The sequence below is a fragment of the Lontra canadensis genome, unplaced genomic scaffold (genome assembly GCF_010015895.1).
Source record: "Lontra canadensis isolate GAN:19392208 unplaced genomic scaffold, GSC_riverotter_1.0 scaffold15, whole genome shotgun sequence".
Classification (NCBI taxonomy): Eukaryota; Metazoa; Chordata; class Mammalia; order Carnivora; family Mustelidae; genus Lontra; species Lontra canadensis.
Window position 1 is genome coordinate 1252294 of NW_022631009.1, and position 72089 is coordinate 1324382.

Consider the following 72089-nt stretch of genomic DNA (forward strand, 5'->3'; position numbering starts at 1 on the left):
GATGCTATCCTCTCTTATTTGTGATCCTTGGCTCTCTTGAAGGTATTTTCACATGCAGATAGTTGTTTAAAATGATGTTTCTGGGAAGATAAGTGCTAGATATTCCTATGCCATCATTTTGTCCTTTCCTATTCTAAGGGGAGAGGTGGCACCTTCTTTACCTTCACTTGTCTAGTGTATATCGATACCTCATGGGTAAGGTTGCTCAGTGTCTACCGAATCCAACACAAGCAAGTATCTAACAAATTCCATTTGTCAGACACTGAGAAGAGCATTACATCTAGGACCGAGCTGTATAATCTAAGATGTTCGTGAACAATCTGGGCCTGACGCAGAGAAAAGATAAAACATTGTAAGTAGAACCTATGGATACAAATGAAAAGAACTTGAATTTATTTCTCTTTGTACTCCCAGTGCCTTTCATGTGGCCTGATAGATACCAGAAACTCAATAAATCTATGAGTGAACTAGATTTAAGAACATGAAGAGGCTTTCAGGGAATATGGATTTTAGAAGATTTATATCTTAGTGCAGTCCTAGCCCTCTCCTATATAAGAAGTACTCACGAAATGTTGAAATGAATAAAGATTTTATATTATCTGTCATAAATGAAGATAGAGAGGAATTGAGCAAGAATAATTGTACTTATTTCGGGCCATAATGAATTGTGAGATAAAGTATGGGAACTCAATATGACGTCCCCCAGAAAATAGGGCAAGTTGCAATCTCTTTCACTTACATGTATGCTTTGCTCCAGCCAAACCAGATTATTTAAACCTCCTTGCTTGGGTCATATGGTCTCAGGTCTCTAAACCATCACACATGGCCATCCGGCCATGTCCACCCCTACTGAGTTCACTTAGCCAATGCCAACATTTCCCCCAATGCTTTGCCAACAGGCCCCTATGTGATTTAGAGTGTTTTCTATTGTGGTTATTTGACATATTATGAATTTTCATACCATAATTTTCATTACCCTGTACTTTTGTTAGTTTAAAATGTGTATTAGTTTGATATGCCATTTATCTGTTTTTGTTTTTGTTGCCTGTACTTTTGGTGTCATGTCCAAGAAACCATTGCCAAATTGAATGTCCTAAACGTTTTGCCTGTTTTCTTTGGGGTTTTATAGTTTTGGGTCTTATACTTAGGGTTTTAACACATTTTGGGTTAACTTTTGTGTAGGGTGTAAAGGTCCAACTTCATTCTTTTGCATGTAAATATTCCAGTTTTTTCAACTCCATTTGTCAAAGAGACCATGCTTTCACCATTGTGTCACCCTGTCGAAAATCATTTGGCCATATATGTAAGAGTTTATTTATGGACTCTCTATTCTGTGCCATTGGTTTATATATCTGTCTTTATGCCAAAACCACGCCATCTTGATTACAGTATAATATGTTTTGAAATCAGGAAGTGTGAGGCCTTCAACTTTGTTCTCTTTCAAGATTGTTTTTGCTATTCAGGGTCCCTTGAGATTCCATATGAATTTTAGGATAATATTTTTCTATTTCTGCAAAGAATGCCATTGAGATTTTGATATGGATTGCATTGAATCTATATATAGTACCCAAAGTATGGATATTTTAACAATCTTAAATTCAGAAACACCTGTACACCAAAGGAAACAACCAATAGAGTGAAAAGCCAATCTATGGGATAGGAAGAAATATTTGCATATCTTATATTTAATAATGAATTAATATCATGAAATGTATAAGGCACTTGTACAACTCAATAGCAAAAACAAACAAAAAAACAAAAGCAAAAGTAAAAACAAAAACAAAAAACCACCCAAACAAACAAAAACCAAAAAGCAAATAACTCAATTTAAAAAATGAGCAAAGGACTTAACTAGACAGTTATCCAAAGAAGATATACAAATGACGAGCAAGCGTATGAATAGACGTTCAACATTACTAATTGCAAAAGAAATGCAAATCAAAACCAAAATGAGATATCACCTTATATCCATCAGGATGGCCACTGTCAAAAGAACAGAAAATAACAAGTGTTGGCAAGGATATGGAGAAATGGTCACCCTTGTACACTGTTAGTGAGAATATGAAATGGTGTAGCCTTTATGGGGAGCATCATGGAAGTTACTCAAAAAATTATAAATAGAATTAGCATATGATCCAACAACCCTACTTGTGAAGATGTATTCAAATGAACTGAAAGCAGGATCTCAAAGAGATTTTTACACGCCAATGTTCACCACAGCATTATTCCAATAGGCAAGAGATAGAAGGAAACCAAACCAAATGTTCTTTGACAGATGGATAAGAACATGTGGAATGTACAGTGGTATATTATGTCACTTTAAAAAAGAAGGAACCCTGTCCCATGTTACAATATAGATGGACCTTAAGGACATCATGCTAAACAAAATAAACTGGTCACAGGTGGGCAAATACTATATGATCCACACATATTAAGTATTTAAAGCAGTTAGAATCTTAGAAACAAGTATGTGGGGAGACGAGAAGGAAAATTTGTTTATTTATTTATTTTTTTGCCACACACACATACACAATTAAACACCTTTCCATGTTTTGGCTAAGAAAATGGTCACTGTAATTGGGAAGTCAAAGGCCACAGTTCTGGCTTTTGTTATAAACTGTATTTCCCATAAATTCATCTCAGTGGAAACATGGGGTAGCTTAACACTTGTTGTTAGCCCCTCGTATATTCTGAATATACAATTACACGGGCATTATAACAACAAGTAGGTCAAGGTTCTCTCAAATCAAATGGAATAAAAAATAAATTGAAGCACATGAGACAGGATGTGTTCAAATGTCTCTAAAATACTTATTGACATATTGACGGCACCCTGTCAAATGTTCACAATTTCAAGTTTCAGATTTAAATATTATTTTCACACATTGTAGATTGCAATAGTGAGGCCCTTTCTCACTTACAAAGCTTTTCCACACATGTTCTCTTTCAGTCATCACACCTCCCTTATTAGATAGACAAGGAGTATATTACAATCCCTTTTTCATAGATAAAATATCAGAACTGGAGCTCAGAGAGGTAGTGGTTTTCCAAAGTCACATAGCTTGGAAATGGCAGAGCTTTTCCTCTGCCTATTGTTTTCTGGCTCCAAGTGACACATTTCTTTTCCATTACCCTACATATGTCCCTGATGTCTCCGATCTGTCCTCCTTTAGGAGGTAGGAATCCAAGAGGCTAACTAAAGAGTGCTCAGTAGGGCTAGCATGTAGAATCCAGAAAAGGTGGCAAGTCGGGTGATCAATTTCAATTGGACTGTCTGAAAATTCTTCTCTTAAATTACCAAACACACAGCTATTGTTTATTTGAGCAATAGCAGAATCTGTTGTTGTTCAGCATGATTTACTGAATGTTGGGATTTACTAAAAACTATCTGCCAAGATCAATCTAACATAAATATAAAAATGTATTAAAAATCTAATTTCATGCGGGCAAGCTGTGACAAAGATTACTGCAATGGGTTTTTGGACATGAAGGGAATGTGCATTTCATTGCTTGCACAGTCGGTCCCTCTCCCAGTCCCTTAAAACAAAGCCTTGTGAATCATATAAAAGTACAGTTTGTCCTGGTAGCCACTGGAATTTGCTCACACATTAAAGCTTTCTTTAGAATGTGGAGTTTCTTCTTGAAGGTTTTTGGCATTTGTGTTTCTACCCTCATAAGACAGCACTTCAATTTTTCCCCCTTTGGCACTATCCTTCTCATTTCTCTTACATATCATTATTTCATCAAATGTATGTACTCAGTATGATTCCAATTTTGTTTTGTTTGTTGGGCCAGTGAACCTGGGTAACCCAAGGCACGGGGCCAAACATCTGGTAACAATAAAATCAACACTACAGTAGAAAGTAAAAGATCAAGAATCCTGTAACCATAAGGTAATGTGGAGTATATTTGGGTAGCTATAAAGACTACATAATGGTGTGTTTTCTTGTATGATACTTGTGTTCTCTGAATTGACGGAAATAGGTCAAAGATCCCCAATAGCATACTTTGAATACATTAGACCAAGAGAAAACTGCATTTGTCCTTTGCATCTGGTCCAGTTTTGATTTATCAATTCTTCTGAGATCCTTGGAATCACAGAACCCTAAAAACTGCACATAAAATATATCCCAAAGGTCACCAATTTGAAAGAGAAGGGCGGACTGCCTTTATACAACACATCTTCTCATGTTCATCGGATTTTCTCTTCACTGTTGGGGTCCTGGGTAGATGTGAAAGAGTCAATGAAAGTTTATTTTTGCCTAGATATTAATTCTAAATGTTACTTTTTTTTTTTTTTCCATTTTGGCACACTGTTTTTTTTTTTCCCCCTCCTAGAACCTAGGGCAATTTTAAATACTAGTGAGTGCCCAGTTATATTTGGCGACTGAATTAATAAATTAATAATGTATTCTCAGTTTTCTCTCTTTACCCTATTGTAAGCGACATTTTTCTTTTTTTGATGTCTGCATTAGCCTCTTATTTATGAATTATGTACTTTCCACATACTAACTACTTAAATAAACCCTTCCTGTTTCAGTTCTTACTTATCAAATCAGGAGAAGCTCACTATTCTCCTCCAGATTGCTTACACGAATTTCTAATTTGATTACCTTTAAATTTTTTCCTGCTGCTTAACTACAGTTCACTTTTTCCATTTCCAGTTCCATACAAGTTATTTTCTTTAGCTTATAGTAAGCATTTATGATGAGCACCTGTTAGGTAACCAGAGAACAATACATTTTCCATTTGGAAACTTATAAACTAAAGCTTCCAGTTTTCATGTTTGCGGTTCTTAAAACATTCCTTAAGAAACTCAATCCATGGGGCGCCTGGGTGGCTCAGTGGGTTAAAGCCTCTGCCTTCGGCTTAGGTCATGATCTCAGAGTCCTGGGATCGAGCCCCGCATCCAGCCCCGCATCCAGCCCCGCATCCAGCCCCGCATCCAGCCCCACATCCAGCCCCACATCGGGCTCCCTGCTCAGTGGGGAACCTGCTTCCCCCTCTCTCTCTGCCTGTTTGTGATCTCTGTCTGTCAAATAAATAAATAAAATCTTTAAAAAAAGTCAATCCATTTTTCCCTTTTATACTAGGATGATAAGCATAAACAAAACTTCAAAAAAAAAAAAACCACTTAGAAAGCCTTTAATTACATCTTCAGAGAGAAAAGATATTAAGCTTTATATCTCTAGAGTCCCCTCCTGCCTTCCCATTGACAAGTCTATGATCCAAAAGAAAGCTATAAAATATTTTTTTTCAAGGAATGCTGGCTTGACATATAAGGAAAACAGAAGATTTATACTCTCTTTGCATAATTCATACAAAAAAAATTGGTTTGGCCTGAATTTATTGGCCGAAATATTGTCTCCTGTGTTGCCATTTCACATTGCACATGAACACAGATTTGGCCTCTCTGAACATTTCTGCTTCAGACAGTCAGCAGCACAGAGGGCTACTCAAAAGGAAATTGTTAGCTCATTTCCTAATAGAACACCCTGCACATTGAAGAACCACACTTGTTCTCAGCTCTTGGGGAAGGAATTGGAAATTTATGGACCTTGAAAAAGATGCCTCATTTTTCCATGGATTTTCACTATCTGGATCCCTTTGCAGCAATAACAGCTTCCTTACAATTGTTTATGTCTCCGTTAAAAAAGGACGAGGAGGAGAGTGAGGGGGAGGAGGAGGAGTAAAATGACATTTGTTTGCTTTGGCAAAGTAGACCTGAAATTCAGTAAGACCTGAAATCCATGTCCTGCCTAAGTGTCCATTCAACTTTGGGTTTCTGTGGGCTGCAAAACTAATAGGATAAGTCTTTTGATTTTTGACTTAGCCACAACTGGAGACAAGATGAGTTCTCTCTGGGAGCCCATGACCACTTCTTTCCAGAATTAGTCATGACTCAGAGCACTCAGTGAAAAAGAATGAGCTTCCCTAGCTTGTAGTAGTAAATACATTTCTCTTTTATTATATGCTTTATTTCTTTGTTGATGAGATCTTTTCAGAACACCTATCTTATCTGAAAGGATGAATTTACATTTTTTACTGCAGGTGTTACCAAGTTTTGGTTCACAACCACAGAAGTACAGGATATTGAGTAAGTGCTTTTATATGTATTATTTGGCTGGACACAATGTGAATCAGAGTAATAGTTAAAAAATAATAACACCAATCAGAGTAATATGTACAGACATAATAATAGTGGCAATGATGACCAGTGTAGGAGGACCTGCTACATGCCAGACAGTTTTTCTAGGGATGCCATCCATGTATGTCACAGGTGTACCCTCAGATCTTACCAACATTTGTTGAGAAATAAGATAACATTTCTGGGGCACCTGGGTGGCTCAGTTGGTTAAGCCTCTGCCTTCGGCTCGGGTCATGATCTCAGGGTCCTGGGATCGAGCCCCACATCAGGCTCTCTGCTCATCAGGGAGCCGGCTTCCTCCTCTCTCTCTGCCTGCCTCTCTGCCTACTTGTGATCTCTCTCTCTGTCAAATAAATAAATAAATAAATAAAATCCTTAAAAAAAAAAAAAAAAAGAAAGAAAGAAGGTAACATTTCTGTTTCAAACCTGCCTAGATTTCCACTTATATAAACCTTTATTTTTCCTGGTTTTACCAGGCTCCTCTCCTGGAGCAGTGTCTGATATTTCCCCTCGAAATCATGTATGTGCTCTACAACTTTTTCCTGTATCTCACTTGTCTCTCCAGCTGGTCATCCTCCTTTGAGCTAACTTTCCAAAAATCACATAAAATCTGATGCTTTCAGGCTAATTGCTACTAGTTCAAGATTACCATATTTTTAAAAATCTTAAGGTGATTTCTTCAAAGCACAGATAATTCTGTAACCATATATATGTATATATATATTGTATATAACTATATAGTTATCTGATTTCATACATATATAAAGCAGACTAATAATTAATTGGTTGAATACTTTGCTATTACAAATGAATACTCTTAAGAAATAAAGACCAAATTCACCCTCACAGTCCCTTCCCAAGCCCTGTTACTTCTATGAGCTGAAGGTAAGCTAATTCCCAGTAATAAGAGCCACTTTTCATTTCTATTCCTTAGGGTCCAGATTCAACTTCCTCTTAGCCCCAAATATGGTAGAACTTCCTTCCATAAGCTCAGGAACAAATCAGTTCTGCCCTCTGGATGGATGTAGATGACAACATCTGTTTACTCAAGGTGAATGCTTTGGTGGATATTCACTCATTTAAAATTATGTCATCTATTTATTCAACAGGTATAGTAATTTCCAGTACCAGGCATTGCACTAGATAGCAGTAGTCCATGACTACAAATAATAACAACAAAATCAAACAAGAACAAACTTGGTCTTTGTACTTATGGATCTTGCACCCGGTTGAGGAAGCCTCTGTTATACATCTCGAAGACTGGGCAATTTGATCTTAAATATGTGTGAGGCCCAAGAGTTTGGTTCATGGAGCCCTCCAACATTCTACCATGAAGGAAAGACCAGTCCAGAATTTGTCTCTTACACACACACACACACACACACACACACACACACACACCCCTCCCAAAAGCAAAAAAAAAAAAAAATGAATATTTGGTAATTAAAAAAATAAGAGTTAGGAAAAAGTTGTAACTCTGTCTGGTTCTGCTTACATTAATGCACCAGATTATATTTCTGAAGGGAATATTTAACATTTCACATTGAAGCACCTGACTATAGATTACTTTGCTGCTCGAGGGCTTCCTCAAGAGAAAAGAATGTGTATTTGCTTCATATTTTCATAATTAACTGGCTTATTCTTGTGATTTTTGGTTTCCAAAATAGCTGTTGCCAAGGGTGACTTCAGCAATGGAGAACAATAATTATCATTATTACTCTTCCTATTATTCCTACTCTATTACTCTAATAATACTAGTACTATTGTTATTACTAATAATACAACTATGCTTTTTTAAACTTCAAAGAAAATTGATCTCCCACATACCTCTTTTCCCATAGTTTTCTCATGAATCCTCCAAAAATTACCTTCAATTTAGTCGTCAAACTTATCCAAGGTAGTGCAATAAAATTGTGATTGTGGATTTGTGATACTGACTCAGAGTTTTCTCACTCCACAGATTGGCTGTTTTCCGGTATGCTGTGGGGTGGGTGGGCACTCATTTTCTTTAGATTAATGGCTCTCTTGTCCAACACAGCTTTCATCCAGTACCACTTGCTAAAATGGTGGGAGAGAGATGTAGAATAAAGAAATAAACCATCCATGCCAAGGCAAATGGCAGAGGAATGCCTATAGTGACATGGAGGAAAGGCTACCAGGAACTTATATATAATATTTGATTTTTGAGCCTATTAACCTACAGTGGTTTTAACAGACTACTTAGTAATTCTCAAACATCTTTGTAAATTTTTTCCTTTAATCTTCATTATGAAAACAATACCTTTTATTCATTTAACAAATATAAAATATTTTCTTTATGTAATTTTGCATATAAGAGATAATCCTGTTCCTATGTGTGTATACTTCTTTGGTAGGTCAGTCTCCTTACCACTGCCTCTTGCCTCCAGAAGCCTGGAGGTCCACACATGTGGACTTAACTTTCCATCCTCCACAATTGCCAATACGAATGCACATAACCCTAAGTTATTACATATGAGTTATCTCATTGAATTCTAGTATATTAGAATAAAATCCAGCATTCTCACATTTTGCAGCTGTGCAGGTAACTGGTAAAAAACATGAAAGTTGCTAATGGAAGAGTTCCCTACCAACCAGACAAGTAGAAACCAAATATCTAAATCTAAAATTTTCACTCTATAGACTAGACTACAGACTAGTAGTACAAATCCAGCAAAATATGGTACCTTTCTCTTAATGTACGATTCAGAAGGTTCTCTTTTAAATTAAAAAAACAGTATTTTTAAAAACCTGAAATTTGGGGGAAAATGTGGATGATTCAGCAAAACTTTTAACTAAAAGGAAAATTACAAAATATTTAGTGACTGACTGGGTTTCACACTTTTTTAAAAAGGCTTCTTATGTGTGGGCAAAGCCTCTGTTAAAATTGTAAAAAATACAACCACTTTTTCCTACTGCATTCCTACTATAAGCAGAAATATCAAAGATTCAACCCTGAGCATACCACTCAACAAATATTTTTCTCTAATATAATGTCTAAAAATTATACAGATGATTATTGCCTTTTTACCCTATCTTGTGGGAGGCATGCTTATTATAAGGCCAACATAAATGAATTTCCTTTCTGAATTCAGTAGAAAATTTCTTTGCAAACCTCTTGAAAGATGTGCTATTGAAAACTTAACATGGTTCAAAATATTAAAATGTTCCATTTAAATACTGACTCTAATTTTATCATTTACAAAAGCAATACCATGTCCCAGTTAGTAATTGGATTTGGAATGCCCACTCAAAATGCCACTGCATCTGCCTTTCCTAGCCTCTTGGATCTCCCATTTGTGCATGTCCACTTTTCTTTAATATTGTCTATGTATCCAGCTTTAAGCCCTTGAGACTTTTCCTTTAAGAAACATATTTTTGTAAAAATGCTGACTGTAATATCTGCCCTCTCAACAGTTTTAAGTGTACAAGGGGACAATACAGAATTGCTGTCTACAGGCACAACGTTGTATATCAGTGGACTAGCATGCAGCCTTAAAAAAGGAAAGAAATCCTGTAACGTGTGAGGACATAGATGAATCTTAAGGGTGTTGTGCTAGAAGAAAACAAGTCTGTCACAGAAAGATAAATACTGTGTCTGTCCACTTATATGAGGTATCTAAAAGAGTCAAATTCATAGAAACAAAGAAAAGAACGGTGTTGCCAGGGGCTGGGGAGAGCAGGAAATGGGGAGTTGCTAAGCCTTTGTAATTTTGATGTATTTTAACATCTTTCTCCATATTTTAATCCTGAACAATCTCTATGGTTACAATTTTGCTCTCACTTTTTAGCTATAGGCACAGCAACTCTCTGGGTGAAGCTTTCTGAGAACCAGTTCTGAACTGGGTAATCTATATTGATAGGGTCTACTGGCCTGGGCCTCCATAAAAGGAAGAGGATGGAGGTTATACATAAGGGTTTTTTAATCTTGTCTATACATCAACCTTTTTAAAGAAGATTTTATTTATTTATTGCAAGAGAGAAAGTGAGGGCATAAGCAGGGGGGAGGGGCAGAGGGTGAGGGAGCAGACTCTCAAGCAGACTTTTCACTGAGCATGGAGCCTGACTTGGGGCTCAGTCTCACAACCATGAGATCATGACCTGAGCCAAAAACAAGAGTGGGTTGGATGCCCAACCAACTGAGCCATGCAGGCACCCCCCATCACCTTTCTTTTATTTTCTGATTCCCTCCCTTCTCAACCACACTCTGCATTCCCATAAAAGGAAGTCAACCTTGTTATGTATATATCTCCAGTTTTAGAAACTTGGGGACTTCATGGTGCATCTTCTTACCTCTGATTTTAAGATGGTGAAAGAGAGACCCAGGCAAGCTGTATGACTTGAGCAGAATAAGACAAACAGCTAGAGCTACAAGCAAGGCTTTGCCCCAAATTTCCTGATTCTCTTTTAAGCCATTTCATATTCTCTTTTGGTCCATTATTCAAGCTGTTGTAACTGGAAAACATTTTAAATGTTCCATGAAGGGACCCAAATAGTTATGGGAAATTATAGTGTCTAAGTTTTCAACTTTTTAATTGCATGTAGAAAAGTTGCCTCAAAGAAGTTGTACGTATATAGTATGTGAAAGTACTTTGTCAGTTGGGCGATGCCCTGTAAACAGGTGGGAGCTGGTGTTTGCACCTTCAGATTCCATCCCAGTCATTGCTTTTGTGAAACCAGATTGGGAAAGGTTCAGACATAAACAGCCCGGTCCAGCTGAGGAATTAGTAATCTACCTTTTCCTCAAGTATCAGTTAGGAAATTGGCCCATCACAGGCCTATGAAAATTCATTCAGAACATTTCTCTAGATATAAGAGAGAAGCTCTCTCTTCCCTGAGATTATACAATCTGTGGATATAAGTCTGGAAGCTTTTGCAGTTTTACTACCATGAAGGAAATTGGCCACATACACAAGAGGGTAGAGCCAAGAGAGTTACTGACTGGAGTTGGTGTAAACTGTGCTACATTGTGTCCTGCCTTGTCAGATATACGTTCCAATAAAATTCTTTATACTTTTAAGCCAGTTGGTTTGGAATTTCTGTTTTTTGAAATCCAAAACATTCTAACTTAGAGAAAAATGGAGAGAAATTTGCTTTATTGATATATTGACTTATTTCCTTTCAAATATTAGGGCCCGAGAATCTGGATGGAATGGATAGAATGCTCACCTTTTCACCAGGGGGCCACATGAATATCAGTGAGTCAAATGGAGCCCCTACAAATTTAATTTAATTTAATTTAATTTAATTTTACTTTATTATTTTATATATTTATTTTATTTTATTTATTTTATTTTTAAAGCTTTGTTAATTTATTTTTAGAGAGCAAGAGAGAGACCTACCATACTGCACACAGAAGGGCAGAGGGCAAGGAAGAGAAGAAGACTCCTGGCTGAGTGTGGAGCCTGACATGGGGCTGGATCCACAACCCTGAGATCATGACCTACCTGAAATTAAGAATTAGAGGCTCAAATTAAGAGTTAGAGGCTCAACGCCCCCCAGGCATCCTGAACCCCTATAAATTTTAAACCAGAAATTCTAAGTTTTACCAGAACTTTCTCTGTCTCTGAAGGAATGAAGCCATCACCTTCTGCTATCTGAAATAATATAAAAGGCTCTGTCCAAGGAAAAATTGTAAGAGAAGTAGACTCTTACCGGTTTTTCCCCTTACTTCAATTCCCCTTATATCAAGGGGACATGGGAATGGCAATAGCAATAGGCATTTGTGAGATATGATTAATGGGAAACTGTGTTGGGTTAATAGAATAGAATTATGTGATTTTTGAAACATGACTTACAAGTCTATTTCTTGCTAGTTGTCCCAAATGGGATTGGCTCATTCTGGCATAGATGTGCAAGGCCAGACGTTGGGCTGCTAACGTTAATGTTAGTTAGATAATATTACCGTAGATAATGTTTATGTGTTAACATAAACAAGTGTTAACTAGTCATATAAAAGTTCTCCACTCTGTTTCTACTTTTTCAGTGTTCATGATAATAAGATTCTTTTAATATGTCCAGTACAACCTATAATAAAAAGTGAGAATAGAATATATTTTGTGAGAGCTTACATGACCCATGCATTCTGAATATACATTTAAAAAATCAGTCTGTCATGCCAGAGGCAAGGGTAAATTATCTTTCTCATTTTCTTTTTTTTTTTTTAAGATTTTATTTATTTATTTGACAAAGAGAGAGATCACAAGTAGGCAGAGAGGCAGGCAGAGAGAGAGAGGGGAGGAAGCAGGCTCCTTGCTGAGCAGAGAGTCCTATGCGGGCCTCAATCCCAGGACCCTGGGACCATGACCTGAGCCGAAGGCAGAGGCTTTAACCCACTGAGCCACCCAGGCGCCCTCTTTCTCATTTTCTTTATAGAAATTATTTTACAAAGTTGTCCAGTTATGTCAAATTATTCACCATGTAGCCAAAATAAAGAGGAAATGACTATAGAGTGAATTGGTCAATAAATTACTAAAAATGTTGTTACTTTTCTGGATTTTGTGATGCTTAGGGAATTTGTCAGCTTTTAAAATTCTTCTAATTTAGTATGTTTTTCCCTAGTATAAATAAGTATTTGCATTCATATCTAATTTTCTAATTGTAATTTTTTTTTCTCCTAAAGCGGGTCCTTCAAGGTGAATATATATCAACTTTCACAAAATTTCTTTGCCCCAGTGTGTACATTGAGAATTCTGGAGGAAAATGATGAATTACTCAATGATCTGTGGGGGGTCAGAAAGCTCATATACAGGAGTTTTGTGGAAGAATGAGTTGAGAAATTGGGATTAAACAGAGGAAAGGAACATTGGTCCTTAGTTCAAAAGTCAGGGAAATGCCTTTGCTGAATGCCCTATCTTAAATGGCACCCCACCCCACCTAATGACTTCCTCTCCCATTCTCCAGCAGAATGGAGTGTCTTCACTGCTGTGTCTTCACTGAAATATAAATTTCATGAAGAGAAGAATTTCTTCCCTCTTGTTCCTACTGTTACCCCCATAGCCTAGAATAGTGCCTGTCATACAGCATATGTAAGAGTTCCATAAATATTTGCTGAGTGAATGGATGAATCCCTCAACGTCCCTGTATCAGTGTGAGCTTCTTTGATTCTAGTAATAAAGCGGAGGAGAATAGCTGGAAAGGTATTGGAACCCTTCCAAAACTCTAGCGAAGTTTTGTTTCTGTGTGCTCATCTTCCAGAATCCCATGGCAACATGATTTTATCTTCGGCCATCAGACACACACACACACACACACACACAAATACACACAACACACACAGGAATTTGGCAAAGTAAAAACCCACATTTATATCCATTTTCAGAAAGGCAGAAAAAGAGTGAGTACAATCAGACTAAAATGATACATCTGGCTACCATATTAAAAAGGCAACATCCTGACAACTGTTAATTTAATTGAAAGTTGTGCATGTGCATCAAAGTCTCACAAAGCCCATGAATCCTAGAAGTAATGTGATAATCTTTCCAAAAACTTAGAAACAATCCTCATACTTCTTGTTTTAAGTTACTTCTCTTAATCATGCAATTTGTGTTGGTAGAAGTTAAATGTTGTAATCATAAATGGGAAGATCCAAAGGGTGCTTCTCAGTTATGGGCAACCCACCAAATAGTGACAAGAACTAGAAAAAGATTTCCTAACACCAGCTAGGCAATTTCCCTGAACCTTACCTATCCTAACTTTGCATCACAGAGTTTGGAATCTCTAAGGGGCCTTTGGAATCCCTGGGAAAGACAGATGCCTATGAACTGGTCATTCTCCATTTTCTCCTTGCTAACAGCGCTCTTTGGGTTGGGAGTGAAAATGTATCCAGGGCTATATTTGCTTTTACCTTCCCTTTTTTTCAGCCAGAGGTGGCCATATTACATATTTCTAGTTACTGATACATGAGACAACGCCTATTAAGGCTTTATTTTATTTTTTTTTAATTATGTATTCCTAATGTAAGGAGCCAGCACAGCCAGCAGTACCATTTGTCTTCCGGCTGCTACCTTGGGTGTATACCCAATGTCTGGAACTAATACTGTCTGCCATTGTATGATCATGAAGTGAAAAGCAAGCAGCTAGGAGTAGCGGAGCACAAATACGGAAGAAGCCTTTGTCGGTGAGGATGTCATGGGGTCATTAGCCCTATGTGGGACTGCTCACCTCCAGACTATTTATTATGTAAGAAAAAATAAACCTATTTCTGGCCAACTTTCTATTAGTTCAGTTTCTTCTATTATACTTAGAGTATTCCTGTTATTGTTATTAATCCTAATGCCTTTATAAGAAAAGAAAACTGAGTTTCAATGAGAACAAGCAATTTGGCCAGAGCTAGAGATATTTTTGGTGAGAAGCACATTACAAGAGCCCATGACCCTTCTGGGACACTCACACGTGCACCCTAGGGCCACTGAGTAAGAGGATGGTCTTGCTTCACCTGCCTGTTCAAAGCAAGGAAACAATGAAAATAGCAAAATGCTCATAGGAGGAAATGTCGGAACCATTGACAATTATAAGGATGAGTGGTAGGCTATAAAAGTATACATTTGTCGTATACAATAGTAATCTTGTTGATGGTTTTTATGTAAGATGTTGAAGCCAAATTACTATCATCTGCAATAAAATATTCGTTCATTATTGGGTCAGAACATCCGGATGACAAGTCAAAAATTCCACCATTCATCAGTTATTCCTTATCCTCATCTCTAATTATCCAGCAATCTGGATGCTTTGGCATCATGTAGACTCAATTAAGTTATGCATTGAATTAAGGAGCCTCCTGAATTTGAGCAAGATGTTTTGAGTAATTCAGATTTTCAATTTCTACTTTCTTTTATGGCTTTTTTTTTGGGGGGGGGAGCTTAAGAAAGGTTTCCAGAAGATTCTAGATGGACTTTATGTCATCTGTGCTTTGTTTCAGTTTCCGGTTATTAATTTATGCTAAATCAAGTAAAAGTTTTCAATTGCTTATATACCTCCTTACAAAGGAAGTGTTTCTCTCACTTGTTAGTGCTACATCCCAGTTCCAGGCATAGCTTTCCTTTTGTCACATTTCCATGCGTATTACTCACAAACAAATAAATCGTCTCTGTAAAGCATTTGGCATCTTTATCTTCCTTCATGAAAATGCAGTTCTGAGATTCCCAATTACACATATGGACCAGATGTGAAACATGACTCAAATGAACAGGGAATTCAGTATGGTTTTGCAATCACGAGACATATACTGTATCCCTCTTATGCTAATGTTTCCTTTATAATTCCCTGTTGTGAGACAGCTGTGGCAAGTGCCTGAGTGGCCCCTCTTGGCATGTTCCTTCTTTTCTTGTGCTTTCTTGCTTTCCCCAGTCCAAAGAAAGATCTGAAAATGGAGGCAGAGTGGAAATAACGACTTTTTGCCTCATTGCTAGAATGTTAACACATACATATGGCGCATAGGTCACCTCTCCTTTTTCTCTGTGCCTACAGTTGACAGAAAGGGTTGGTCATGGCGCTCTTTCTGCCTCAAATTTGTCTTGGAATTCTTCTCAACACATTATAATTCAGTCAGCTCACATATAGGTGCCCAGTCTACCTGAAGTCACTCTACCCTTCTGTGTTTAAATTTAATGTACATTTCCCACGTTTATGTTTCCATTAGCAGGTGTTCCTTTGGACCCAAAATATTAAGTAATTTTTTTTAAATCAATGATAGCGATGAAAAGAAAGTTCTTTGGTGTGTGTGTGTGTGTGTGTGTGTGTGGTGTGTGCACGTGCCTCTGTGTATGATTTCAAACTGGAGGAGATAATGGCGCCAATGGGAGAAACAAATTCCTAAACATATCACAAATTTCATCTTGGTTTCTTTAAATTAAAATGCAATTACCACTTTTCCTACCAAAAATACTATGACAAAAATCTCAAATTTGTCTTATTTTATTGTACCTCTGACCATTCATTGTCTCACACCTTAGGGAAAGGAGCTTCCAATCATGCAAATCACTGGTATCCTCCCACCCTTACCATCCTTCTGTGAAATTCATCACACATATAACTAACTTAAAAACTAACAGAATCTACAAAAATCGAGCATGATTTGGCCCCTGCCTATATTTTATCCTCACCATCAAACACTTTTTACCTTATTCACTTTATTTTACCAACCAGGATCTTCTGTTTCTCAAACTGCTATGCTCATTTCTGCTCAGTGTCTTCTCTTCCATCCATGCATTTATTTAATTTATATTTATTAAGTGCTTCATTAATATCAAGCAGTCTACTTCCTGTTAACCTGGTTGTTTCCTACTGAGATTCAGAGTGCAGCATGAAAACCACTTCCAGAAGAAGACCTCATCTGACTGTAACAGGAACTTATACGTGTTCAGCAAAATCTATTCACTCTTCTTTCTGGCCATGGTTCTACAACTCTTGGTCTGTTCTTACTTCCCTGGGTGGCATGTGACTAGTACTGCCCATTGAATATAAATGAAACTGTGATACGTCATTGCCAGGCCAAAGGGTTAAGAAGTAGTAGTGGGCTAAAAGACCCCCAATATTTTAGCACTTAGGGGCTACCCATCTCTCCTATCCTCGTATCATTCCAACTTCTGCTTCTGATGGCAAATCTTCTCTGACCCTGATTCTGATGCCTCCTTCTTATAAGGAAAGGACCCCTGTAATTTCGCTGGGCACAATGAAATATCCTGGATAATCCAGGACAATCTTTCCATCTCAAGCTCTTAATTTAATCACATTTGCAAAGTCTATTTTGCTGTATCACATAACATATTTATAGTTTCTGGGACACAGACATCTTTGGAGAGGAGAGAACGTACTGGGAGTGACCAGATATAAGCCTATAAAGGAATTAGAATTAAAAAGTCTCATTAACATTCAATCCTGAGATGAAGAAAAGCTTAGCTATGTGGCCTTTCTACCAAAGCATATTATTTCAAGGAACTTCAAAATAGTCATCATTAATTTGAAAGAGAATGATAAGGAAAAGGAAGAAAAGAGAGCAGATTTGAGAATAAATAAAATAATAAGGAAAAAAGAAAAAAAGACATCAGTATGATTACTAGCATATAAATTTGTAAATAAATGGAAACTTACTATAAACTTTCATAGGCATTATATTGCCCTTGAAAATGAGCTTAGGGTAAAAATTTTAAAATGTGTAAAGACTTAAATCAACTTTCAAGCTCCATGCTTGCACCATCTGGAAATTTGGTATAGAATCCCCTTCCTGCCTTATCGGGACCAGCACATCCCTACTGCCTCACAGTGACTTAACTTTGTTACTTTGGACTTCGGAAGTGGTATACAGCTCTATTAGGATGTGATCCCAACCCCATCTTCCAGTGTCATCATGGAGAATAATGGACAGGTAAGAACCTTCCAGAAGGCACAATCTAGGGCCAAGGGAGAACACTGAACACCAGAGAACAGAATGAGAATTAAGTCAAGACTTGAGTTTACCAAATCCTTCTGTAGTAATAGATCCAATTTCTCTTTCAGTCATTTGGTTTTGAGTCCAAAAACAGACTCAGTTCCAAAAACTGGGCAAAGGGCCTGGTTTTTATTAGGGCCATTGCCTTTATTCTGATCATCCCTCTCTGTTCTCTTATGATTGCTTATATTGAGTAGTAACCTTGTTGGTCACCCCTTTATGGGTGATTCTATTCTATTCTATTCTATTCTATTCTATTCTATTCTATTCTATTCTTCTATTCTATTCTATTAACTATCTTTATAGCCCTTCAGAGTCAGACATCCCCTCCCATCCATCTGACATTGTCTACCTGGCTTCTGACAGATAAGTAAAACCATCTGGCCTCTATTGTTTTGGGGTTTATCAACTGTCCTGTATTAAAGAACCCAGTTCTAAAACAGCATCACCTGTTATTAATCCAGGGTTACCATTGAACTTCTAAATTATTTTGGTGTCCCCCTCATCAGTGCATTTTTATTGTAAGTAGTGTATCCTCTTTGTCTTCCCACAGAACATAGTCTTCTGTTGAGTTCTCTAGCATTGTGTGGAATATCCACTTAAGCATGTCCACATCTTGGAGACTATTAATACCATCTTCCCTCACCTGGCACAGCAATTCTGGCCATAGTTCTCTCCATTCTAGGAGTCATCAGAAGATATTACCTGTTATTTTTGCTATGGTGTTAAATTCTGTATATCAGGAGAATGTTCTTAAATTGATAAACTCTCCCTTATTCAACTTTATGTTCCCATCCTTTGATTAAACATCTTCAGAATCTACTCCTATCATCCTCTCCCAGCTCCTGCCAGTGCATGCTGGCTGGGTTCTGCAACTCTTTTGGTATAGATCCCCTTCCTCCTTTATCAGGACCAGCACATCCCTACTGCCCCACTTTGCAACTTAACTTTGTTACTGTACCAGCATTGAGAATGTATAATTGTTTTCAAATATATGACTTTGGAAAGGCTTTCTTATTTAGGACGTTTCCTAACTATTGTTATATTGTGGGAGAAGACAATCCCTATCTAGCAATTATAGAGATGTGGACAGTGGAGTGTGTATGTGAACTTGTGTAAGAGTGTATGTGGGAGGAGTGGAGTGTGGGAGAGACAGAGTGAGAGAGAGAGAGAAAGAATGTCTCCAAATGAGTATTTCATGTTTTAGGCAACTGATATCCTATTTGCACTACTAGAGAAAAAAGTCAATGGATTCTGGTGATGATGATGATGATGATGATGATTGTTATTGAGACTTAACTAAGACTGAGGATTGATAATCCAAAAATTATGATCTATTCCAATCTGGCTTGTATAAAAAATAAGATCAATGCAATATAATCACACTGTAGTTTGTAATCCTTTCTGCCACCATAGGCTCAGGTACCTAAACAGACAGTCTGTTATAAAGAGTTTTATAGATATATAATATTTCAGGGGTACCTGGGTGGTTCACTTAAGTGCCTGACTCTTGATATCGGCTCAGGTCATGATCTTGGGGTTGTGAGATTGAGCCCCATGTCAGGTTCAGCACTGGATGTGGAACCTGCTTAAAATTCTCTCTCTTCCTTTCCCTCTGCCCCTCCCCCTCCCAATAAAAGAAAAAAAAGAAGAGAAAAAAATGTAATGTTTCATAATGTGCTTTAAAAGTACTAGAAAAATACTGCTGATGTTCCTGTGAACACTTACAGTGAAACCTGAAGCCACTCAAGAATAGTTTTTGAATAAATATGATCAGAGATAAAAGTTTTCATGTGATTCCAATAGGCAAGTAGACCACACAATAAGCAACAACACAATAAGCAATTGACATGCTGATGCTCTCAGAGGATTCGTTACCTAAACTTCAATGTGATGGGAAAGAGGGAAACTTTCTTCACAAACAAAATTCCCATAGGTTTGTTAAACTTACTGTATTTTTTTCTAAATGAAAGCACGTATTCATTATTTTTCTTTATATTCCTTCCTTACCCTTCAACACACAAGCCCCATTGTGAGCTTGCCTATTGTTTCTTGATTCCAGAACTCTTTATAGAGCCTGAGCAATTACAGAACCCTGCATCAAATCATCATATGTTGTGAATGAGAATTTCAATCAACATGTACTTGGGAAATGAAAGACAGATGGTCTTTCAGTCTGTATCTCCTTTATCGCTTTTGTCAACCCAGAACTGACTTCACATGTCTTCTCCATTTTATTTGTATCAGTATGCTTACACGGATCTCATAAATCTTTTTTTGTTTTCAGTTCACTTGAGTGTTTTCACCAATTCTAATTTTCTAAATGTCTTCTCCATTGAAATTCTCCTTCATTGCTTTCCTCTCTTACTGCTATAATTCATTTCTCCATTGGGTCATCTCACATTCACTTTCCAGACTTTTCTAAATAAAAAGCCACATTAATGAGGTCTTTCTTTACAATAAAACCATCTAACAAACTATTCCATATTGCAGCCTTCACTGACATCTGAATCTTTGGCATCTGCCTCACAGAAGGCATTTAATAGTGAAGGCAGAACAAAACAAATCCATTCCTTTCATGAACCATTTTCACTTTCCCAAACCTGGAGAATTCAGGAGCATCTCTGGGGTCGAAGGAGGACAGGAAGAGCAAAAGAGCAGAGGGCCGGGAGAGGAAGCACAAAGCAGACTTCCTTTTCCCCTGTTCAACTGTGGAAGTTGAAGGTCAGTCTGACCTGGGAGGTGGAGAAATTTGGAACTTCAGAGTTTCATCTGAAACTGAAGATGAGGTTGGCCAGCTGTGACTGCCTGAGACCCCCTCAGGCAAAGAGGGGGAAAATGACACAGCAGGTGTGAGCACAGTGATTGAAAAAAAAAGAAGTTAATATCTGTGCTCAACCAATTCCAACATTTTTTAAGTAAATAGATGTTTTCATAAATACACCAACATGGACAAAGTATTTTATGAAATTAAAAGTAAAGCATAGGGTGCCTGGGTGGCTCAGTGGGTAAAGCCTCTGGCTTCGGCTCAGGTCATGGTCTCGGGGTCCTGGGATCGAGTCCCGCATCGGGCTCTCTGCTCCGCAGGGAGCCTGCTTCCTCCTCTCTCTCTCTCTGCCTGCCTCTCTGCCTACTTGTGATCTCGTTCTGTCAAATAAGTAAATAAAATCTTAAAAAAAAAAAGTAAAGCAGAAAAAATGCAGAAATCTCAAATGTGCTACTTACTAGTGGTAGAATAGCAGGCAAATAAAAAATAGCCTCTCTGAGTATGAAGACCTTCATTTCAAAAAATAAGAATAAAAGAATCACATTGCATTGTTGTGAGGTTTCAGTAAAGAACAATGCACAGGAACATCTGGCACGATACCTAGAATATGGGAATCCCTCAAATCATCCTAGTTTACTTCCCTGAGAATTTTCCAACTTCGTACATTTTCTGAAGAGTCACTGTATATCTAGGACCACTACTAAACAAGAGGGAGACAAAGTTCTTTCTCTGTATCGTAGAAACCATAAGGGACACAGACATGATATACATAAAACAAAAGAAATAAGCACAAGATTACCATCAAATTGTGGTTTAAACTCTAGTATAATTGTTTTGGAAATACAGAAAAAAAAATGAAGCAAAATATGAAATAACACATTTCCTAGAAAACAAACCAAAGTTCAAGCCAACAAGAAGACTTGTTTTTCTTCCTTCTGGATCTTTCTAACTTGAAACACAGCCAGAGCCCTTTCTGAAGATCAGGAAGCTTAAAGACTGTAGGAGCCAGCAGTAGATGCCATTGTCCTATTTTGTTATTCAGACACAGATCTGTATTGCCCAAAATCTTACAGAACACTACTCCCTGGTACCCTGTTTTAACATTTGCAACAGATTATTTGGAAAGCATTGTTGGGGGCAAAGCCACATCTAACAACTCCCATTCCTAGAACATCAGATTTTAATTTTAATAAAAACAAGATTCTAAGCCTTTGGACATCAATTTATGGCAATGGGACCTGTAAATAAAATATAAGACCTAGTTACACTGAGTTTATTAATGTAAAACCACCATGAAATCAACGGTTTACGTGAAGAACTTAGATTCAGTTTACTTTGGATTAAGAAAATGTTTCATCTATTGTGTGCAAGAGCTATAAATATGCACGTATAAAGAAATAAATTAATAATATGGGAGTATTTGCAAACTTTTTGACTATGCTAGTCCTCAAAAGAGGCTTCTCTTATTGCTAACCCACAAACCCTCTTCTTAAGCCAGAAGATTCAATCTTGGTTAGGCAAACTCTTATTCTTTTATGGTGCATGCTGTCAGAGTAAAAGCAGAGAAGCCTGGAGAAAGAGCAGGACAGTAGATGGAAGGTTAAGTCAGTCTATATACCATGTAGGTGGTGGGGGAGAACAGCCAGAGTGGGAGATAGAATAAAAGTTGCTTTTACTGGAAAAAGAAATATTGAGTATAGATATTGTCAGGAGGGTCATAAGTGAGTCTCAGGTGTTGTGTACATTGCTGAAGTTATGAATTAGGTACGTTTCTTTGGAAGCCATTTTATCTTTATTTTTTAAAAGATTTATTTATTTGAGAGAGCGAGTGAGCATGAGCAGGGGAAGCGGAGAGGGAGAGAAATCCTCAAGGACTCCCTGCTTATCATGGAGCCCAATATGGGGCTCAATCCCAGGACCTTGAGATCATGACCTGAGTGGAAATCAAGAGCCCAGCCCTCAACCAACTGAGCCTCCCATGTGCCCTGAATTAGATGTGTTTTAATGTCTCACAAGGAACACTTGTAATATTTGGAATTTCTTTTGGTCATTTTTGGCTTTAGCCAAAGCATGTATAGAGAGGACTATTTGCATCTCTGGGTTTGAAGGATACACTCATACCCAAAAAGCCAGAAAATGACTTTAATATTCTTTTCCCATACAGAGAATGCCATTTGTATACTGATGTATGTAGTCTATAAAGGTTAAAGGTCTACAGGGGTCAATGTTCATTTGTAGGAATCTTTGTGCACTAGATGAACATAGGATCCAAGCATTTAAATGAGGTAAACAGAACCATGTGTGGTAGGATGGGGGGAAAGAAGAAGACACAGACAGAGTGTTCAATGAATAAAATATGGAATTACTTGGCAATTTAAACTGTTCAAAAGAACTTGGGACTGGGAGAAAGAGCAATTTTCAGAGACACAAGGCTTTTTAAAAAATGCACATCAATCCAAACTGAGAAAACTCTGGGAAATCACATGAGTTCTTTTCTCCTTGGTGACTAAGATCTGTTACATGTCCCACTTCTCTGTAAGACCCAACCAGGAGCTAAACTCCATCCAGACACCTCATGTTATCAGTACTTGCCCTTTAGCGCATATATAATCAATAATAATCAAAACTATTGTATCTCTCCACCATAACACTGACTATGAGAAATTAAAATGAACCATTTGAGTGTCTGGTTCTCTAACCAATTTTAAGCTCATGTCCTCAATAACAGTATCAGATTCATGTTTGGAGTCCCCACTGTCAGAGTGAGTGTTTAGTCAATGGATTTTGGACTGTGTTGAGCAAGAAATACACAGAAAATAAGCTCTAGCTTGGGTAGAAAGTAGAATGGGTAGAGGTAAATATAGACCATCTTTACTGAGTCACGCTGGAAAGGATTTCAAACTAGATTCAGGTGAACCCAGTCTTGCCGTAAGACCTCACAGTCTAGCAAGGTCTACTATTATGAACAATGTAAAAATTGCGTGCTAATGATGTACAAGATATTATGGTTTATTGCATTGTCTGTGTCATAATTTTCATAGGTTTTGTCAGAGACAATATAAGTTGCAAATACGGTTATCTTCAGAGCCTCTTCCTGTAACTGGAAGTTAAAGGTGAGTCTAAATTTTGTATAGTGACACATGAAATGTAAGCAAGGCGTATTCAGAATAGTTCCTTTGGGAGACTGAAGGTTTATTCTTTTTTTTTTTTTTTTAAGATTTTATTTATTTGACAGAGAGAGAGATCACAAGTAGAGAGAGAGAGGAGGAAGCAGGCTCCCTGCCTAGCAGAGAGCCTGATGCAGGACTCAATCCCAGGACCCTGAGATCATGACCTGAGTTGAAGGCAGAGGCTTAACCCATTGAGCCACCCAGGCAGCCCCTATGGGTTTATTCTAATACTACCATTTCTCACCATCTTTTAGGAACTACCTTTATACCTTTGAAAAGTCATTCTATTTATAGGTGAATATTATTTTGAAAGTAGGCAAGAGTTATCTGCACTCTAGTGTTGTGAATGAATGTGTGTCGTTAACAAAATAATGCAGTATTTCAAAAAGAAGACAAACTGTGTTCATGAAATCACCGGTATTTTGGAGTTGCTTAAAATCTGTCTGAAATCAGTGCGATTAGGAGTCACAGCAATATCTTTATTAGAGCAATATGATGAGAATTAAGTAAATTCTTAAAATATAAAAATATATCTCATCAGAAATATGATGAGAATTAAGTAAAATCTAAAAGGACTACACTGGGAGCCAATACTCATGTGAATGCGTGAGTTCTGGCATGCTTGTTCAAGAAAAGTCTTGGAACTTTAAAATATGAATTCCATGTATTTTTCACTTTCCTCTGTGTGCTTTTACAAGGAATGCCAAAGAACAATAAAAAGAGGGAAGAAATAGGAGGAAGCAGTGAGATTGAGAAATTCTTTGCCAATACAGAGGCACTGACAAGAAGGTTTATGTCAAAATATTTATGGAGTTTAAGAACAATAAATGAAATGATCTCTTTAAAAAAGGATCCCTAAAAAAAGTATGTGGGCTGACTTATCAACTTCCTATGTGAACTGCTATCCTTTTGGGGTTTGTAAACCTTACATAAAGAAGTCCGTTTATTAAATTATTAGACATTTATCAAGACAACTTAAACCAGAAAGAGAAAGAAATACTGCTCTATTCCTCCTCTGTATACCCATTGACAAAGTTGTTTGGGCCATCAGTGCAATGACAACATTTCCTTGTGAGAAATCACATTGGTTTTCCCTTTCTAAAGTTTAGGTATGAATGGTTCTACCAAACTGAAAAAAACCTATCGTGTACCATTAAGCAGTCACTGTCTAGTTACAGGTTAGATCTCTGCCCTCTACTGGAAAATGTTATATCTGCACCAGAATGCTCATTTCTGTCAATGGAGAGGATAAGTTAATATGTCAATCACAAAGTAGTACATTTCCTCATTAAAATATGTTCATATCCTTAATATTTATGCAATGTTCTATTCTTATGCTTTATTATTTCAATATATTATTAAAAATATGTATTTAAGTACTCCTATACCGGAGGACCTCTTTTTCTGCACTGGCAGTACAAAGGAATGGAGTGGAATGCTCCCTGTCTTCTAGACTTGTGTTTACATACACGTGTACACATGGTAGGTACTGTGTGTGTAATACAGTAACCACTAGGTGCGTGTGAAGACTGAGCATTTGAAATGTGACACGTCCATACTAAAATGTGCTGAAAGTATAATGGACACTGGATTTCTAGAACAATCTAATTTCTAAAATTTAATATAATTTCTAGAATTAAATGTTAATTATTCATATTGTTTATCTTGATTACTTTTTGAAATAATATGTTGGGTCTATGGTGTTATCAAATTGTCCTATTAAATTAATTGACCTATTTCTTTTACTTTTTTAAATATGGTGACTAGAAAAATTAATATTTTATATAGGACCCTAATTTTTGGCTCGCATTATAGTTCAGTTGGCCAGCACTGCTCTAAAAGCTCTAACTTAAGAAAGTGATACAGATATGTAATTGACTATATAAACATCAGTATGGTATACATAATAAAATAATATATTTATATCTGTTCAGCATCTTGAATATATATATATCTCCTCTGAGGGAACTATTCAACTATCATTGTTGTCATTCACTGGTTACTTTTTAGATAAATAACATGAGGCCAGAGAGGTTAAGTATCTTGACCAAAGGGGAAAATCCATGATTTGAACTCGTAGAGGTGGGATTTGGATACTGTGTTTACTTCACCACACACTTCTCTGTGAAGAATGGGGAAGAAGGAACTTCACTGAAGGGTGTCTTCCGAAATGGCTTTCTGGGGTAACCAATCTGAGCTGAATTGTTAACAATGACTAAAAGTTAGGTGAACCTCTTTCTCCTGTGAAATAAATCCATACAAATGGGAATGTTATCTGAGTACTTGCATATGAATGCTGTCCTGAGGATAAAGGAATAGCAAAATCCTTTATCTCCAAGACATTGGAGCACCCATGGAGATAATAAGAGTTGTAAAAAGAAGGAGGAAAAGAACCGGGAGGGAGGAAGAGGAGGAAGAGGGAGAGAAGGAGAAGAAGGGGAGGAAGAGGAGAAGGTACGGAAGGATTCGGAGCTGGAGGAAAAAGGAGGAGAAAGAGGGAGAAGGAGGTGATGTCATTGTTGCACACAGAGAATTTGCATTTGGCCGGAAGGGGAAAATTCTAAGCTCTCGCAGCTCCATCTCTTTACAAAGGTAAAACTCAATTAAGTCTGTGAGTCCCAAAGTTGACCTCTTGTTCCAAGTCTAAGGATATTAATTGGCAATCAGTATGTTTCTAACCCACAGGAGAATTATCTACAGAAAATAAACTTTGTGGTGAGGACCATTCCAAACTAGCCCCTCTACTTGCTAGTCTAGTCATGGACCTCCAGCTTGCAAAAAAAAAAAAAACAAAACAAAAAAAAACAAACAACAACAACAAAAAAAACCAGAATACTATTATTATTCTTTATCACACTATGATGAGATATTTTGGAATTTGCTGGTTCACAAAATCAAAGCCTATCACCTAATGCTATTTTATTCATCACTCAGTGTAAACTTTTTGAAGAACTTTTGAAAAAGTTGTTAAATACTTTTGAATGTATTCAGTGAATACTTTCTGAATTTCTTGGGTAAAGACTACTAAATGCTAAGATACAGGCCAACACTCTTTTTTTGCCCATTGCTTCTTATGACATGTGTTCACTTCTACTCCAAAGAAGAGACCAGGAAATTGTCTTAAGAGCAAGGACTAGGTCTTTCATCTTTCTCCTCCATGTTAATCACTGGGCATTAAATGCAATGTGAGTTTAAAAAAAAAAAAAAAGAGAGAGAGAATGAGGGACACCTGCGTGGCTTAGTGGGTTAAGCCTCTGTCTTCGGCTCAAGTCATGATCCCAGGGTCCTGGGATTGAGCCCCTGGGATTGAGTTCCTTGCTCAGCGGGGAGCCTGCTTCTCTCTCTGCCTCTGCCTACCACTCTGCCTGCTTGTGCACTTGCTCTCTCTCTCTTTCTGACAAATAAATAAATAAAATCTTAAAAAAAAATGAATCAAGGTCGAATGTCTAATACTGCCACTGTTATCTGTATATTCATGGATAAGACACTTAATTTTCCAAAGCTACCTTTTCCTGGACTGTAATGGCAGAGTAGTAATACCAATTGGCATTTACTGCATACTTGCTACGTGCCAGCCACTGGCCTAGTTTCAGTGCTTTACACTTATTATAGTACTTGCTGAATCCTTCCAGGTTAGTCAATACTATCTTTATTCTTATTTTAGAAATGGAAACAACATGGCACAGAAAGAAAGACATTCATCAAAATCACATATCAAAAAAGTAGTGAAGTTAGGATTGGACTCCACCAATCCTGATCCAGAACTCACGTTTTAAACCACTATATATCTAAAAAAGAGATTTGTTATAATAACAATGAGGAACAACATAGGATCTTCGTACATGGAAAACTGTTGTTTGAATTTAAGTAGTAACATTGTTCAGTTTTGTTTTGAAATAAAGCATGTCAGAGTGTGTGATGTCTAGCACGCAGAAATTCGCAGGACAATGAGTTCTCATTCATTCCTCCATGAAAAGCAACTGCTGTTCCCCATCCCCAACCCGTCTCCATTTCCCTATCATGAGGACTTCTAAATAGCTCTGTGTTCCTCTTCCCATACCCCCGATCTTAAAAGAATTAAAAGAAAGTGCAAAGCTGGTGCCAGATGTTCTGTAGCTGTTCTGGTTTGAGTGTACCTCGGTTTCCACGCATCACTTACACTTTGACGGTGGGTCTCCGCAGCGTTCATGTGCACCCCATCTGAAGTCGCTTGAGGAGCAAGGTGGGATAGGCACAGCATCAAAGCTCACCTCCTGGCTTCATTTCCCAACCGTTTCAGTTCCCCTCCCAAGATTCACAAGATTTTCTTGTGCTAATGCTCACATGGTCAAAGACAGAGAGAAGGAAAGATGGATGTATTAAACCACACCCACCCAAAGTCCAGAACCAGGCACCATACCTGAAACTTCCAAATTCTGGCAGGAAGTGTAAAACTAAAAGTGTTTCAAGCATCCATGGCTCTGCCTATATAAACCTAAAATAAACTATCGATTCAAATAAAAATTGCCATATGCCCCCCTTGTCTGACACAGGGTAGACCAATACTGTGTGGATTCACTCTATTTTGGATGGCCCACCTGTCAGAGAATCTGAAACAGAGAAAGAGCTTGTGGATGAGGAGACCACAGGCATTTAAGATTCAGGCTAAATGGCAAAGGAAAATGGTTATAAAATAATATAAGTCAAAGGAACATGTATTATTCAATTTTTTATACTACTATGTTAAGAACATCTTCCCTGTAAGCAATACTCAAAAGAGTCTTCCGTTTCTATATATTTTATCTCTGACAGTTTTCTAAATCTCATTTCATCCCCTCTCCCATCAGTCATGAGTCCCTACCGTTGCTTCACTTACCTTATAGAAATTTTTGCTACCAAAACTATTTATTTTTATGTTGGCAATGTCTTTTTCTGGAATATATTCTAAACAAGGGTGGATACTTGGTTTCTCCTATTCATTCCATTCCTGGAACAGTGTCTACCACATACAGTTTGCTTTCAAGAAAAGAATATGCTATATATCTAGTGAGAATGGTATTATGAATCTTAACAGTCCTCCACAGTCCAGCACTTGTCACCTCCTATAAAACCTTCTGTAATTACACCAATCCCTAAAAACAATAGGGACGCATAAAGTTGCCAGGCTCTTGTCTAATGTATGTTTAGCTCTCATTTAAATGGGTCCATGATTATGAGCAAGTGCCTAGACATTCTTTGAAAAAACCCTACAAAAAACCAACATACTGACCATGTGTACATTATTATCCTCACCAAATATACATTATATACAAAACCATATCCACAGACATATATATACTTACATAATATAATTGCTAGCTCTTAAATATGTATATATTTACATATATGAAGTGTGTATATATATATATATATATATTCAAATATTGCTCAGCTTTCCAAATATTCATTTTTTTTAAATCTTTGCCCCAACCTTGTGGCTTAAGTGGATCTTTAAATTTGAGGTAAAGGAAGTGAAAAGATGTTAAATAAATTGTCCCAGTTCACAGGGTTACACAATGGCAAAAGTGGGGTCTGAACCCCACCTAAGCCCAGACTTTACTACACCACAGTGTTGCTCTAAGGTTTCTCTAAGCCACTCACCCCCAAGTCACACAGCTGTCACAACAGCTAGACTCTGAACCATGCCTGCCTGGAGCTTTGCTCAACATGAGGCTGCCTTTTCCAATATTTCTATTCTTTGAATTTCAATGTCACTGAAAATGTTAAAGCTGATAAAAGCCTTAGAGTCGATCTAACCTCATTTCCTTATTCAGATCGCAGACATAACGCCCACAGAATAGAAGGGACTCCATAAAATTCACGTAGTAACTCAGAGAAGAAACTGAGTCCCAAAGCCAAGTGTCCTCTTCTCCTTCACCATGTACTATCCATGCTGGGATTTCTTCATAACCTATTCTGTACATGCTTTTTGTTTCTAAGCCTTGTATCCACTATAAAATAGCAAGCGAGATGACAGATCCAAGGGAAAAAAAGAATGTATAATAGTACCTGAACTGAAAAGAGGTAAATCAATGTGAATTACTGTTATACATCTTTTAACAGCACCATGCTAGATATCCATGGAAATCTCCAGCATAGTCACATAGACTTGTGAGACAGCACCCATTTGTTTACTTGTCTCAGCAGACATCTGTTCTTACAAAATCATCTATTCATTCAATAATTATGTGATAAATTCCTACTATGTGCTGAGCATCAGGCTGAACTTTGAATTCATTTAAATTCATTTAGACCATTTGAATTCATTTGCACCAAAAAGACTGCAGGTAGGTCAAACTGCAATACCTTTCACATCTATGTATTGATAGAAGGGCCCGGATGTTTCTTGAATACATGGGTGAGTGAATGAATGAATGGAAAAGCTTCAGAGACTCCCAAGTCCAAGAAGGCAGAAATTGAGGCATATTCTTTGCTTTCATTCATGGTAGGTTTCCCTTGCAATGAGCAAAACAAAGAATTGTAGTAGCAATTCCAATTGCTTCAAAAAGCAATTCCATAAAGGTTTTCATAATGTTTTTTAATCTAACCAGACCCAACCTTGGCTGAAGGAGTTCTTCACCCACAGGAAGAGCACTTCTCCCATGCAACTTTTTATTAGTAAACACCTCTCCCTTAATATTTGTATTCTCTTGGCTTTTATTTTCCCCATCCAATACAATTAATAAAAATTCAAATATTGGTTATCATAAACTATCCAGTGTACTAGCCAACACAGTTTCCATGCAATATATCTTTTCTACTCTTTAAAACTAATCTTAGGAGCTAAATATACTTATACCCATTTTCCAGACAAGGAAGTTGATGTTCAAACAATTTTAGTAATTTTTCCCAGGTCGCAAAATGCAAGTAAATCATATGACCAGCATTTTAAATCCCTATATGTCTTATTCTGATTTTTACATTACAGTGCCTCCTGCTGTGCTATATTGCTTCTATATCCCCCAGCACTTCTGCACACACACATTGATACCATGACAACCACAAGCAGAAAAAATTACTGGTAAGCTGTTCCTCATACAAACGTACGTGATAAGTTGGGTCATTGTCAGTTGCTGCACTGAGAGTTGTGGGATTTTTGGCTATTGCATGGCTCAGTGGCTGTGTTTCTTCTTGCCCTGTGCTAGCAGTTTAACTATCTCCATATGTTCAGGAGCTCACAGAAGGGGAATTGAGAACAGCTTGATTAGCATAGTATGGGTGTTGGGTAAACTGCTGTCTTAGTTGAAGATATTTTTCTTCATGTTACACAGCATGAAGTCACTCCACAATTCATCAGTTAACACCATGGCTCCTTAATGACCATGCACTAAATCTTGAGTTTCAACCCCTTTGGGAATGTTTCACTTACTGATAGATAATCAAGAAGCATTTATTGAGCACCTGCTGTGGGAAAGCCCCAATAGGGGGTTACGGAGAATTATGAGATTATGAAGCTTTTCCTCAAAACACACAAGACATACTTAAGGAAAAATTGAAAACTATCAATATAACAATGGAGAATTAAATTAAAGATAAGTTAAATAAAAAATTAAAGATAAATTAAAATAAAATTAAAAGATAATGAGATACCAGAATGTTATTTAAAGCTGGCAGTCAAATGAAAGTCAAAGTCACCAAGTGTTGAAAAATGTCAGCTATATGCTCATCACTAGACCCAGATAGCCTGTAAAGGATTCTTGGAGGAGGGAAGACTTCATATAGGCTAAAGAGTTGAGATTATACTAGGTGTACTAAGTGAAGAGAAAAGGGCAGGAAAAAGAATCATATGAGGTCTATTTCTATAGAACCAACCTGATTATACAGTTTTCTTACTTTTTTGAAACAACTTTAAGAAAATAATGATTGTTTCATTCTTTTTTTAAGTAGAAGTCATATTTTGAAAGTAATATCAAGGAAGAAGGAGAGTTTATTTTGTGCTTAATGCAGGCTAAGAACTTCGCCTTGTTCAAGAGTAAATCAATTAAATGGTGCTGGGACAGCTATATACAAAATAATGAAACTCAACCATTCTCTTACACCATACACAAAGTTATCCTCAAAATGGATGAAAGACTTCAATGTGAGACAGGAATCCATCAAAATCCTAGAGGAGAACATAGCAGTAGTCTCTTGCACATCAGCCACAGCAGCTTCTTTCAAGACATGTCTCCAAAGGTAAGGGAAACAAAAGCAAAAATGAACTTTTGGGACTTCATCAAGATCAAAATCTTCTGCACAACAATGGAAACAGTCAAAACAAAGAGGCAACACATGGAATAAGAGAAGATATTTGCAAATAACACTACAGACAAAGGACTGATATACAAGATCTATAAAGAACTTCTCAAACTCAATACCCAAAAAACAAATAATCAAGTCAAAACTGGACAGAAGACATGGACACTTCTCAAAAGAAGACATACAAATGGCTAACAGACACATGAAAAAATGTTCATCATCATTAGCCATCAGAGAAATTCAAATCAAAACTACATTGAGATACCACCTTACACCAGTTAGAATGGCACAAATTGACAAGGCAAGAAACAACAAGTGTTGGAGAGGATGTGGAAAAAGGAACCCTCTTACACTGTTGGGGGGAATGCAAGCTGGTACAGCCACTTTGGAAAACAGTGTGGACGTTCCTCAAAAAATTAAAAATAAAGCTACCCTATGACCCAGCAGTTGCACTACTGTGTATTTACACCAAAGATACAGATGTAGTGAAAAGAAGGGCCTCATGTACCACAATATTCACAGTAGCAATTTCCACAATAACAAAACTGTGGAAAGAGCCAAGATGCCCTTTAACAGACGAATGGATAAAGAACATGTGGTCCATATATACAATGGAATATTACTCAGCCATCAGAAAGGATGAATACCCAACTTTTGCATCTATGTGCATGGGACTGAAAGGCATTATGCTAAGTGAAATAAGTCAAGCAAAGAAAGTCAATTATCATATGGTTTCACTTATTTGTGGAACATAAGGAATAGCGAGGAGAACATTAGGAGAAGGAAGGGAAAAGCAAAGGTGGGGGAATTGGAGGGGGAGATGAAACATGAAAGACTAACGATCCCAAGAAACAAACTGAGGGTTTTAGTGGTGGGCTGTGTTAGCCTGGTGATGAGCATTAAGGAGGGCACGTATTGCCTGGAGCCCTGGGTGTTATATGGAAACAATGAATCACGGAACACTACATCAAAAACTAATTACATACTCTATGGTGGCTGACATAACATAATAAAAGAATAATAAAAAATCTTAAAATTTGATAAGTAAAGGGAATTAGATTGAGAAGGTACATACACATGGCTTCAACTGGGCCTGAACTTGACTATTATTTTTATTATTTCTTTAAAAGTTCCAAAGCAAATAGGACAAAGTGTTAAAGTTAGCTCTGGGCTATAAACAGTAGTGAAATTATTCTCTGAACATTTGGTATATTTTATAATAAGAGCTAAAAGACAATTTCTAAATAGAGAATTTCTTGTTTCATGCAATTAAAAGATCCAACATAAATTAGACAGATTAGGTGTAGGTTGATTCAGATATTTGTGTTGTCATTAGGACTCTGGCTCCAAGCTTCTCTTATTTTTCCCAAATCCATGTATTGACTTCTTCCCTGGTTTGGCTTCGAGAGTTGGAGCAGCTTTGGTTTCTTCTTACACATACTACCTTACCCATCCAGTGAGAAGCCTTTGTCCTAACATTCTAACAGATGTCCAGAAATTTATTCTCATTAGAATATGTGTCTCCTTTTCTCCCCAAACTCCAAAGCAATCACTGTAGTCAAATAAATGACTTCCTCATTGTAGGTTATATACCTAATTCTTGGACCTGAAAGTGAGGTCCCAGTTTCCCTCTTGGACCTATTAAGAACTCTGATCTTCCTATAAAAAATAGACCCTATTGAGTAGGGGAGAGGAGAAAAGGTACACCAGGGAAAGGAATATCAATTAATTAATATCCACTACACCATCTGCCAGTAATCCTTGATGACTCAATTAGAAAAGTATTACAGGAGAACTTGTACTCTACAATGCCTTGTTTGTTATTTTAACACTGTGCATCAACATCATGGTCAAACTATTTTAAGCAAAACGAAGAATGCAAATATGTATGTGTGTGTATATGTGTGCACAGTATGGGGCTCACCAACAATTTGCATATTAATTCATTAATTCATTACTCAGTAAGTATTTCTGAGCTACCAGCTAGGTGTTAAGAGTTTGGCTCTTATCGGAAATTACTTAGGGGCGCCTGGGTGGCTCAGTGGGTTAAGCCACTGCCTTTGGCTCAGGTCGTGATCTCAGAGTCCTGAGATTGAGTCCCACATTGGGCTCTCTGCTCAGCGGAGAGTCTGCTTCCTCCTCTCTCTCTGCTTGCCTCTCTGCCTACTTGTGATCTTTCTCTGTCAAATAAATAAATTTTTAAAAAGAAAAGAAAAGAAATTACTTAAAATATTAAAATGAGGACGAAATTTACTAGACTTCAATGTCATCTTCTACTCCAGATCAAAATGAATCTAAGACTTGAAAGGCACCATAGCATAGGGGTCAAGAATGAAGACTAGAGCAAGATCGATTGGGTTCAAATCCCAACTCACACCATTTACCAGTTTTCTGACATTGAATAAGTTGCCTAACTTCTCTGTGCTTCTGTTTCCACAGGAATATTAGGGAATAAGTACTTTCATCATACAGGTGTCCAAGGATGAAATGGTCCCACCCCAGCACCTGGTGTATCATAAACACTTAATAGTAAAACCTCACCAAAGAGTCTCCTGGCTTCCAGTATGTTGTTTTCATTTAAAGGTAAAACACTTTGAACAAAGAAGTAAATTTCTTGACATGGTGTAAAAATGAAAAAAACAAAAAACAAATGTTGGAGGCCACGGCACGGTTGGAGTCGAGGATCAAACCAGGCCCTGACTTGTGTCTCCTTCGAAGTCCAGACACCTTGACAAGGTTAAGGATGGGAAAGTTGAGTACACTGAGAAAAGGGTCTGTGCTATGTGTCGTGCGCTCGCCTACGTGACTTCCCACACACTCCCCCTACAGAAGGGAACAATGTGGTCAGGGTCATGAATTCTTAGTTGATCCTTGTTCTGTACCTCCCATAACCCACTCCCCGGTTGATTGTCTTGCTAATGGCTTTAGCTGAAACTACCTGACATTACTAGGTTTGCTTGTAGTCAATGTAAACTTGTTATAGAAACCTGCGGTCATCTGACTAGGTACTGATGTATTACTCCTCCTATTCTGGTCTGCCTTATAAATGATTGTAAGCTGTTGGTGGGAATGCAAGCTGGTGCAACCACTCTGGAAAACAGCATGGAGGTTCCTCAAAATGTTGAAAATAGAACTACCCTATGACCCAGCAATTGCACTGCTGGGTATTTACCCTAAAGATACAAACGTAGTGATCCGAAAGGGCACGTGCACCCGAATGTTTATAGCAGCAATGTCTACAATAGCCAAACTATGGAAAGAACCTAGATGTCCATCAACAGATGAATGGATAAAGAAGATGTGGTATAGATACACAATGGAATACTATGCAGCCATCAAAAGAAATGAAATCTTGCCATTTGCGACAACATGGATGAAACTAGAGGGTATCATGCTTAGCGAAATAAGTCAATCGGAGAAAGACAACTATCATATGATCTCCCTGATATGAGGGAGAGGAGATGCAACATGAGGGGTTAAGGGGGTAGGAGAAGAGTAAATGAAACAAGATGGGATTGGGAGGGAGACAAACCATAAGTGACTCTTAATCTCACAAAACAAACTGAGGGTTGCTGGGGGGAGGGGGGTTGGGAGAGGGGGGTGGGGTTATGGACATTGGGGAGGGTATGTGCTATGGTGAGTGCTGTGAAGTGTGTAAACCTGGCAATTCACAGACTTGTACCCTTGGGGATAAAAATATATTATATGTTTATAAAAAATAAAATAAAATAAATAAAAAAAATAAATGATTGTAAGATGTAGAATAAAATTGGCACTATTGGACATCCTCCTCCGTGTCCCTCCTGCCCCCATCTCTTTGTCTCTTAATTTCTTTTCACCTTCCTCTTAGCCCTCACGTTTTCCTGGTCGATTTGTCATGCTGGCCATGACAAACAAACAAACAAACAAACAAAAAAACAACACCCACACAACTATCACCAGGGATCCAAAGCTTTAAATCATATCTGAGGGGCGCCTGGGTGGCTCAGTGAGTTAAAGCCTCTGCCTTCAGTTTGGGTCATGATCGCAGGGTCCTGGGATCGAGCCCCACGTTGGGCTCTCTGCTCTGCGAGGAGCCTGCTTCCTCCTCTCTCTCTGCCTACTTGCGATCTCTGTCTGTCAAATAAATAAATAAAATATTTTAAATCATATCTGAACACAACCACACATTTAAAATTTTTATTAAAATGAGAAATGTAAAAAGATTCAGATAAAACTTACTTTTTACAGTCTTATTTACCTGCTAAAAAGATATATATGTATTCGGGCTTTCTAGTGGGGAGCCTAGAAATCCAACAGGCTTTAAAAAAAAGTCATTAAAAAAAAATCACACATTGTGACTTTGATGGTCCATGGTCTCAATTTGCATTGACTTCCTGAAAGACACAGCAGCTAAAGCAATATTGTATCCTTCCTTTATGGCTCAGATGAAGACTCAAACAATATTTGGAAAGATCTTAGAGATAATGAATCATACCACACAGTGCAGGGATCGCTGCACTTATCCCTTATCCTTAATGTTGTCATCAAGCTTCTGAAAATAAAATTGACAAGAGAGCCATGTCATTTAAAAGTTTTTCTTCTGAATTCTATAGGAGGAAAACTCTCTGGTGCTTTTAGCTATTCTACTTATGAACTAGTTTCTAGAGGCTTTCTTATCATGACCACTTTCTTCTTTGATCAGAGATTACATTCAGGCAGCCCATGGCAGAAGTTTTAAGGCTAGACACTGATTTTAAATAATTTGAATTAATTTCCGTCATTTAAACATCAGCAAATTTTAGAAGTCTCTTGCTTGCTTCCATAGCTAGCTACAAAACACTGTAGGAGACTCTGCCCTCATCAGATTTTAGCATGTCCTTTCTCAATCAGCACAATCCCTATGTGTCAGCCTTGGTTCCCATAGTCAACCATTGATATAAACTCTCTTTTTCAGTGTTCACCTCACCTCTAAAATATGGTACCCAGGATTAAGTAAAAATAAATCACTCAAGATAAGCTCAGACCAGTTTATGGGAAAGTTTCCTCCCATTTTCTATACATGATACTCAGCCAAATAATCTTCCGTGACATTTGGAAGTTAAAAATAGCTTAAATCCATACTCTGGTTAAATAAAAAAGCAGAACATTCTTATTTTTAAAAAATTCAAACAATACCAAAAATAAATAAAACATAAAATAAAAGCCAACCCATCAAAGCTTTCCATAATTATATCCTCCAGAGATAATTATTTTCAAATGTCTGTTGGAATATTCTTCGTGATCAATTTATGTGTCTATACAGACATAAGCAAATATATTTTTATTTATTTTTCCTTGTTCTAATATAGAGATTCAAGATACACCAAGCCTTAAATGTGGAAGAGCAAATTATTTGACACCATAAGAGAAGTGTGACTTGTCAATGATATGAAAAAGAAGGAGAGAAAAGTTAAAATATTATAGAGGGGCAGCCTTGGGGACATGTTAACTTCCTAATCTGTGGAATTGCTTCCTTTTTTTTCTGATATGGAGTCTGTGACTTTCCACCCATTTTTAGGGGAAAAGGGATACAGAAGGGTTGTTTTTAGCCTAGGAGCTATCTTGCCAGCCCCTCCCTCTCTCCAACCAAAGCTTGATTTATTTTCTCTACAACATATCCTTAATGGGTTCCAACAGGAAATCAGTAGTGGTCTTTGGCACCCTGAATTTAGGGTAGATATGTGTATCTTAATCTCAATTTCTTCTATCAATGTTTTGCAGTTTTCAGAGTACATGTCTTTCACCTCCGTGGTTAATTTTATTCCTAGGTATTTTGTTATTTTTGGTGCAACTGTCAATGGAATTGTTTTCTTAATTTCTCTTTCTGTTACTTCATTACGAGTATATAGAAATGCAATGATAAATTTTTAAGACCTTGGTGATTCATTTTGCAAAATATTTTATGGGCTTAAAGCAAAACATTATTTTATATTGATTGTCCATAAATGAAAATAGAAAAGGACTTGGTTTTACCTTAATCTTTAAGAAACAACTTTATCAGCGAACAAATGAAACATTGTTTTGATTGGTTTATAAACTTAATCTTTATTTAATATAAACTTTAAAAAAATGCTTTACTGACTGTCATTTCCTCAGGGGCTAAAGATACAAAAGACAACTATTTCTGCCCTGCAGAAACATGTATTCTAGTAGGGGACAAAGGAAAAAACACCTGGTTTTAGTAGAATATAAATAGTGTTAAAATACAAATATTTAACTCTGCCTATTAGATTGATGAAATAAATGTAGAAACTATTTGAGACAATTTCAAAGAGGAAATCTGAACTAAGTTTGAAAGAATGAATAGGAGTGCACCTGGCAGAAAAAGCAATGTCTGAGGGAGGAATGAAGTACAGAGTTACAGATTTTAAGAAGAGAAATAGCATTTTTGTTTGAAGAGTAATAAGCATATTGTACTATAATGAAACCATATCATGAAATAATGCAAGTCATTAGTGACATGTAAAGGCAATTAATCTCTACTTTTGAGGCAGTAAAATTGGGGTCTTTGGCTATTTGAGGAATAAATCCCACTTGATCATGGTGAGTGATTTTTTTTAAATGTATTATTGGATTCAGTTGCTAATGGTTTGTTGAGGATTTTTGCATCTATAGTCATCAAAGATATTGGACTTATAATTGTCTTTTTTCATTGTCTTTATCTGGTTTTGGTATCAGGGTAATGCTGGCCTCATGGGATGAATTTGGAAGCTTTCCTTCCTCTTCTATTTTTTTTTAATAGTTTGAGGAGAATAGTTATTAATTCTTTTCTACATGTTTGGTAGAATTGGTAGAATTCACCTGTAAAGCTGTGTGGTCCTGGACTTTTGTTTGTTAGGAGGTTTTTTTTTTTGTTTTTTTGTTTTTTTTTTTTAAAGATTTTATTTATTTATTTGACAGAGAGATCACAAGCAGGCAGAGAGGCAGGCAGAGATAGAGGGGGAAGCAGGCTCCCTGCTGAGCAGAGAGCCCATATATGGGGCTTGATCCCAGAACCCTGAGATGACCCACTGAGCCATCCAGGCGTCCCTGTTTGTTGGGAGTTTTTTGATTACTGATTCAATTTCATTGCTGGTAATTGGTTTGTTCAAATTTTCTATTTCTTCCTGATTCAGTTTTGGGAAGTTATGTTTGTAGGAATTTATCCATTTCTTCCAAGTTGTGCATTTTGTTGGCATAATTTTTTTTTATAATATTCTCATATAAACCTTGTGTTTCTGTAGTGTTGGGTGGTACTGGTTATTATTTCTTTTCTTTCATTTCTGATTTTGTTTATTTGAGTCCTTTTTTTTTGGATTAATCTGGCTAAAGGTTTATTAATTTTGTTGATCTTTTCAAAGAACCAGCTCCTGGTTTCATCGATCAGCTCTATAATATTTTTAGTTTCTATTTCATTTATTTCTACTCTAATTATTATTATTTCCTTTCTTCTACTGTTGGGTTTTGTTTGTTCTTCTTTTTCTAGCTCCTTTAGGTGTGATTATGTTCTTATATCTGAGATTTTTCTTGCTCTTTGAGGTACTCCTGTATTGCTATAAACATCTCTCTTAGAACAGCTTTTGCTGCATCCCAAAGATTTTGAACCATAGTGTTTTCATTTTCATTTGTCTCTACGTCTTTTTTTATTTTCTCTGATTTCCTGGTTGACCCATTCATTTTTTAGTAGCATGTTATTTAACCTCCATATATTTGTATCCTTTCCAGATTTTTCCTCATGATTGATTTCTAGTTTCATAGTATGGTTAGTGAAGAAGCATGCTATACTTCAGTCTTCCTGAATTTGTTGAGACTTGTTTTGTGCCTTAACATGTGAACCATTCTGGAAGCTGTTCCATGTGCACTTGAAAATACATGTGTTCCGGGACACCTGGGTGGCTCAGTTGGTTGGAGGACTGCCTTCAGCTCAGGTCATGATCCCGGAGTCCTGGGATCGAGTCCCACATCGGACTCCCAGCTCCACAGGGAGTCTGCTTCTCTCTCTGACCTTCTCCTCGCTCATGCTCTCTCTCACTGTCTCTCCCTCAAATAAATAAATAAAATCTTAAAAAAAAAAAAAAGAAAATACACATGTTCCACTGTTTTAGGATGAGATGTTCTGAATATATCTGTTAATCCATCTGGTCCATCGTGTCATTCAAAACCACTCTTTCCTTATTGATTTTCTATTTGGATAATCTTTCCATTGATGTAAGTAGGGTGTTAAAGTCCTCTGCTTGTTATTATAATATTGTTATTGTATTACAATCTATTTCTTCCTTTATGCTTGTTAATAGCTGTTTTATGCATTTGGGTGCTCTGACATTGGAAGCAAAAATATTTACAATTGTAATACTTTCTTGTTAGATTGTTCTCTTTAAGATTATGTAGTGTCCTGCTTTGTCTCTTGTTACAGTCTTTGTTTTAAAGTCTACTTTGTCTGATATAAGTATTGTTACCCTGACTTTCTTTTCACTTCCATTTGCATGATAAATGCTTTTCCATCCCTTCACTTTCAATCTCCATGTGTCTAGGTTTGAAATGAATCTTTTGTAGATTACAGTCTTTTTACTGGAGTATTTAGTCCATTTACATTCAAAGTAACTATTGGTGGGTGTGTATTGACATCTTGTTACTTGTTTTATGATTGTTTTAGAGTTCTTCTCCATTCCTTTCTTCTCTTGCTCTCTTCTCTCACGATTTGCTAGCTTTCTTTAGTGATGTACTTGGAAGACTTTCTTCTTATTTTTTGCATATCTATTACCAATTTTTGATTTGTGGTTACCAGTAGGTTTACATATAACATATTGTGCATATAACAGTTTATGTTAAGTTTGAAACCATTCTGAAAGCACTAAATTTTTACTTTTCTCCCTGTCATGTTTTAGGTATGGTGTCAGAATTTACATCCTTTTATTATGTGAATCCCTTGACTAAATTTTATAGATCTAGTTACTTTTACTGCTTTTGTACTTTCCTACTTTTCTTACTCCTGCTTATGGTCTTTCCTTTCCACTCAAAGAATCCCCTTTAACATTTCTTATAAGGCTGGTTTTGTGGTGGCGAATTCCTTTAACTTTAACTTTTGTTCATTTGGGAAATTCTTTATCTCTCCTTCTATTCCAAATGATATCCTTGTTGGATATTCTTGGTTGCAATTTCTTTTCTTTAAGTACTTTGAATATATCATGCTACTTTCTTCGGACCTACAAAGTTTCTGCTGAAAAATCAGCTGATAGCCTTGTGGTGTTTCCCTTGGAAATAACTGTTTTATTTTCTGTTGCTTTTAAAAATCTCTCTTTATCACTAGTTTTTGCCATTTTAATTACTATGTGTCTTGGTGTGGACTTTCTTGGGTTGATTTTGTTGGGGACCCCCTATGCCTCCTGAACCTGAATTTCTGTTTCCTTAATGGGCTTCAATGGAAGAGATCCATTTTTCTTGTTCACTATATACCAAACTTCTTTCTTTGTGATAAGCCCCAACCTTTCAAAATCCTGTCTTTCTTTCTTTCTCTCTCTCTCTCACTCTCTTTCTTTAATCCTGTCTCTATCATATAGTAGGTGAGGGGCCCCAGATTATGCATCATTCTGATGATTCTCCAGCAGCAAGATCACATTTAGTCCCCCAAACTCATGATGTTGTGAAAATACAAGAAATTTTTGGTTAAGATGAAATTCATTTTTACCACTTAGTTTAGCAAGTTACTTAAGAGAGGTTCAGTTTTTGGAGTGCCTGCGTGGCTCAGTGGGTTAAGGCCTCTGCCTTTGGCTCAGGTCATGATCTTGGGGTCCTGGGATTGAGCCCCGCATCAGGCTCTCTGCTTGGCAGGGAGCCTGCTTCCAACCCCCTTTCTCTCTCTCTCTCTCTCTCTCTGCCTGCCTCTCTGCCTACTTGTGATCTGTCTGTCAAATAAATAAATAATAATCTTAAAAAAAAAAAGAGGTTCAGTTTTCTTATTTGCAAATTAAAAAAATAATATGGCTTATCTAAAATGCTGTTATAATAAGAGTCACATGGGATTGAAATATATAAAAGACTATGCATAATAGGTACTCAGGAAATGATAGTGCTTAAATAGCAATTTTCACTGCTGCTGTTACTATTGCCTACAAATTGTAATGGATATTTTCACCAATATCCCTGAAGGGATTGGATTATTTCCCCACCTTGCCTACCTTCATTGATACTTTCCTATGTCTAGAATGCCCTCTCCTATTGCATATACCACTAAAATCTGCCTTATACTTTAAGGAGCCATCTTTCTAAACTTCTTGTTTTCTTCAAAAGCAATTTTATCACTCCAAGGTGCTAAAACAAGTACCTTACCCAGGTTTGATTCCCTGTAACTCTTTTCTTCCTTTCTTGTTTAATTATGCCATTCTTTATTATAAGAAACCCTACAAAGCAGGTGTAAGTCTGCTATGAAAGTGAGCTTATAAATTCACTTAATTTGAACATGATTTGAAGCAGTAGAAACAATAGAAGGAAATTTACTTTGACAACAATGCAGAGATGGCATAGTTGTATTTTTTTATTTGTTTTGTTTCCCAAATCTCTGTATTGAAAAATTTTACCAAAAGTGCATGGGAAAAAAATAAATAAATAAAGGAAACCCTTAGGTTAAGTATGTGCCTATATAAATTCAAGCATTCCCTCTTCCAAACTGCAAAAAGGTATTTATTATCATTAAACTAAGATTCTGAGCCATCCAAACACTTGGGTTGAAATCAAGGTTTAGAGACAAATGAAAAACATCTTTGAGCAGTGCAGCAATAATCAATAGGACTTGATAGGAGATTTCAAGATGTGAGAGCTATTGAAGCCAGAACTTAAAGAAAGTCCTTTTTTGGCAGAAGACATAAGCAAGGATGACACAGTGAGATTCCTCCAAGAAGCTCTGCTGTGGTTATGAGCAAATCTCACCTAAGGCTCATCATCACCCCAAGGAGCATACTTTATTTCTAGGGCCAACCCAGATTGGGGGGGGGGGAGGAGGGAAGATCTATTAAAACATTCTCTCCTCACTACAGAGAGGTCTAAAAAATGTATTCAACAAAGTGACATAGGAGAGTTGGCTCACAGGAAAAATTTTGTAGTGTAATCCCAGATACTGGGGGAAAGATGTTCAATATAGAGTTGATTTTTTTCCAAGTGATCCATATGATACTGACATGGAATGAGTCATGAGAAAGTGGACTTGGCTTGAGAACTCGCCAATGACAATTTAAACTAAACTAATATTGAAAAATGCCCCATCTCAATTCTGATGTATGCCCCCAGCTCTAAGAATCCTCCTTCCCCACCCAGAAACATAATGTCTTCATCTTGTTCAAGGAGCCTCACCTCAACATGCCTATTTTGTGTTCCATGTTTTCCACCCCCTTTCCCCTTAGAAAATCAGATTTCTCTATATCTGGTTCTTTCATTGCACTTAGAGGTGTCTTGTTAGATAATTATCCAGATCAGTAACTTTTGGAAAAAGTTTAACTGCTCACTATAATGTACTGAATATATTAATAGACAGATTATGTGCATCAGGAATATTGTGCCCCCTAACTCATGCCTCTAGTTCCATTAAAGTTATTTATATCTCAGCTTCAACCAGAAAGGATCTGAGGATGCTTTCTACAGTTCTCATAGAACAATCATATACTATCACTGTCATATACTGATTTGTCAGTTGCTGATACGTATGACAAATTGTGTTCCTCAGGTATTTCCAGCACTAAGGGAAGTCCTTGGAGGGAGTATTTAGGTCAGATGTCCTCTTGAAATTACTTCTATTCTTCACACAGATATATCCCTATGGAAGTTCTCTGCTATACCTGAAAGTAATAGTAGCCAGCACTATAATTTTCTGAGTACCTCCTAAGCATTGGACACTTATTTGAAAAATCTCTAGATCTTGATGGTTATGAGAATCACCTCAAAGAGATGATTTTCCCCAAGATCAGTTAACCAGAAAGTGGCAGAGCCTGAAGTGAAGTTACATTCCATCCAAATCCCAGTGCATTCTCTCTATCAAAGCTCATCCAGGAGATTTTTGCATTGGTTGCTTGGTTTACCTCCTTAGTGGCACAGCTTTATCAGAAAGTCATCAACAGCTTGAGAAAGACCATCAGATAGTTTCAGTATCCCAGCCTAGAAATTAAGGTGTCTGTTAGGTCCCCCCAAAAATGGGTACCCCAATAATGGGTCTGTGATTAAAGGAGTGAGACTGATACAAAGCGAAGGTCAAGCAAAGCTTTATTTCACGCCAAGCATCAAGAATCAGATCGACCATCAAACAGACCTGTAGGTGGGGGTTGCCCCTTACAGAGGACAACCCCTCCCTGCTTTCCAGACTAACTTTTATAGAGCAAAAGCCATGTTGTTGGGCCTGGCCACACACAGGTGGCTAATTGAATTACAATTCACCCCACAGTAGCCATGGAAACTAGCCCATCACCTTGGTAGCTAGGAGACAGTATGCACCCCCACTGATTAGATGTCTCCATCTGGCCTGACCCACCCTTGTATCTGGGCTTTGTTACCTGGAGCTGGTTTCCGGGACTTGTTTTAAGTAAGTCCCCTGGGGGAAGGGGAGCAGGGACAGTTTAAGGGTTAAACAACAAAGTTATTGTTTAACCTCAATGGAAGCCTCTGGCTAAAATAAAAATATAAAATAGGTCCTTACAGTGTCATTGGTGGACACCTTTGTAAGTCACTTGGGAGTGAGTGTAGCTGCACAGGGTTGGAACCCAAGGTCAGGCCAGAAAATAAATAGTCTCAAGTAGATAAGGTTACTAGAGAGGCCTCCCAATACTCAGGGATTACATCCAGATGGATAGGGAATTCATTTTGAATAGAAAAAGTTATTTAGGGGTGCCTGGGTGGCTCAGTGAGTTAAGCCTCTGCCTTTGGCTCAAGTCGTGATCTCAGGGTCCTGGGATCAAGCCCCACATCAGGCTCTCTGCTCAGCATGGAGCCTGCTTCCCCTTCTCTCTCTTCCTGTCTCTCTGCCTCCTTGTGATCTCTTTCTCTCAAATAAATAAATAAATAAAATCTTCTTTAAAAAAGTTATTTAGAAGATATGTATGAATACTTAGTAGTAACATGAAACAGAATAAGGCAAGGATAGAGGTGGGGTGAGGAGTATCTTATTTATTCAGCCTTTTATCACTGAAATCCTCTCTTAATAACAACTAAAATGTAAAATCCACTGAATCATTGGTCATACACAGAAGCACCAAACAAAATGCATGTGAAAATTAATATATGTTACTACAATGGAATATATATCATAGAAATGTCGTTGTCTGTAGGTGTGGGAGGGAAGGGTTCTTATATCTAGTTTTATGTTTTTTAAGTTTATATCTATTACTTTTAGTGTTATGATTTTGTATTTTCCTATTTTATTAAGTATCTTATGCCATTAATTTATTTATAATAATGTGGTGTGAAACAGTAAAAATCCTTTAGTAAGAGAAAGTCTTAGCAAACTTCAGTGTTGCAAAATATGAAAAAAAATTAGCATTATTTCAAGTTATTTTTTATTGCTTCATGGTCATACTGTATTGCTCATGAACTTTGTGCTATTTATTTGTTTATTTATTTTCTTATTTGCTGCCAAAGGTGACATGAGAAAGCAGTGAGGAAATCAACCAACTAAAACTTATAAAAGAAAAAAGAGAATTGTAACATCAGTTACGAAATTAAGTCATTAAAGCCATCAAGTTCTAATTAAAAATGCTCAAACTGATGACCCTACCTTACCTCAACCAGTTAAAGTAGAGTTAAAATTACCAAAATGTTCTTGCCTTCTTCTTCCCTAAGCTTACAAAGAGAACTGAAGAGAGGACATCTTTAGTTGTTAATGAAACTGAAGTATCAGTAACTGAATTGCAAAGTATGATACAGCAGAATTTGGAAGGGTGAATGGGAAATAACGCAGACCAGATAAAGTGAGAGTGGAATAGGAAACCAATGAGAAACGGGATGACTGCCCCCACAGAAACCACTCAAACTTCAGAGACCAAGACAGTAGGCAGAACAAGGTGGTGGTGAAGAGGCTGGACCAGAGCACGTAGTTTGTTTGGAAGTCTAGGAAAGGGTCATTTTCATCCCTACCCTATGCAGATAAATGACTACCCCTTGTCTCTCTCTACAGGAGAAGAGGTACACAGGTTTCCTTACATCAGTAAAGACTTACATCAGTACCTGGTTCCCTTACATCACTAAAGACTTACATCAGTACCTGTTTCTGCTAGCTGCAGGGAGTCCTCAGTGGGTTTTTGCTTTTACAAAATGGTAATTGCTTCTTTGCTTTTGGCCATTTCAGCTTACTAAAGATTTCATGGGAACACTCTATTTTTGGATACTAGGGGAAAGTATTCTGGAGACATGAGGAAATAAGCTCAGAAAAGGATAAAAGTTAATGGTCCAGATGGAAATCATTTCATGAAGGACAAAGTCAAGGGACAGAGCCTGAAAGGAAGGACCTCAGGTCCTTTCCCTCTGTCTTATTCACAAGAGGCTCATGTATTTCTCTTGAGATGCTAAACTGCCCCACAGAAAGCCTGTAAATTCTGAAAATTGAGATAAGTCCTTTGAAAAATGCTAACCATCCACTTGATAGCCTTCTTACTAAGCTCTGCCGACTCATCGAGTTTTTTTTTCCCCCCCCAAAGGCTCAAAAAGAATTATTTGCTTTTTAAAAGCTCAAAGATCACAAAATTTTGGAGGATAGTTTTTACCATGAACTATAAAGACAACAAGAACAACAAAAACAGAACTCAGAATTATTTTTGTATGATAGGTCATATCTCAACAACAGAAAAAGATATTCCATCAGTGAAATAAACATAAAAAAAAATGCCTAGAATATAGTGTAGAAAAAATTAATGAATAAGTTAAAAATAAAACATAACAGAAGGCCATGATTCTCCAAATTGGAAGAACCCACAAAATTTAAACCAAAATAAAAATTTAAAAGGCACAGTCCAAGATGAACGGTTGGGAACTTAAAAAAAACAAGATTAAAGAAGAGATTCCAAAAGCTTTCAGAGAGGAAATAAATAAAACCTTATCACATACAAAGGGTCTAGAATTAACATACAAAGAATCTTGTACACAAAGAGCATCAAATTAATGATAATGGAAGCTGAAAGGTAATGGACTGATACTTTCAAAATTCTGATCAAAAATAAATCTCCAGGGGTGCCTGGGTGGCTCAGTGGGTTAAAGCCTCTGCTTTCGGCTCAGGTCATGATCCCAGGATCCTGGGATGGAGCCCCGCATCAGGCTCTCTGCTCCGCGGAGGGCCTGCTTCCTCCTCTCTCTCTGCCTGCCTCCCTGCCTGATTGTGATCTCTCTGTCAAATGAATAAATAAAATCTTTAAAAATAAAAAAAAAAAAATAAATCTCCAGGGGCACCTGGGTGGCTCAGTGGGTTAGGCCTCTGCCTTCGGCTCAGGTCATGGTCTCAGGGTTCTGGGATGGAGCCCCGCATTGGGCTCTCTGCTCAGCAGGGAGCCTGCTTCCCCCTCTCTCTGCCTGCCTCTCTGCCTACTTGTGATCTCTCTCTGTCAAATAAATAAATTCTTTAAAAAAATAAAAAATTTTAAAAATAAATAAATAAATCTCCACCTGGAATTCTAGACCCATTCAAATTAGTAACTAAGAGAAGTAATTTCAAAGAGTGAAACATCCTTGAACTCTTTCTCAAGAAAATGTCCCAATATAAGCAAGTCAATCAAGAAACAAACAAACACATGAACTCCTAGAAACAGGCAACTGAAAACAGATGAAAAGTGAAAGCACTTCCTAGGATACTGGGGGAAATTCCCAGAACAACAGCAGTATGGCAGGCATAGACAAAACCAAATCCAGACTGGAACAGATAAAAGAGGACTCCAGAAGATACATCTAGGAAAAATGGAACTCATAGTTTATGTAGCTGGTTTGAACTCTGTAGGAACTTCGATTGAGAGACACTCTATAGAGCTTATTTTAGATGTTGGAAGATCTAGCTAAATGTCCACAGGATGAAAAAATTATGCAATAACAAATCCAGGAGAAGGATTTTGGGCAGCTGTTCAAGGGGAAAATAAATGTTACCCTAAGAACTACTTGGTTCAGCAATGAAAAACAAATGTTTATACAGTCTTAGTAACAAAATTATGGAATACAAAATTTAATCAATATATATATATTGGTAAAATGGCAGGAAAAAAAGGAGGAGAATTAAAAACTTGTCTTTTTTTAGTAGAATATAAATAGTCAATATTTAAGCTTGCTGAATCAAGAGACAGCAATGTATAAATATTTATTTGAAATGTGGAACTAAAAGAAAGTAACTCAGTTGTTCAGATGTACATGATATTCTTCAAATTGTGTATTTTCATGAAATTATTTATCAATACAAGTAGAAAAGGCAAGACTAATAATATTTATAGTCTAATGTTTTTAAAACAAAACAACAAACCGTATATGATAGGTATGTAAAAGTTTCCACAAAGAAAAATTTGGAGAAGTACATACTAGAATATCAACACCATTTGCCAATAAGAAGAAAAGATGGAATAAGTTTCACTAATTTTTTTTTTTTTTACATTTGAATTGGGATCTTAGAGTAACTTTGTATGACTTTTGTTGTTAAGATTTTTATTGGGCTTTACAGAAAAAATAAGGAGTGAGAGAAAAGTAACCAACAAAACCTCCTAATAGTAAGAAGGAAGATCCATCCCCTGACACAGAGTGTATGTAACACATGAGTTATGTTTAGATTCAGGCAAATGAAAAAGAGGACCTGAAATTGTCCAGCAATTATGCTGGAAGAGGCTCAGATGCAGAGACACTGATGTTGTCACCTACCTCCTTTTTTTTTTTTTTTTTTTTTAAGATTTTATTTCTTTACTGGAGAAAGAGAGAACACGCACAAGCAGGAGAGGGGCAGAGAGAGAAGGAGAATCCCCACTGAGTGGGGAGCTCAGCGCTGTGGGGCTCCATCCCAGGACTCCGGGATCATGACTTGAGCCGAAGGCAGATTCTTAACTAACTGAGCCACCCAGGTGGCCCATCACCTGTCTTCTTTCAAAGTGCACACAACAGTTACTAAGTTTCTATGTCTCGGACCTTGTGGTTGGTGCTAAGGAAAGAAAGTAAAGACATGCTAGCTGTTCTAAGGAATCCAAAGTCAGGTTGAGGGAAATAAACTTGTATAAACAAATGTAATTCCATGTAATTCCATTCTCTGAGACTGCTTTTAGAAGTTGTAGAGATATTAGATATTGTTAATAGTAATAACACCCCATGTTTTTATGAAGCACATTCTATGAAACCCTCTTTTAAGGACTTTAGTGTAATTATTGTGTTTATCACTCATAAGAAATCTGTGAAGTGAAAACTTTTGTTATCCCATTTTCTAGTTGAATAACTCGTTCAAGATCAAGACCTAAACTTTAGCCAGGAAGTATGACTCAGAAGTTTATGCTCTTAAACACTACTACCTTTACTGTCTTGCTGATTCCAAACCTTTTTGAGAGCTCAAGACTTTTTGATTAATTCTGTGGCAAAGAGGACAAGTATTATTAGATCCATTTTTTTTAATGATAAACGGAACAAAACATGAACTTCAGGACTGAAGAAATCACTCAAGCAAGGACCCAAGATGGGGTTACAAAAGCAAGACTCCTGTCTCCAGATTTTTCTTTCTATCGCCCTGAATCTACCCTTTCACAGTCTCTTCCTCCTTCCTTTTCCTGAAGAGATGATTCAACCATTTATTTTTCTTTCTAAGCTGAAAATAGGAATTTGATTCCAAATCTAAGGTTTTCCTACCTGGTTGATATCCTTGGCAAAATTATCTCTGTGACTTCAGTATATGTAGGTCTGAGGGCATCTGTGGGACCCTGGAAGGGGTCCTTTTGAAAGAAAGAATCAACTTGGGTTGTGCTAACACATGGCCTGTGCTTTCTGACCCCGCACATGGGAAAATGGACAGCCTGAAGCATGTTACGGGGGCAAACAGGAAAACGTAAATAATGTCACCCATAATGTAATACGGTTCAGGGGAAGAAATGAGGTCAAGTCATTAAAGAGAAGATGAGATCATTTTGTTTTAACAAGGCAAACTGTGGCCAGAGGATGACAGTCATGAAAAGTGGACAGGGATTCTGAAAGCCAGTATGTGATGACCAGGGGGAAAAAACAGAGCTTTCTAATAGAAACCATACTCCCAGCTCCAGAAATGAAGGCTTGCCTCTCGGCCAGTGATGCAGGGGTGAGTGAGATGACAGACGTAGGAAGGAGACTGAAGAAGCTGTAAATACGGAGAGGGACAGAGGACGGCATGTGGCCTGAAGAACTACACCCCCCTTGTAGTTGAGGACACAGGCGATGGCTTGGAAACAAAGCTGAGGCAAGGCGAAAAGGGCATCTGGACACTCAGCTCTAGAAATTCAAAATCCCAGTTCTAAGCCCTAGGAGAAAATCAACCGAGGAAGGAAATGTCAAATCACAAGGGGGAAAGAGGAAGAGGTTAATAGGAAAAATATTTCGGTGTGCCTCTGACGGTGTTCCGCTGAAAGTGTGTGGAAATCCACATGCGCTGAGGGAGATGGTTTTCAAGTGCGCACGTGAAACTCAAAACCCTCTTGATGTTCTGCCTGGAGAATTCTGGATTTCCTTGTTTTGACCTTCAGCCGTGAAAACTGCCCGAGGACCCTGAGCGGACGGCGCGAGACTCGGGTTTCCCTAAAAGCCTTTAGGAACTTTCAAAGGACCTACTGTACTTTCAAGGCTTCCCCAGCCTCCACAGCCGCAGGACCTCCAGCAGCACCCCTGCAGCGAGATGCACCTCTTCCTTGATGTGGAGAAGCAAGAGGAGGTTTGCTGAAAAGTTTTCAAGAGGCTAAGACCTCTTTTTAGTAAGCTGATTGATTCGATGAGACAAGCGTGGGCAGAATCCGTAAGGAAAGGTGATACCACTGGGCAAACCACTGTGGGACTAGAAGATGGGAGAGTTTTAAAAGCAAAAATAATTTAAAAGTAAAATAGGTACTAGTCACAGCTCCGTTCCTAAAGAATACTTGAGTTCTTTGTTTCTCTTGCTTTACTTATTAATGTAACAAAGAGCCAACAAGACCATTGGAGATTTGGAATCTTCCCTTCCCCTAAACTCTATGGCAAAATATGCAAATAAAGCTCTTTTAAGGGAAAAGCTGGAATGGAAGGAAATTGCTTAAAATTGTTTGAAGATCTCTACTGGTCATTTTGAGACTCTCACAAATTCCTGCTTTTGCACCCATTGCCCCATTCTGATCAATTATTAATGGATTAGGAGGCCTTAGAAGCACTGTGCCGAGCGCTGGACACTTGGCAGTAAACAAGCAGACCCGGTCCCCGCCAGCTTACGTTTGACAGGGGAGACAGACAGGCTTGAGACAAACAGCTTTACTAGAGTTGCTGTAAGTGCTAATAGGAAAGACTGGGGTATCCTGTGAGAGAGAACGGCGTACCTGTGTAACAGTTTGCATGAGCTAATGGAGAGCGATGGGCTCAGAAATCCACCCTAAGGAAGGGACATTATATCTGAGACTCAAAAAGGAGTATGGGTTGTTGGCTATGCTAAGGGCAGGGAGCAGATCCTACGCGGCCTTGTGGCCGAAAAGAGCAGATGCCACTTTTTATAAAACGACAAGCACCCAAGGGCGTGCCGTAAGGAAGAAAGATAACGTAGACACTTACAGGCCTTGGGAAAGATTCTGGACTTTAGCCTAAGATCATCGTTAACTAATGGTATTTTAGCTAGGGAAGTCAAATGTTCTAGTTGTTCTTCTAAAATGTATTTTCGTATGTCTGGCACTTAGGGTCATAATTTTAGTTCCAGTTTCTTTCCTAGCTTGTGACATCATTGTTTTAGGTGGCATCCTCCTTCCCTCTTGGTTCTAAGTCTCGGTTCTGGGCAGGGCCATCTACTGGCATGCGGAAGCCAGCCGGCGCCTAGAAAAAAAGGACTTTTTTAAAATTCAAGGGACCAAATTTACCACCACACCATGGAAGCTATCTTTGGGTCAAGTTGGGTCAAAATTGCCTTATCACAGCTTAGAGGAATGGTGATGAAGGAGGGGAAAAGTTGCGTGTGTGTGCATGTTTGTGTGTGCAATTACACATGCATACATATATAGACATATATCTGCATCTACATATATATACACATACATAATTCAAAATCAAATATACATATTGCACATATGTATGTATGTATATATATGTATACATGTATATATATATTGTATATATGTATGTATATGTATTTATATAAATATATAGACACACACATACAGAAAGAAACGGAAAGATTAAAAAGAGCTACTTGGGGGCGCCTGGGTGGTTCAGTGGGTTAAGCCTCTGCCTTCAGCCCAGGTCATGATCTCAGGGTCCGGGGATCGAGCCCCACATCAGGCTCTCTGCCCGGCAGGGAGCCTGCTTCCCCCTCTCTCTCTGCCTGCCTCTCTGCCTACTTGTGATCTCTCTCTGTCAAATAAATAAATAAAATATTTTAAAAAAAAAGAGCTACTTGTTATTAGAAATGGAGGGTTATTTTATTCCTCTTCATATTTTCTTTTTTTTTAAAGATTTTATTTATTTATTTGACAGAGAGTGATCACAAGTAGGCAGAGAGGCAGGCAGAGAGAGAGGGGAAAGCAGGCTCCCTGCCGGGCAGAGCGCCTGATGCGGGACTCGATCCCAGGACTCTGAGATCATGACCTGAGTCGAAGGCAGAGGCTTTAACACACTGAGCCACCCAGGCGCCCTTTCCTCTTCATATTTCCAAATGGCTTGCATAGTACCTGGCATATAGGTAATATTCAATAAATTTAATGAATAAGGGGAAAGCTCTGTTTTTAATATACATACTTTTAGCTCCTAACCACCACAACTACTCTTTCCAACACACACACACACACACACACACCCCTATCCCTAAAAAGCCAATCCCGGTGCACTCTGCAAGAGCTCAAAAGCACTGCACACGAGAAAAGTCATCAAGATGCCTGGCAGCAGTCTTAACAGACATGTGAATAATTCACAGCCGTTTTTGGGGTGCCTGGGTGCCTCTGTGATCCCTCTCATTCTTGCTCTCTCTCAAATAAGTAAAATCTTTTTTGTGTTTGAAGATTTTATTTATTTATTTGAAGAGAGAGTGCATAAGCAGGGGGAGCAGCAGAGGGAGAGGAGGAAGCAGACTCCTTGCTGAGCAGAGAGCCCAATGCGGGGCTCGATCCCAGAGCCCTGAGACCATGACCTGAGCTGAAGGCAGAGGCTTTAACCCACTGAGCCACCCAGGCGTCCCTGTTATCTGCTTTTTAAAGTAATACATTGCAAGCATCTTTCTCTCAATCCTGGGACCCTGGGATCATGACCTGAGCTGAAGGCAGCCACCCAGGAGCCCCTCAAATAAAATCTTAAAAAAAACTTCACAATGTCATTTTAAAAATGCTCCATTGATACCCGAGTCCAGGAATGAGCAGAATAGGTGTGAAATGGGAGATATTACTGACTCAGCTGCTGAAAAATAACAAAAACCATCCACACCGAGCCAGCAGAGTATAAGAAATTTCTACTCTTAGAATCAGTTTTAAATGAGGCAGCAAAATCCTGTTCTACATGTTGCTGCTTCTGAGAATTTCCCGCAGACCTTCCTGGAGAAAAAAGTCTGTCCTCCATTCTGGCAGAAGATTCTATTCATAGTACCATTGTTATCCCTTCCTACAGCTTCCTTTTAGAAATAGTAAGACATTTACTAGCACAAATAAATATATTTGTATATTTGTATGTGTCAAGCTCCTTCATTATACAAATTGTCTTTTATGCCCCATGACCTCCCCACAAAACATTTGAACACGTCAATCACCATTTCTTTTTACCCTCTCTCTCCCAATAGATGATTTACGGGAAACATAAGCGCATCTTATGTTTGTACCCCAGCACCTAGCAGAGTGTCTGTTACAGAGAAGACCCTTGATAAATCCAAATTCTTTGAATCAATGAAAGGAACTGGTCTCCTGTTTCTGCCATCCCTGAGAATATGAAATTTCAGCATTCCCAGATCTACCTGCTAGTTGAATCATCTCCCCCCTTTCCATCCTCACACTTCTTTCCCTAACTCTAAAATCCAAACTGCTTTTAATCATAAAAGGGGTCAATAAACTTAACTTGTCAGAGATCTCACTACCTGTGAAATTCAGTCAAGTTAATGCACTGTCTCCCGTCTGCAAAATGCATAGCCACGGGCCCTGTTCAGCACACTTCCCCAGATGAGATGATAATGAATGATGTTTTGGAAATACCCAAGAATAGGCCACCTTTCCCTTGCCTTTTTAAAAAAATTCTTTAAATTTAACAGCTTGGCTTGGATTAGACCCATTAGAATGTGGGGCCAGAACATGTGAAAGAAACACCGAATGCCACTTATTAAGGGAGCACGCCTGAACTAGGTTCATGGAAGCTAGTTCCATGCTTCTGGAAGCCTCCAGAAGGCGAATTTGTTGATCTTTCAATCCTAGCTAGACTTTGAAACTTGCGTTAGTATTTTCGAGTGCCCCATAGCTGAAGCACCTTACTTCAAAAGGCTTGTAAAATCATAGCACTCTATCATTCAAATGAACTTGGATGATCCTTCTTGATCTCTTTTCACTACAGGGTTATAGGAAATCTCACAATCTAAAGGCTGTCCGATCTGCTATTTAAGGAATACCTACCCCAGTTATTAGAGTACATTTCACTTCTTGTTGATAAAACCACTTCTAAAACCATACAAATAAGGAAGTCTAGCATGTGAAAGAGATCAAGTAGAAATGCTCTATTTGAATCTGTGTTTCGTGCAAACCCTGAGTGCCTTCTCCACAGCTCATGAATCTCGAGCAAATGCAATCAAAAAATAAACTTCAAACATTACTAGGAATGTATCTTCTGGCCTCTGTTTGAATGTATTTAGAGATGAAGAACTCACCACTTTACCGAGTCACTTATTTCAACACCTTTATTCAGTTTCTACTATTTTTTTTTTAAAAGATGTTGAACATAGTATTGTGCTGAAGTCTTGTTCTCTCTAGTTTCTGGCCTGTTTTTGAGACATCATTCTTGGGATCATGTAGACCATAGTAGTCTATGATAGCTGGTGATTTCTGTTTTAATCTGTCTGGCAAGTTTTATGTCCCATTTCCTTCTCTGCATTCATGTCCCTGTCTCAGCCCAGTTATATAGGATTGGATGTACCTGGCGACGGCAATTGTTCCAAAGCAAGGAGAATGGACTTATTCTGGGCTGGTAATTCTCCTTCTCTGAGAGTAACATAGATGCTGGTGAAATTAATTATGTCCTGGCTTTCTACTAGGGCTGCTGAAATGAAGAGGCCAGTTGGGAATTTCCCGCAGCAGTCCACAGGAGAGAGGATGTTAGAATGATCAAGAAGGGTGATGATAAAATGGGAAAACCCAAAACCTGGTTTATAAAAAAATGAGATAGGTCGGATAGATGGGAGAGATGACCATAAAGATGTCTTCTAAGGTTCTGGCCAGTACAAGTGGATGGAGAGTATAATCATTCACAGAAATGCCAATGACTGCATGAAGCTTAGTTTAGAAAGAGAAACTTACACGGGTTGTGTGTGAAATGTTTGGGTTTTAAAACTGTCGATATGTTCAAGAATAGGATGTTGAATTGTTGTTGAGATATATGGATTTGGAGAATACAGGTGAGATACCGGTTGGAGACATAAATCTGAGGTCCTTTCAGGGAAGAGTAACGGTTCTGAGGAGGATGCAGTTTCTGCTGACCATGATACTATTAGCTCACACTTACCGAGTAGACCCCGGGTTGTCAGGCCCTGTGCCAAACATTTCACATGGACTGTCCTATCTAATACTCAGCAAACTTGGGGCGCCTGGGTGGCTTACTTGGTTAATCTTCTGCTTTCGGCTCAGGTCATGATCTCAGGATCCTGGAATCGAACCCCGGATGGGGCTCCCTGCTCAGTGGGCAGTCTCCTTCTCCCTCTGCTTCTGCCTTTCACCTCTGCTCATGCTCTCTCCTCTCTCTCTTTCTCTCTCTCTCTGTGTTCTCTCTTTCAAATAAATAAATAAAATCTTAAAAAAAAAAACCTCAACAAGCTCAATAAGGTTTTTTCAATAAGGTATTATTATATTATATTTTTATATTGTATTATATATCATATTATATTATATTATAATTTTCAATAAGGTATTATTATTATCTGCTCCATTTTTCAGTAGGGGTAATATAGGCAGAGAGAGATTAAGTAAACTGCTCAGTTTACATCTGGAGCCAGACTTTGACAGTAACTGTTAGAGGAGATGGAGTTGGACATCCGTGGGAGAAACATGGAGATACCCAGCAAAGTACCCTTTCTTCAAATTAGAAACTCTTTTTCAGCCATAATCTCAAAGTCCCCGATTCATCTCAGCCTCATTTCATCAAATTCCTAAGCAGTGATCATGCCCAAGTTTGTCTCTTTGGATTTCTTTGTGAGTGTGGCTTGCCATTAATGACCGGTATTTTTAAATGTTTAATAAACATTTGTTTTTATGACAGAAGCATAAATGGTCATTGCAGATAAATACCAAAATCAGATGAGCCTGGAATAGAATTAAAGAATGGAATTTTAAAATGTCCATATTCTCCCCATCAAAAAAGGGAAAAATAATTATTCATATTTTAATGCATTCCTAACATGCATTGTTGCCCATATGTATATCCACATTCGTATCAAAAATAAAACAAAATGTAGTATCAATTATTATCTGCTTTTTATATTTTAATTTATTTCATTTTACTTTATTTTATTTATTTATTTGACAGACAGAGATCACAAGTAGGCAGAGAAGCAGGCAGAGAGGAAGGGAAGCAGGCTCCCTGCTGAGCAGAGAGCCCAATATGGAGATCCATCCCAGGACCCTGAGATCATGACCTAAGCCGAAGGCAGAGGCTTTAACCCACTGAGCCACCCAGGTGCCCCTGTTATCTGCTTTTTAAAGTAATACACTGCAAGCGTCTTTCAATTATTAAGATATATTACATCACTTAATAAACAAGTCTAGTATTTCTACCTGTGACCTTAAGTCCGTTTCCTCTTTTTATATGATGACGGGCCTCCCTTTGAGGTATTCTCGTGTAATTGGTGACAGGGTTGTGTGTATATCGTATGTGTGTGTGAGGAGGGGTCATTTAGTGGCTGGTATTTTATGTCAAATTTGTGTTCTACCTACATCTAGAACAGTTTCTAGAAACATCAAGTACCTTCATTTTCTTCTTGATTTTCTCTCTCCTTTCGCCCTTTCCCCTTCCCATAACCTCTGACTTCTTTGTTCCCACTGTCACTGCTGATAGTTTGTAACTGTTGGTGGCAAAGGAAGGAAAGCGTTTATTATTATTTTCCCTAAAGCCCTGCTTTGTTGAGGCTGGGGCATGTGTGGCTTTGTTTTCAGAATTGGACTTTATGTATATTTTGTTAAATTCCCCCAAGTCCTCTAGACACCAAGGACTAGAAAATGAAAAATGACTATTATTGTTACCCTCTTTTGCCCAAGATCCTGAGCCACCACATGTTTCTGACTTCCCAGACAGACGCAACACGCCTCCTTCACCATGAGCTGAAGGCCACGGAGAGCTGTTTACTCCCATTACAACAATCCCAGGCATGCGAGGTCCTGACAAAATGGACACTTGTAAAAGTTACTTTAACTCATACATGTGCTCTCCAGTTTTTTGCAAGATTTGAGCTGTATTCTGTACTTCGAACCATAAATATTCTAGAAAAAGAGGAAAACTCTAGATCAATTCAGCCAAAACGATTCATTTCCTCAACAGGAAACATGGACATTTTGGAAGAATCCAGGCAGTGAATTCATTTATTTACTTTCCATGCAAATGTTTGTCATGCAGATCGATTCTGATGCTCCTTACTTTTTTTTTTTCTGGTTTCTTTAAAAATCTACAATCAATCCACAAATAATTAGTATCTATTTTATGTGAGAACCCTATGGTAGGCAGTGTGTAAAAGACAGCTTGGTGTATTGGGAAAATTGAAACAAAAGAGGTTCAATCAGAAATCCAAAGACCGCTTTTGCTCCTTAAAAGTTATGGTGTGGTAGACAAGTCAATTGTATCTCTGATCTCCATTTCCTCACCTGTAGAACATCCATCTTGCCTTCTCGAAAAACTGTGGTACTGAAGAACTTTATATGCTGTAGTGTACATGCAAATGATAGTGTAAAATATTTTCCCTTAAACTTGAGGAACTTAGACTACTTGAAGGAATCAGAGATACATATTCAAAAATAATAATGATGTAAGAGTTAGTAATACTGTACTGAGATTCAAAAGATATCGCTAGGCATGACATGATTAATTGCCAAAGAGCAAAGCCTTGAGAGAGGGGGAGAGAGCAGTGTAAGCTTGATGGTCAAGGGACAAGAGACCAAACCATCCCAAACCATCATGGGGACTTAGCTAGCATTCAGACAATGAGTCTGTAGCAGGTCAGGGTAACACAAAAGTAACAGGAGTATCATGTTTTAAAATTAAATTCTTAACAGCCTGAATACACAAAAAAAACATTCATTATCATTTCAAGCTTTTGAATAAGAGTATTGGAAAGGAAGATAGTGTTATGCGGTAAAAGGACAGGTGCAAGAAATCAGAGAGAACTGAGTTCATGTACCAGCTGCTCCTTTCTCAGGCTTTTAGGATTTTTCTTTGGGCTTCTCCTGAAGCCAAGAGAGTAGTAGTTACCTGATAGGCTGAGAGAGGCATTAACTAGGCAGAGATGAGCTTTAGGTAGGGAGTGGGGGGTCGGAATACGCCAAAGAGGAGGAAAAAGATGATCAAAAACCCTGATGAGAGAGATAGTTTTGAAGACTGGAAGAACAAAAAGAAAGTCCAGGGGCACCTGGGTGGCTCAGTGGTTAAGCATCTGCCTTCAGCTCAGGCCATGATCCCAAAGTCCTGGGATCGAGCCCCACTTCAGGCTCCCTGTTCAGCAGGAGAACTGCATCTCCCTCTTCCACTCCCCCTGCTTGTGTTCCCTCTCCCACTCCCTCTCTCTCTCTCTCACTCTCTCTGTCAAATAAATAAAATTAAAATCTTTTTAAAAAAGAAGAAGAAGAAGAAAAAGTCCGTGTGTCTACAGTTTCTTGGGCAAGTAGCTTCGCCTAGAGGGAGAGGAAAAAGTCAGGACAGGCAGGAACCTTGTAAACCACACTGAATAGTACAGACTTGATCCTAATGAATATTTTAGAAGCCAATGGATCCTTTTAAAGGCAGGTGGGTCCAGTGGTCTGGGGCAGGCAGGGTTTGGGGTTGGGTAGAGATCCTGTCTGCAAATAAGGGAGATGGCTTATCTTGAGAAGTTCTGCCATGGGCACTTCTTGATTCTGGCATATCACAACTGGAAACTTGGTCTACCTAGTGAGTAATGTGTTACAGTAAATTTAAAATTAAAGGCAATGCTAGTCCAATAGTCCAATCTTTCATCTTGCCTTGGCCACCTCCCATAATCCAAAGCGAAGGCTTCAACACCTGCCTTCAACCTTAGTAGAAAATTGAGTAACCTGGATTTGCACACTTGAAGTACTAACACGTGTGTTTAGGGATTACTTGGAAAGGTAAACTCCCAGTTTTCAAGAATCATAAACCCAAGTCAAGGAACTTGGATTTGGAAATGGTTAGGAATTAAAGACATATATCTCTTTAATATACACACACACACATATATGCAGATACATGCATACACATACACATACATGTACATGCATACACGCACACACATATTGCTGTACCATTCAAGCATTAATTTCTGAACTTCCAATTTTGGTTACATTCATTATCTAGGATGACAAACCCAGTAATCACTGGGGTCACTGATAAGAAAAAGACCCTGTGAAGTGGGGCACCAGAGACCTAACGCCAAGGCAAACTGAACTCCTTCTCCGATTTACGCATTTCTAGTGCAATGAGTTTTCTTTTTCGTTAAAAGTGTTACAATTTCTCTTGTGTTTTCAACAACTCCATTATGAAATAATGAGCATGAAAGATTTCATATGCTGATACGGACATAATAATCCCTGGGCACACAAGCCACATGGAGGAAGAGAGATTCAGAAAAGGCAATGTTGGATTCCCCATAATCAGAAATGCATGAATCAGGAGGCAAAAATGAAGTTCTGTGCAGCTTACTGTAGAGTTTCCATTTCTCAGACAACATGTAACATGGGTTTTTTTTTAATTATTTAAAACAAGTTTTAAGCAGTTTCTTTTGTTAAAAAAAAGTTTTATTTATTTATTTGAGAGAGTGAGCAAGAGAGAGAGCACAAGAGGAAGGAGGGGCAGGGGGAGAGGGAGAAGCAGGCTCCAGATCCCAGGAGACAAGACCCATGACACTTAAGTGACTAAAACATTTTTCTAAAGATGCCCCTAAAACATTTTTTTTTTTTTAAAGCAGGTAAAGATTACTTCCTTACCTCCCCTTCTGGCCACACACTTTCTTCTCCTTTCATACACTTCCCTGTTCTGTCCTGGCAGGATTTGGTATCAGATCCAGGAAAAGAATTCAGACTTTTAAACCCAGGAGGAATTATTGCCCCAACCATATGCTTCTTCCCTTCTTTTTACTGTTTATTCTCTTCTGTCTGTTTGGGGCAAAATCTGGTATTTAAGAATTAAGTGAAAATTTAAAAAATTAAATTAAGTGAAAATTAAAAGGGAACAACATACAGGGAAAAGATGACATCAAGGTATTTGCCTCTTATCTTCTGTCACAGGGCAGCGTGAATGAGCTGTGCACAGGCTGAACTAGGAAGAAAATTCCAGTTGTATGCATTAGAGCACAGAGAGGACTGGGGTGGGGAATAAAATGCAAAATACACAAGAAACCTCCGTACATAATAAGCATGCCATCAGTGTCAAACCAGACTCCTTTTTTGTCTGTTTGCTTCATGGGCACAAACTTTGGAGCTGCTCCAGACCACCAGAGTCCCCAAAAGGTGTGAGAGCCTTCATGCTTGGCAAACTGGAGTAGAAATCTCCAGTTCTAGGTCACCACTCTGTGCCTTCTTCCTTTCCACCCATGAAGACTCAAAAGTCTTAAAAGCCCTAATTTCCTCTTCAAAAATGGCAGCAGTGGAAATGGCCAAGTGTGCCAGTTCCATAACATGCAGTACGCGTGGGGGTTAGGGATCTGGAAGGTGGTTGCAGAGCGCCTGCACGTGAACCTTCCTTTTGCAATTTACCATCGCTGGTGACACCAAGACAGTCGCTTAACCTCTCTGTGCCCCGGTTCTTTTCCTGTAAGACGTGAGAATAGTAATAATAGTACTTATTACCAGGCACCTGGGTGGCTCAGTGGGTTAAGCCTCTGCCTTCAGCTCAGGTCGTCATCCCAGGGTCCTGTGATTGAGCCCTGCATCGGGCTCTCTGCTCAGCAGGGAGCCTGCTTCCCCCCACCCCTCTGCCTGCCTCTCTGCTTACTTGTGATCTCTCTATCAAATAAATAAATAAAATCTTTTTTAAAAATAGTACTTATTACCTGCAGTTGATGTGTTACCTCAGTGAATATGAACAAAGAGCTTAGAATAGTGCCTGGCATGTGATAAGCACTATTACTACTACTACTACTACTACTACTACTACTACTATAATGACTGTGGCCAAGCTGAACCGCTCTTGAATGTGTGGTAACCGGGGCAACCAAACGCCATTTGCAAATAAACAGATTTTATAACTGATGAGACTGGAGGCCAGAGTAGGGAGGGCTTCTATCCAAGTTCATTGCATAAGTAGTGTAAACCCAGGACTCCCAGACCACAGCCCTTTCTTCTCCTTTTTTTTTTTTTTTAATTTAAAATCAAATAGGTAACATAGTGTCTTATTAGTTTCAGAGATGGAGTTTAGTGATTCATCAGTTGCATGGGACACCTTGTGCTCATTACATCAGGTGCCCTCCTGCATGCCCATCCCCCAGTTACCCCATCCCCCCACCCACCTCCCCCTTTCTTCTCCTCTTCATCAGACGTTCAGATTGCAAAACTTTGTGATGAGATTCTGTTGGTCAGATTTGGAAATGTAAAGCTGTTCTTGATTTTTAAAGAGATGGCTAAACCTGTGAGATAAGCAATCATTATAAACATTTCCACCTACTTTCGATGTACCAGGTGCTTTACCAAGTGAATTCTCTGAAATCTTCACAGGGTGCAAGTTGTTTCATAGGATCGAAATGATTAAGGGCGACTTCAGGTCAGTGACCACGTAGCTAGAGCTGGAATCCAAAACTTTTCTAGTACACCTTCCCCACAGAGAGGGGCCAGCCTACTATTTGAGCCTTCTGATTTGTGTCTTGTCACCTCTCTTGATTTTATTGTAAAGGACTTTAAAATTTCCTGCCTTCAATTTTAAGACATTACGAAAAGGAATAACCTAACGACTGTCTAGGATCAAATGCACCCAGAGAAGTAAGCTGTGGCAGGAGGTAAGAGTCAGGAGTTCTGGGACCTGAAGTGTACATCCCTGTGGCAGGATATCTGCCTCAGTTTCCTTCAGGATTTTTTTTTAAGACTTCATTTATTTGAGAGAGAGAGAGAGCACAAGCAGGGGGGACGGAAGAAGGAAAGGGAGAAGCAGCCTCCCTGCTGAGCAGGGCTCAATCCCAGGACCCCTGGATCATGACCTGAGTCAAAGGCAAAGGCTTTACCTACTGAGCCACGCAGGTGCTCCAGTTTCTTGCAGGTTCTATGCACTCCTCATGCTGGGCTCTGACCTACTGAGTCAGTCACCTTGCTCTTGCCAAAGTCAAGAATCTCTCTTGCTACGCCCATACTTATCTTTAAGCAGTATCTCTTCTCATTCAGGTTAGAAGACATTATTGGCAGTATGTGTACTGAAGTGATACTCAAGTCAGCATCTTGTTAAGAGAAACTTCAAATTAAAAATTTGCTCACTAAATATACTAATTTACTCATAAAACGAGAAAACTTTTAGCTATTGCTCTTACTTCCTTTATCTTTGCACTTTTTTTTTTTAAAGATTGTATTTATTTATTTGACAGAGAGCGATCACAAGTAGGCAGAGAGGCAGGCAGAGAGAGAGAGAGGGAAGCAGGCTCCCCGCTGAGCAGAGAGCCCGATGCGGGACTCGATCCAAGGACCCTGAGATCATGACCTGAGCCGAAGGCAGCGGCTTAACCCACTGAGCCACCCAGGCGCCCTGCACTTTTTTTTTTTTTGCTCCAAACTTTAGGTTTTCCTTTTTTTTTTCTTTTTTTCATGAAATAGTGCTTCCAAGTTTAAAATTATGGTCATTCTGTTAAAGAAGAGATAAACATATGGAAACAGAGAGATCGAAGGAGGATGATGATCTTTCTTGTCATAACCTCAAGTGAGAGGCAATGATTTGAAAACAAGATATGAGATGAAGGGGCTATTAACATGTATCCTTTCTTTGGTTGATTTTGTGTTAACTCTGGAACGACTATCATCAGTCACATGTGCAGAAGTACAGAAATCCAGATTAAACGGCCTGTGGGTAGTTTGCTTTCTTCACCACACACTGATGCAAACAAAACAATATCGTATGTTTTAAATTCTAGTCCCCTCTCTTCCCCAAGGCCACTTTTTATATGATAAAGTGATTTAAAACCTACATTAAATAAAGTACTGCGAAGGCCAAAGGATTTCTCAATCCATTTCCTCAGGTTTGGGAAAGATATGATAACACAAGGTAAGGGGATAGATTCTGGGTCTGGAAATAAACTCAGATGTAAAAGGTAGGCAATTGGTGACTTCCTTCTGGTTCTCTCCTTCACTTTCTATATTGGTGTTATCTAGGGTTTTCTTCTTGACGTTTTAGTCTCTTCCAAGAGACTTCTTTGGTCTTTTTTCAGTTCTCCTGGATGACAGCTGTAAGCTGATGACTCTCGCATCTGTAATTCCAACAGTCTTTTTTGCTCTAGACCCGCTTTGCATAACTGGGCATCTCTACCTGAATGTTCCACATTTATCTCAGTCTCAACATTCTCTAAACTATATTCACATTCTCTTTCTTCCCAACAGTTATGGAATCACTAAACTGATCCTATATATCACGACTACACTCAGAATTCTCCCACCCATTGCCTTTAGAATAAAAAGCCCATCTCCTTGCCATGGCCTAGAAGCCCCTTTATGGTCTGGCCCTCTGGCTGTCTCTCTAAACTCATCTCTCACTTTCCATCCAAAGAATTTCCCTCCTGCCATATAGGCTCTATTTATGTTTAACATGCCTAAGATTGTTGAGCCTATAGACCTTTGGGTTATTTATCAATTTGGCTGGATTTTTTTTTTGTTTTGCATTAATTAAATAACCAGAAAAGAAAAACAATAATGATATTAATAGTAGTGAAAGTCTCTAGGTTGTATGAAAAACTTCATGATAAACTGTGTACTTCCCTGCTGTATTACAAAACAAAGGTTCTATGTATTTCATTTAATACATATTGTCACTGTAAATACTGGAAGATTCCTTGCTTGAAGTCAAGAACTAAAATGTATCATTGTGCAACATCTCTTGTAATTGTTTTGTCCTCCATTCTATTTTATCTAATACAGTCACTCCAACTATTTTTAATAACATTTGCATAATGTATCTTTTTCCATCCGTTTAATTCTTAATGTCTCATGTTATATTTGAAATGGATTCCCTTTGGACACAGCGTAGTTGGTGTCTTAGTAAATAAGGCCAGACGGCTATAACAAAGATACTCTACAACAAGTGGCCCAAAGAGACAGGCATTTATTTCTCAGAGTTCTAGAGTCTGGGAAATCCAAGCTCAAGGTGTACACAGATTCAATTCTTGATGACTCACTTTTTGGCTCGCACGTGGCCGCCTTCTCACTGTATCCTCATATGCTCACATGATAGAGAGAAAAGCCTTAGTGTCTCTTCCTCTGTAAGTTCACGAATCCCATGATGGAACACTACCTTGAAGACTTCGTCTAGGTGCCCCTGGGGGGCTCAGTCAGTTAAGCATCCTCCTTCAGCTCAGGTCATGATCCTGGGGTCCTGGGATTGAGCCTGGCATCCAACCTCATAGCAAGCCCCACATAGGGCTCCCTGCTCCTTGGGGAGCCTACTTCTCCCCCTCCCCACACCCCACTCTCATTCGTGCTTGCTCTCCCTATCTTTCTCTCTTAAATAAATAAATAAAATCTTTAGAAAAAAAGATTTTATCTAAACCTAAGTCTCTCCCAAAGGCCTCGCCCCTTATTGCTATCCACTTTGCAGGGTAAGGATTCAACATATGAATTTTGTCTGGGAAACAAACATCAGTTCATAACAGTTGGATCATGGTTTATATTGTTTTATTTTGTTTTGTTTCTCTACTCTGCCAAGCTCTTTTCATCAGTACATTCAGACCACTTGCATTTAAAGTAATTATTAAAATGTTAGGGCTTAAGTCTCTCTGTTTATTTTTTGTTGTCTATTTGTTTTCTGTTTCTCATTCTTCTGCTTCTCCTTAATTGACTTCCTGGGAGTTACAAGATCATTATTTGGAATACCACTTTGATTTATTTAGTATTTTTAAATATATCACTTTGTATAGTTTTCTTAGTTAATGCTTTTGGTATTACCATGTACATACATACTTTATAACAGTCTATTAGTGTTGACATTTTACCATTTCCAGTGTAGTGAAAACTTACTTCTACGTTGGTCCTTTTCCTTTCTCCATTCAAGAAATATAATTGTCCTATGTCTAATGTGTGCATTGAGCACCATTTCACATGTTATAATTTTTTAAGAAGATTTTATTTATTTATTTGACAGACAGAGATCACAAGTAGGCAGAGAGGCAGGTGGGGGCGGCAGGCTCCCTGCTGAGCGGAGAGCCCAATGCAGGGCTCGATCTCAGGACCCTGGGATCATGACCTGAGCTGAAGGCAGAGGCTTAACCCACTGAGCCACGCAGGCACCCCCACATGTTATAATTTTTGCTGTAACTATCAAATAGGGTATAAAAAGCTCATGAGGAGGGACACCTGGGTGGCTCAGTGGATTAAGCCTCTGCCTTCAGCTCAGGTCATGATCTCAGGGTCCTGAGATCGAGCACCGCATTGGGCTCTCTGCTCAGCAGGGAGCCTGCCCCCCCACCTGCTTCTCTGCCTACTTGTGATCTCTGTCTGTCAAATAAATAAATAAAATCTTTAAAAAAAAAAAAAAAAGCTCCTGAGGAGTAAGTTTTTTATATTTATCCCTATTTTCATCCATTTCTTTGTTCTGTCCTTTCTAAAGTTCCAAGCCTTCCTCAATCATTATCTTTCTGTTTGGAGAACTACCTTTAGCTACTCTTTACTCTGTGAACAATAAATTCTTTTAGTTTTCTGTCATCTGGAAAATTTTTTCCCCTCTGCATATTTAAAGTATATTCTCACTGAATATAGGATTCAGTTACAATTATTTTCAAGTGTGCCACTTCATTCTGGCCACGATAGTTGCAGATGAAAAAATAAATTTGTGGATTCAAATTAGGGTTCCCCTATAGGAAGAGTCATTTTTCTCTGGCTACTTTTGAGATTTTTTCTATGTCTTCAGTTTTCAGAAGTTTGATTATGATGAGCCTTGGCAAGAAATTCTTAGGGTCTATTCTATTTGTAGTTAGCTCAGCATTTTTTGAATCTATAATCTTGTATCTTGATACCAAATTTGGGAAGTTTTCAGTCATTATTTCTTTAAATAAATTTTCAGCTCCACATTCTTCCTCCTCTTTCTTTTGGAACACTGGTGGTATGGGATATCAGATCTTTGTTATTGTCCCATAGACCCCTGAGACGCTATTCATTATTTTTTATTATTCTATTTTTTCTCCATTGTTCAGATTGGATAATAATTTATAATTGTCTATCTTCAAATTCACTGATTCTTTTCTTTGTTATGTTCATGTTACTATCAAGCTCAGTCAGTGAGATTTTTTAACTTATTGTATTTTTCAGGTCTGTAATTTCCATTTAGTTTTTTTTTTAATATCTCCTATTTCTTTGGAGAGATTTTTTATTTTTTCCCTCCTTTTTTCCCCCCAGGGTATTTGAAATTGCTCAGTGAAGTACTTTTATCATGGTTGCTTTAAAATCCTTGTCAAATAATTAGCCATCTCTTGATGGTTTTTTTTCTTATTCAAGTGGTGACTTTTCTGTTTCTGGGTAGAAGGAGTGAGTTTTAATTGTCTCCTGGACATTTTGGATACTATGTTAGAAGACTCTGGACGCTATTGAAAGCTTCTATTTTAGCAGGCACTAGCTGTGTTTCAGTTGAGCACACAGACATGTGCCTGTTTCAGCAGGCCATGGTCCCAGGACCATTTTGGTTTTCAGAGCTCTTGAAGAGCTGTCCTCGACATGACATCTGGGGTCTGGCTTGATTTCTGCTGGTGTTACCTATGGGGATAGAAAGTACTTCCTTGGACCTGGCACTTCTCGTGTGGGAATGGAAAGAGGACTCTGGGCCAGTGTCGTGGGAAGCTCTTCTCCAAGCTGCTGGCTGCTGTGAGGCTCCTGCTTGGTCCCTGCTGGGGCCATCAGTGGGTGAGGAAGGCACCTTGTAGGCTGTTGTTTGGGAGCTGAGATATCATTTCCTTTGGCCTGCTCTCCAGGCTGGCAAGTGTTGCCAGGGCTCTCGCTTTGTCGACTGGTGTTAGGAGAGGAAAATATCTACCACCTCTGAATGGGTAAAGCAATGGGATATAAGGCCTCTTCCACCTTCCTCCACCAGGTGCAAAATTGGGAGACATCAGACCACTGAGCTTTTCCTCAAGTCCTGGGGTCTCCAGTCAACCCACCTTCTTTTACCACCTTCAGAGTTCACCTATGGTTGCCTGATCCTTCATTTCCAGGTGTTTTTAATTGTACTTAGCAAGGAGGAGCAGGGAGAAATGAGTCTATGTCATTTGTTCCCAAACCTTAAGTCTCAAAAAGATATTTTAGTAATATCACAGTCATTAGTAAAGAAATCTCATTTTATTTCACACTTACTAGCATTTTGTTAGTCATTTGAAATGCACTTTTTTCTTGCACCAAACCAGAGAATTATCTGTCTCCTGGTTTTACATGGTTCAAAGTTCAGATTTGTTAACGAGTAAGTCCGTGTAACATAGGACATAGACTGTGCACTTTGGAGGCAGACAAACCTAGCTTGTCAGTTTTCTTAAGCTATAACTGTATTATCCTGGGCAAGTCACTTGTCCTATGTGTTTTCAGCTTTATTAGCTGTAAAATGGGACCATAACTACCATAAAAGACTACTGTGTGATTAGTTGAGATAATTATATAGGATGCCTCATTCAGGGTCAGCCATAGAGTAAATAGACATTCAAAAAATGCTGATTCCTAGGGCATCTGGGTGGCTCAGTCAATTAAGCATCTGACTCTGTTTTTAGTTCAGGTCAAGATCTCAGGGGCCCAGATGGACATCACAGATATATTCAGAACATTTCATCCCAAAGCAACAGAATACACATTCTTCTCCAGTGCACATGGAACATTCTCCAGAATAGATCACATCCTGGGTCCTAAATCAGGTCTCAACCGGTATCAAAAGATTGGGATCATTCCCTGCATATTTTCAGACCACAATGCTCTGAAGCTAGAACTCAATCACAAGAGGAAATTTGGAAAGAACCCAAATACATGGAGACTAAACAGCATCCTTCTAAAGAATGAATGGGTCAACCAGGAAATTAAAGAAGAATTGAAAAAACTCATGGAAACAAATGATAATGAAAACACAATGGTTCAAAATCTGTGGGACACAACAAAGGCAGTCCTGAGAGGAAAATATATAGCAGTACAAGCCTTTCTCAAGAAACAAGAAAGGTCTCAGGTACACAACCTAACCCTACACCTAAAGGAGCTGGAGAAAGAACAAGAAAGAAACCCTAAACCCAGCAGGAGAAGAGAAATCATAAAGATCAGAGCAGAAATCAATGAAATAGAAACCAAAAAAACAATAGAACAAATCAACGAAACTAGGAGCTGCTTCTTTGAAAGAATTAATAAGATTGATAAACCCCTGGCCAGACTTATCAAAAAGAAAAGAGAAAGGACCCAAATCAATAAAATCATGAATGAAAGAAGAGAGATCACAACTAACACTAAAGAAATACAGACAATTATAAGAACATACTATGAGCAACTCTACACCAACAAATTTGACAATCTAGAAGAAATGGATGCATTCCTAGAGACATATAAACTACCACAACTGAACCAGGAAGAAATAGAAAGCCTAAACAGACCCATAACCAGTAAGGAGATTGAAACAGTCATCAAAAATCTCCAAACAAACAAAAGCCCAGGGCCAGATGGCTTCCCAGGGGAATTATACCAAACATTTAAAGAAGAACTAATTCCTATTCTCCTGAAACTGTCCCAAAAAATAGAAATGGAAGGAAAACTTCCAAACTCATTTTATGAGGCCAGCATCACCTTGATCCCAAAACCAGACAAGGAGCCCATCAAAAAAGAGAACTACAGACCAATATCCTTGATGAACACAGATGCAAAAATTCTCACCAAAATACTAGCCAATAGGATTCAACAGTACATTAAAAGGTTTATTCACCACGACCAAGTGGGATTTATTCCAGGGCTGCAAGGTTGGTTCAACATCCGCAAATCAATCAATGTGATACAACACATTAATAAAAGAAAGAACAAGAACCATATGAAACTCTCCATAGATGCTGAAAAAGCATTTGACAAAGTACAGCATCCCTTCCTGATCAAAACTCTTCAAAGTGTAGGGATAGAGGGCACATTCCTCAATATCATCAAAGCCACCTATGAAAAACCCACCACAAATATCATTCTCAATGGAGAAAAACTGAAAGCTTTTCCGCTAAGGTCAGGAACACGGCAGGGATGTCCGTTATCACCACTGCTATTCAACATAGTACTAGAAGTCCTAGCCTCAGCAATCAGACAACAAAAAGAAATTAAAGGCATCCAAATCGGCAAAGAAGAAGTCAAACTATCACTCTTCGCAGATGATATGATACTATATGTGGAAAACCCAAAAGACTCCACTCCAAAACTGCTAGAACTTGTACAGGAATTCAGTAAAGTGTCAGGATATAAAATCAATGCACAGAAATCAGTTGCATTTCTCTACACCAACAAGACAGAAGAAAGAGAAATTAAGGAGTCCATCCCATTTACAATTGCACCCAAAACTATAAGATACCTAGGAATAAACCTAACCAAAGAGACTAAGAATCTATACACAGAAAACTATAAAGTACTCATGAAAGAAATTGAGGAAGACACAAAGAAATGGAAAAATGTTCCATGCTCCTGGATTGGAAGAATAAATATTGTGAAAATGTCTATGCTACCTAAAGCAATCTACACATTTAATGCAATTCCTATCAAAGTACCATCCATTTTTTTCAAAGAAATGGAACAAATAATCCTAAAATTTATATGGAACCAGGAAAGACCGTGAATAGCCAAAGGAATATTGAAAAAGAAAGACAAAGTTGGTGGCATCACAATTCCGGACTTCAAGCTCTATTACAAAGCTGTCATCATCAAGACAGTATGGTACTGGCACAAAAACAGACACATAGATCAATGGAACAGAATAGAGAGCCCAGAAATAGACCCTCAACTCTATGGTCAACTAATCGTCGACAAAGCAGGAAAGAATGTCCAATGGAAAAAAGACAGCCTCTTCAATAAATGGTGTTGGGAAAATTGGACAGCCACATGCAGAAAAATGAAATTGGATCATTTCCTTATACCACACATGAAAATAGACTCAAAATGGATGAAGGGCCTCAATGTGAGAAAGGAATCCATCAAAATCTTTGAGGAGAACACAGGCAGCAACATCTTCGATCTCAGCCGCAGCAACATCTTCCTAGGAACATCGCCAAAGGCAAGGGAAGCAAGGGCAAAAATGAACTATTGGGATTTCATCAAGATCAAAAACTTTTGCACAGCAAAGGAAACAGTGAACAAAACCAAAAGACAACTGACAGAATGGGAGAAGATATTTGCAAACGACATATCAGATAAAGGGCTAGTGTCCAAAATCTATAAAGAACTTAGCAAACTCAACACCCAAAGAACAAATAATCCAATCAAGAAATGGGCAGAGGACATGAACAGACATTTCTGCAAAGAAGACATCCAGATGGCCAACAGACACATGAAAAAGTGCTCCATATCACTCGGCATCAGGGAAATACAAATCAAAACCACAATGAGATATCACCTCACACCAGTCAGAATGGCTAAAATTAACAAGTCAGGAAATGACAGATGCTGGTGAGGATGCGGAGAAAGGGGAACCCTCCTACACTGTTGGTGGGAATGCAAGCTGGTGCAACCACTCTGGAAAACAGCATGGAGGGTCCTCAAAATGTTGAAAATAGAACTACCCTATGACCCAGCAATCGCACTGCTGGGTATTTACCCTAAAGATACAAACGTAGTGATCCGAAGGGGCACGTGCACCCGAATGTTTATAGCAGCAATGTCTACAATAGCCAAACTATGGAAAGAACCTAGATGTCCATCCACAGATGAATGGATAAAGAAGATGTGGTATATATACACAATGGAATACTATGCAGCCATCAAAAGAAATGAAATCTTGCCATTTGCGACGACGTGGATGGAACTAGAGGGTATCATGCTTAGCAAAATAAGTCAATCGGAGAAAGACAACTATCATATGATCTCCCTGATATGAGGGAGAGGAGATGCAACATGGGGGGTTAAGGGGGTAGGAGAAGAGTAAATGAAACAAGATGGGATTGGGAGGGAGACAAACCATAAGTGACTCTTAATCTCACAAAACAAACTGAGGGTTGCTGGGGGGAGGGGCGTTGGGAGAGGGGGGTGGGGTTATGGACATTGGGGAGGGTATGTGCTCTGGTGAGTGCTGTGAAGTGTGTAAACCTGGCGATTCACAGACCTGTACCCCTGGGGATAAAAATATATTATATGTTTATTAAAAATAAAATTAAAAAAAAAAGATCTCAGGGGCATGGGATTGAGCCCATCAGGCTCTGTATTGGGTGCAGAGCCTGCTTATGATTCTCTCGCCCTCTCCCTCTGCCCCCCCATGTGTGCTCTCTCTCCCTCTCAATCTCTATAAAAGAAAAAAAAAGATACTATTCTTTTCTAGTATTGTATTACCAATATTTTCACCCTTCTTTAGTTCTTCGTTTTTAATTGCACATATCTCAAGAATGGGTTTTTTTTCTTTAAT